The 72089-nt window shown below is 37.2% G+C and overlaps 4 protein-coding genes across 6 annotated transcripts in view; 3 read left to right on the plus strand and 1 right to left on the minus strand.

The window, feature by feature from the left end:
- The first annotated feature begins 3969 nt into the window (after window positions 1-3969).
- On the plus strand, window positions 3970-13879 carry psmc6 (proteasome 26S subunit, ATPase 6). The gene is made up of 14 exons (XM_056481120.1): window positions 3970-4091; window positions 4463-4542; window positions 4630-4669; window positions 4749-4801; window positions 8132-8199; window positions 8303-8417; window positions 9668-9755; window positions 9845-9906; window positions 10029-10152; window positions 10257-10318; window positions 10688-10808; window positions 10891-10971; window positions 11054-11125; window positions 13409-13879. Exons 1-14 carry the CDS (start codon window positions 4007-4009, stop codon window positions 13525-13527), a joined length of 1170 nt encoding a protein of 389 aa, XP_056337095.1. The 5' UTR covers window positions 3970-4006; the 3' UTR covers window positions 13528-13879.
- cgrrf1 (cell growth regulator with ring finger domain 1) lies at window positions 11225-21874 on the minus strand. 2 transcript variants are annotated; one of them, XM_056481121.1, is made up of 6 exons: window positions 21648-21874; window positions 20875-21011; window positions 16832-17009; window positions 14942-15089; window positions 14747-14854; window positions 11225-14544 (listed from the first exon to the last, which is right to left on the minus strand). In XM_056481121.1, the coding sequence occupies exons 1-6, from the start codon at window positions 21749-21751 to the stop codon at window positions 14200-14202; spliced, it is 1020 nt and encodes a 339-aa protein (XP_056337096.1). In that variant the 5' UTR covers window positions 21752-21874; the 3' UTR covers window positions 11225-14199. The 2 variants fall into 2 exon arrangements, with proteins under 2 accessions (XP_056337096.1, XP_056337097.1); XM_056481122.1 differs by lacking the exon at window positions 16832-17009 and having other exon boundaries at window positions 14942-15114.
- A 900-nt stretch (window positions 21875-22774) lies between these two features.
- ddhd1b (DDHD domain containing 1b) lies at window positions 22775-54244 on the plus strand. The gene is made up of 13 exons (XM_056481647.1): window positions 22775-23827; window positions 26629-26805; window positions 27147-27275; window positions 32076-32223; window positions 32295-32404; window positions 32479-32585; window positions 35352-35599; window positions 37600-37675; window positions 38031-38180; window positions 40243-40307; window positions 40572-40750; window positions 45173-45421; window positions 53675-54244. The coding sequence occupies exons 1-13, from the start codon at window positions 23062-23064 to the stop codon at window positions 53854-53856; spliced, it is 2586 nt and encodes an 861-aa protein (XP_056337622.1). The 5' UTR covers window positions 22775-23061; the 3' UTR covers window positions 53857-54244.
- Window positions 54245-62629: 8385 nt separating this feature from the next.
- stxbp6l (syntaxin binding protein 6 (amisyn), like) overlaps window positions 62630-72089 on the plus strand; it is a 17826-nt gene continuing 8366 nt past the window's right edge. The window contains exons 1-5 of one of the 2 annotated variants that reach the window (XM_056481666.1): window positions 62630-62846; window positions 64723-64884; window positions 66485-66615; window positions 66694-66943; window positions 67683-67781. In XM_056481666.1, the coding sequence (XP_056337641.1) occupies window positions 64734-64884; window positions 66485-66615; window positions 66694-66943; window positions 67683-67781 (631 nt within the window). In that variant the 5' untranslated portion in view covers window positions 62630-62846; window positions 64723-64733. The remainder of the gene's footprint in view (window positions 62847-64722; window positions 64885-66484; window positions 66616-66693; window positions 66944-67682; window positions 67782-72089) is intronic. The other variant, XM_056481665.1, reaches the window with a different exon arrangement.

Here is a 72089-nt window from a genome sequence, read left to right on the forward strand (position 1 = left end):
TGCTAACAAGTTAAGAAAGGCCTACAAGACCATATCTAATGTGTATCTTATGTTTATATGTACAGTATGTATATATCTTCTGTTAGTTATTTGTCTTGATTGCAATGCTATTTGTAGGATGGCATGGACTTTGGCACCGCTGGGGCATGGGATGGGGTGGGTGTTTTCTGGGTGGGCTGGGGGGGTAGAGGAGTGGATCTTGTTTTGTTTATTGGAAAGGAAATTGTAAAGATGCTGTGACCACTCACATGTAAAATCAATAAAAATTTAATCACAAATAAATAAATAAATAAATAAATAAATAAATAAATAAATAAATAAATAAATAAATAAATAAATAAATAAATAAATAAATAAATAAATAAATAAATGAATAAATAAATAAGACCATATCTAAATGTTCCACTGACTAAAGTGCAAACTATTATTAACAATTACAAGACTTTCCGCATTGTGAAAAAATTTCAGCGGGCGTGGTCAAAAGCCAAAATGACACCTGTGCTGGCCAGTAGGATAATACCCACTAATCACAGTAAATGGCACCATGAAAAAGGAGCAATACATCAAAATCCTCAACAACAATATCAGGCAGTCTGCAGAAAAACGTGGCCTTGGGCACCAGTGGACATTTTAGCATGACAACGACTAAAAAGACACAGCAAATGTGTGAATAAATGGTTAGCAGACAAAGATATTAACATTTTGAAGTGGCCCAGCCAGAGTCCTGACTTAAATCCAATTGAGAATCAGTGGATGGAGCTAAAAATCAGGGTAAAGAAAACCCTTCAACCTAAAAGAGTTGGAGCTCATCCAGGGGCGTAGCAACCGGGGGGACGGAGGGGATGGGGGTGGGGGGGATCCATCCCCCTCACTTTTAGAGACAGACCATTTAGAAACATGTGATTAATAATTATATGAACGTATGATCTCATACAGCCGTCCCCCTACTTTTAAAATGTCCGCTACGCCCCTGAGCTTATCGCTAAAGATGAATGGGCAAAAATACCAATGGAGACATGCAAAAAGCTGGTCAGCGATTATTGTAAGTGTTTGATTGCTGTAATAACCAATAAAGGCTTTTCTGTTGTTTATTGAGAAGGTTATGAATAATTTTGGACATGCCACTTCTTGTTCAAATGTAAATAAAAGCTGAGAAATATATTTTTTTCCATTGAGCTCTCTGAAAAACAAACATAATGGCAAATTTTGGACCATTATGCCTTTCATAATAAATAACATTACAGCCTTTACTTCATTGACTTTATAAGTTTTTGTGGCAGTTTTTTATGGCGATCATAAAAATGAATGAGACGCTGGAGATAAGCCAGTAGGCTATGCAGTTGATTCCTTCACTGATTAGCCTTTTTCCCATAAAAAAAAAAATTCAAGTTTAGTTATTTCAAATGTGTCCTGGAGGGCATTTACCATGTGCATCATGCTTGTGTATTGCGCTGCTGACTCTAATAGCAATATGTACTGATAGTGAAGGTGCACTCTGTCCTGATGTCGGAGAAAATACATAAATGAACGAATAAATGAAGTAATTTCTTCAGTTTTTTTAAACACAAAAGTGTTTATTGAGCTCCGTATGATTACAGTTGAACCACTGAAGTCTCACAGAATGTTTTGGTTCCTTTTCTGGACATTGAACGTTTCAGTGTCAATGGAGGACGAGGGATTTATGTGTCCGGAAGATGAACATATAGGGTTTTTTAATAATTCATTCGACGTCATCACGTAGTATCTGACAAGCGTAAGCCCATCATATCTCTATTCTCTGAGGCGCAGTGTATTATATTATATTAAAAAATTACTTCCAGGTGCACAATAAATAGGTTCTTATTAGCATATTACTTTGCGTGATGACGTATTGCGTAACTCAAAATTACATCTTTATGTATTATACAAAATAATTAATGTTTTCTTAAGTTGACTGGGCATCTCAGCAAAAACATTAGTTGAAATATGTCCGTTTAGATTTGTATAAAACAAAAAGATGAGTATTTGTAAAAGTTTTGATAAGAATTTTTTATTTTTAAATATAACACTGATAATGAACAGTTACGTTCTTTAAAACAATCACAGCTTGAGTACTTACACTTTTAACTTTTGTTTTAAACACATTTGTGGAAGTGACAACAATTATAGCACTATTGGAATTACCAACAATTATACATGTTGACAAATATCAGTAAACTAACAATTATGAAAAAAAATCTGTGCTAGCAATTTACTCTGAGTGAAGCCGCAGCACTGCTCTTTTCATGACTTTTAAAAAAATGCTAAAAGTAGCCAAATGAATGTTAAAAATTGCTAAAATTGTTGCTACTGTAGGTGCTTTTTGAAAAGAAAAGTTGCTAGGGTAGTGTGAAAAGTTGCTAAATCTAGCAACAAAATTGCTAAGTTGGCAACACTGTTTCTGTTTACTTTTGAGAACAGCGCTACTGTACCATTTTTAATTAACTTTTAAAAGCACATTTTAATTTAAATGTTGACGTTTTATTTATTTTTTACCTGTAAGCATAGTATAGTGTTTATGTTCAAACTATTTATAACGTTTGAAGTGGCTGACAATAATAAATATTCATAATAATAGGAATTAATCAACCTTGTTTTTAACTGTGCAGAGCTGTTGCTGCTTAACTAGACCTAATACGCTATCGTATTTCAATACTGGTCATTTTGGTGATACTTGGAGAGACTATTTTTTCTGAGATTGTACTTGGTGAAAAGTTTGAGAACCACTGTTCTAGATTATAGGCTAATATTTATAGATGAGAGTATTCTCAATCATGGACATAAAGACCCTATATTAAAGGAGCTGAACACGCAGCGCTGACTTGAGTATGTGGTCTGAATCAGTGGTGTAGTCCTAAAACAAAAGGTGGTGTACTATTACACCCGACCCAAATTTTAAACGAAAGTAGGCAAAGAAACTACGAAAGTCAATGTTTCTTTAATTCATTAGCTTTATATTATATATATAAGCTAGCCTTGGCAATTGGCTCTATGTATACAGTATGTAGCTTATTTAATCATTTTAATCCTGAAAAAAAGAGTCAATCAAGAGAGTTACAAGGATTTAGTTAACTTTTATTTACATGCATGTGCATACATGGAAAGACAGCTTTTTTTACTTACTGTCTTTGCTGGCTTATTACTTTACATTTAATAGGTTCCTTTAACATCAATCAGCCATTATTTTTGATTGTCACATTCGTGCATGCTTGTTTCAAACCAAACTATTAGGAGTCTGTCTTCTGTTGTCGCTGTTATATACTAGTAGTTACCCTTTTAAATCGCATATTGTTATGTGATTTATGAGTAGTCTTTGCCTCATCGTTTTTAGTGTGTCATATATATATATATATATATATATATATATATATATATATATATATATATTATATAATATATATATATATATATATATATATATATATATATATATATTGTGTCGTTCCCTGTAGCAGTAGGCACGATTAAGACAAATGTGAAATACTGTTGTACAGGGGCGATTTTAGGATTTTCGTTTTAGGGCGGATCAGGAACAGATCATTTTGGGGTAAACAAAGAAAAATGTATATACATTTACACACATATACATTTTTAAGTAAGAATTTAAAATAATACACTAAAATTAGGGCAGTTTAATCAGAAAAATAAGTAAGTATACCGAGGGTATACTCAATTATTGATCCTTAGAAGTGGTACCCAAACAGCTCGTGGAAAAAAGTAAGCATACTGAGTATACGTGCGTATAGCAAGGACTACACCACTGGTCTGAATGCAAATATTGGAGAATGTTCCAAAAACTACATCCAAAGTTTTTTTTTTTTTGTCCTTCTCCTTCTCCTTCCCATCTCGTTTCTTTTTTTCTGCCCTTTTCTAATATTCAGACTCATCAACAGAGTTACATCCCGTACAGTAGGTGGCGGGAATGCTTTTGAACGAGTTAGTCGCCATAAAACAAGAAGAAGAAGAAGAGAGCGAAGCGGCAGTGAACATGGCGGAAAACAGGGAGAAAGGTTTACAAGACTACAGAAAGAAATTACTGGAGCATAAGGAGATTGATGGGCGCCTCAAAGAGTGTAAGTTCGATGTTTTTCTGTTCACGTCAGACTGTCATTGAGCAGTTTGACATCATCTTCGGCTGTTGTTTGCGTTATTTCAGCAGCCTGGACTGTAAGTCGCTTTGTCATGCAGTGCTGAAATCAATTAGCCGCTAATGGTAACAGCTGAAATAATCCGTAGATCCCCTTTAAATTCACAATTAAAGATACACAGCGTGATTATAGGTATCTCCCGAACGGAAAATATCCTATATGTTTTACAAACGAGCTTTTAATACTGCTGTTCTCCAGTAAGATGCTATATCACGATGAACATTTAGCATATCTGACACATGAAGCTGATGGCAGTTGAATTTGATGTACATGTTAATAAACGCTCTGTGTTGCAGTGAGAGAGCAGCTGAAGGAGCTCACTAAACAGTATGAGAAGTCTGAGAATGACCTGAAGGCTTTACAGAGTGTGGGACAGGTAAGATCCACATTAAGATTTCCACATTAAGTGATTTGACCATGTCAGTGCATATGACGTTATTTGAATTATTAATTGTCTTTACAGATTGTCGGTGAGGTGCTGAAGCAGCTGACTGAGGAGAAATGTAAGGGCAGATTCTCTTTATTAAGCTGTAGATGATGATAGTTTGTCTGTTTATTAGTAAATGTGTTTTTCTTTTGCAGTTATTGTTAAAGCAACTAATGGACCACGATATGTGGTTGGATGTCGCAGACAGGTGAGCGTATACATGCATAAACACACAGTTCCAGTGAAAAGTTTGAAAACTATACTTTTTTTGTGACACTCATATGAAGGTTTGATGAATGATGCTGAAAATTTAGGTCAAAATATAGAAAAGCAGGGTGTCCACAGAGTCTTAAAATGTTTTTAATGTCAAAATCAAAGTTTTAGGTCTTAAAAAGTTTTACATTTACTGAAATATTGTGTTGAAGGCCTTAAAGCTTTTAAACAAGTCTTAATTTTCCTTTGTTCATGTATTACTACCCAATATATCCAACACCCATACAACAATCCATCTTAATAAAACTTTTTTTTATACAAAAGGTCATTTTTAACTCTATTTACCATAATGGTTTAATTATTTTCCTGACAATATCATTTGTTTAAAAATGCTACATGTATTTACTGTTGAGGACACTGACCTGGGGTCCATTCTTCGTACATGGATTACTCAATTAGCTGAATTTGGTTATTGCCGATTTGACATGATCCAGGATCGTTCCGTTCTTCAAAACTCATCGGAGAGTTGTTATCAGCAAAAGTTAAAGGTAGCTCAAACCTGCTCGGGTGCAGGTTTATTTCATATTAACAGGATTAGATTGGGTCATTTCAAGCAGAGGAGATACTGAAAGTAGGTACCGAATGCTGATATTTTCTTACAGTAGTAGCCTATGGGTTATATACACCTGGGAAAATAGTAAAATAATAAGTAAAAAATTATATATACATTTATAATAATAAGTAATATTTATGTTTATATACACATAAGTTAAAAAATAAAACTTACGCAATCTGCACTCTGAAATAAAAGTACAAAAACGGGGTAGTTCTCCCCAAGGGGATCAAAGAGAACATTTATTAATATGGACATTTTAGATACAAACGCATCTATAGAACGCGCGCTATTTTAAGGTGACAGCTTTAGTATAATTTGTGCGTGATGATAAACATGCACAATATTCAACTGTTTTGTTTTTTTTTGTTTTTTTATAAAAGAATAATTTATGCAGTCATGAACATGTCTTGACAGCTAATATGTCGGTGATTTGATGCTTCACAAAAGTTGCAGACGCCTTTACCAATTTCAAAATGCTTTTTTTGATGCAAAATTTATTTAAATTCCTTACGCCGATTAAGAAACTTAAATATGCCTAGGCTACTATAATAAAGCAAATCCGATCTAAAATGTAAAACTAAAATTGCTTAATACTCTCGACACATGAAAGTGTAAAGCTTGCAGCCCACAACTAACGTGAAAAGTTATTGCGTGTCATATTTAACAAACCGTTTACTATGAATTTTATGTCATTTTGTTCACATGGATAATTGAATATTAATCAGATGATGTCAGTACGCTGCTGTGCTGTCAGCCAATCGTTGCATTGCTGATCCTGATTTCGAGAATCGATAGATCTGTCCTTCACAACATGCACAGAGATCTCAGATCGGTTCATCCAGACATTTTAATGATTGGTGAACTTGTTTAAAGAACCAGATTAGACAGAGATCAGTTATCAAGATAAAAAGATCAAATCATCGTAGATTATTTAAGCGAGGTATGAAGAACGGACCCCTGGACAGATTGTTGTACATAGATTTGGTTTATTAGAGTTTTTAAAGCTTTCATTTAAAACGTTCATTTCTTTTTATTTTAAAGAAAGTTTATGTTGGGGAAAAAACATAGAGCTTGCTTGTTTTTATACAATATTTAAAATATTTTGCTAATATCTAAAATATTCAATTATTATTGTATTAAATTAGAATAGTTTTTGATAAAAATCTTTTCCATCTGGGCCATTTGAAAAATTCATTAGCATTTAGCCCTTTATGAGTCTGAAATTTCATTCATAATGGTCTTAAAAATGGCTTTAAAAGTCTTAAATTTAAGTCTTAAATAACTTTGTGAAACCTGCAGAAACCATGAAAAATACATTTTAAATAAGATCCCCATAAAATAAACTGTTCAGCTATTATAAGTTTAATAATTTTCAATATAACTTTAGTGTATTTATGGTCAGACAAATCCATATGCAGAAGAGGTTGTGTGTTTTTTTTTATGTAAGTTTAATGTCATTGTTTTAGAAAACAGCTTTAGAAAGAAATAATGTAATCTCAACAGAGAATTTATCAAACTAAAAAATGTAGGCCCAGTCAACAAAGAGACTCGTTTCACTGTATGTGTAAAACTTTTGTATCATATTGCCATTTTGTCCAGATAGATCAGGGTCTCGTTTCTAAATGTGGTGTGCTCACAAAACAGGGGCTTAAATGTGCATATACCACTTTCCATGGAAAAATTGTGATCTATAAAAAAAAAAAACAGACTTGTGGGAGAATGTGTGCACAAGTAAACATATTTAACCTGAAGATTGACTTAATTGAGCCATTTTAAATCATCATATGAGCCATGTATAGTTATAAATAAATAAAGTTATTCTAATGTTCGCTTGCTTTTAGGAAGGTTTCTATACATTTTATCCCACAATGTATAAATCTGTTAAAAAGCACATTTTTCTACCAACATTCAACACTATGTCTTTAATATTCCACTCTTTCTTAATATTTTTGTTGGGTAAACTTACAAATACAGACAATTTTGTGTCTAAAATAAAACTCTATATTAACTTACTGTCGTATAAAATCAATATTACGTTTGTGATATTTGGAATAAAAGTAGCCTGTGTGTGATATTAAAGTCTGCAAATTCATGAAAACATTCAAATTGGAAAGTAACTTGTAATCACAACAGTATCTAATAGAAAATTACACTTATAGAGTTAAATAAAACCTAAATGTTCTATCTTTTATTCAGTATGCTAAATAACTTTGTTTTATATAGCTCACATGAGATTTAAGAGAACACGGAGCTTATATTTGTGGAGGGTTTTTTAGTTAGAGGCCTATACTGAGCAATACTATGCAGCTTGGTGCAGTCGTTGATTTTTAATTGTCGAAAGTATGATAAAACTTTGAATAGATGATAAATTGATCATCTATATGAATGAGATTTTGTATAACTGTAAAGCAGATTAATTAGGGCTACATTAAATGCATGTAAATGTTATCGCCCTATATTCCCCATTAATATGTATTTCGCTTTTATAGTGGCTAATCTGGGAGATTTGAGTTGTTTTCACTCCAGTAGGTGTTCACTTTTAATATCAGTAGCAGCCTAAAAGTTATGCTTATGGTTGCTTTATTGCACAAAAGACATGAGCTGAAAGTGTATTCTAGTTATGCTACAGTAAGTTAAGGATGACGATAATAATGGCTGTGATTTTTGAAGACTTGTGTCTCATCATGTGCTAATATTTTCTTGTTTCAGCTGGATAAATCCAAGCTGAAACCTGGCACTAGAGTGGCTCTGGACATGACAACTCTCACTATCATGAGGTAAGTGTCTCTTTGCACTTTTGTGCATGTATAATTGCCATTTAATGTTCAGATTTTGTATTTTTTTTCAATAACCGGATTTCTAACCATCTCCTTTTTAAAGGTATTTGCCTCGTGAGGTGGATCCTCTAGTGTACAACATGTCCCATGAAGACCCTGGCAGCGTTTCATACTCTGAGATCGGTGGACTGTCTGAGCAGATCCGTGAGCTGAGAGAGGTCAGAAACACGATGACCTAATGCATGGTTGTTCAAATGCTTAGGGGTAGTAGGACGTATTTTAGCTTGGGGAGTATTTTATGGTCATAAATGCTGCATTTATCTAATTAAAAATGATAGATTTTAAATGCCCCATATATCATATAGGGCTTTAAGTTTCAACCCTGTATATGCTCACACACTGTGTATTATGCAAGTGAGGTTGTGGTAGATTAGTTTGATTAATCTGTTTAGCTTTCACAATATATTTATTGTTTATTTGTAAGACATTTGTCTATATCTATATCCATCCATATATATATATATATATATATATATATATATATATATATATCCTTTATTTTAAATATATTTATTTTAAATATATATAAAATCCTTATCTATAGATAGATAGATAGATAGATATAGATAGATATATATATATATATATATATATATATATATATATATATATATATATATATATATATGTATATGTATATATATATATATATATATGTATATATATATATATATATAGAGAGAGAGAGAGAGAGAGAGAGAGAGAGAGAGAGAGAGAGAGAGAGAGAGATAAGGATTTTATATATATTTAAAATAAATATATTTAAAATAAAGGATTTTTATATATATATATATATATATATATATATATATATATATATATAACATAAACCATATCAAATCAGATTTTTCACTTACATGTATATTAAATTCTTATGCATATCCAATTACCAGCTACTGTATCTGACCTAAACAAAATATATATTTTTGAGCCCATTCAATCTTTTTATTTACATAAATGTGAGTTAATATAGATTTATTCAGCTTTCATATTCATTTTCTAAGTAATATTAAATATCCAAATGTTTAGATGAGTTAAGAATACAATATGTAAAGTAATATTTTCTGTCTTTTTGTGGGTGTATTCTGAGGGAACTGCTGTAGCTTTGTTCACCAAACAAGTGGTTCTCTTTGTATTTTGATTGTTGTTTTTTTTATGTGTTATGTTTTCAGCTCCTACACTCAAAATGACTCTGCATTAATACACAGATTTCATTTTTTACAAATTCTGTGAAGAAATGGGGAAAAAAGTCTGTAGATTTTGTCTGGCGCTACTCATGTCCTATTAGCCTCTTCTTTATAATTTTGTGTTATGTTGTGATTAATCACAAAGTAAAAGGAAAACATTTGAATATCTGTGCATTACAGTGTAAATGCAGCTCTAGTTAGTCTGTTGAACGTTTTTGCAGGTGATTGAGCTTCCTCTGACCAATCCTGAGCTGTTCCAGAGGGTGGGCATTATTCCTCCAAAAGGTTGCCTGCTTTACGGACCTCCAGGTCAGTCACACTTTACTGCACCCTTGCATCACTTTAAGTGAGATCTGCATGTCATTTTATTTATTTATTTATTTATTTATTTTTTGAAGGCACTGGTAAGACTCTTCTTGCCAGAGCTGTGGCCAGTCAGCTGGACTGCAATTTCCTCAAGGTATGCTGATTTAGGTGTTCTAAATGAACTGTTTTTGTGAGGTCACACCGTTTAATGTGGCTCCGCTTGACATGTCAACTCTTATAAGGTCATAGTGTTGAATGAAACATGTTGTTTGTCAGGTTGTGTCCAGTTCCATTGTTGACAAGTACATTGGCGAGAGTGCCAGACTCATCAGAGAGATGTTCAACTACGCCAGAGACCACCAGCCCTGCATTATCTTCATGGACGAGATTGATGCTATCGGTAATGCTTCTCATCACATTGTGTTTCAGTCTCTCTTATGAAGGGTAATTGGAATGGCTTGGCTGTTCTGAGTTGATTTAACACGACACAAATTGCTTTTGAAGGTGGACGTCGGTTTTCTGAAGGAACCTCAGCTGATAGAGAGATCCAGAGGACACTGATGGAGGTATGGTTTGGAGCTCTCTTTTATTCTGGAAGTTTTTTTTGTTCAACTTCAATAAGGTTGTGTGTCCACTGGAGTGTTTTTGCACTTCAGAAATGTGAGCACTGTTAAAAAAACTGAACTGCGATTTGGCAGCTAGCTCAAAAGGACACCGATGGGCGCTGCGTTTTTCAACTTGCAACTGCTGAAAAAAAGTCGTTAAGTAAAATGTCTTCAGCGCCTCACTATGCTGCAGGCGCTTAAAAAACATAGTGCTACCATTGACAACAACACAAAACAAACTCTTAGCTTGAGAAAAAATGCTCTGTTAACGCACATTGATTTATTTAATTTATTATAATAATAATAATAATAAAATTGTTTCTCTATCAGCTGCTGAATCAAATGGATGGATTCGACACTCTTCATAGAGTCAAGATGATCATGGCCACCAACCGGCCGGACACTTTAGATCCTGCCCTGCTGCGTCCTGGGCGTCTGGACAGAAAGATCCGTACGTTTTCGCTTCACTGTCCTCCTCTTCACACATTCTGTGGTTGATGACTTGAATTGATTTTTATTTGTCTTTACAACAGACATTGAGTTGCCCAATGAACAGGCTCGACTGGACATCCTGAAGATCCACTCTGGGCCAATAACCAAGCATGGAGATATCGGTGTGCATCCATGACTTTCTAATAACCTTTTTTTTTTTTTCTTGGAATGCTTTTCCTCTCTCAACACATTTTCTTTTTTCAGATTACGAAGCCATTGTCAAGCTTTCAGATGGCTTTAATGGAGCAGATCTGAGGAACGTGTGCACTGAAGCTGGTGAGAAACGTCACACTTGATGTGTTCGTCTTAACACAATTGCCTTGAAATAACAAACGAACTCTGAAAAAATGTTGAACTCCTGCTTTCTTTGAAACGTGAATTTTCCGCTCAAGTTTTATTTAACAGGCGAATTCGTTACATTCCTCGTCATACATGCTGATCGCTGGAAATGCACTGCCATGACTTTGTATATAAGCTAGTCACGTGAATAATTACATCTGAATTTGGTGTGTACTCAGAAGTGTCAGTTCATAAATCGCTAATGCAACAACTACGATATATCCATAGATCACCAATATCACACACTGCAAAAGCCACAATACAGAACAAACCATTGGTCACTTGATTTGTTGTACTGTGACTTTTACTATCCACCTTATTTTTTGCATAGGAGCGTCTAATCTCATTCACTTGCATAGATTTTTAGCCGTACAAAACTGCTTATCTTGATGCAAACTTAATGTTTCGTCGTAAACGCACTGGTTTGTAGCGCCACTAAGTTTGACCATTTACTGCAATATTTGTTATTCAAGTCATTTACCCATAGCAGCAAATGAAGCGGTAGTCTAACCATGTTGACGGACAAGAGCTTACTTCCACATTGTAAAAGAAGAATTTACCGTGCACATATTTACAGATATGCATATCCAATGCTATTAAAAGAAAAGGGAATAACCGCCGGAGGTGTGACAAACTTAATAGCAAGTGTAATATCGTCCCCGGTGAACGGGGTGAACATGTGGATCAAGGAGACATCTGATAACCAAGATAAGCCAGTAACTGAAAATTGCCCGACTTGAGCAGGATTTTGAGCAGCTTTCTAGCAGTAAAATATGCGTCTGAGCAAATCGCTGACTGTGTAATAAGGCTTACAATGTTATAACCTACAGTTGAAGTCTATAATTAGCCCCGTTTGAATGAATGTTTTCTTTAAGTATTTCCCAAATTATGTTTAACTGAGCAAGGAAATTTTCACAGTATGTCTGATAATATTTTTTCTTCTGGAGAAAGTCTTATTTTTATTTATTTTGGCTAGAATAAAAGCAGTTTTTAATTTTTTAAAAAACATTTTAGGATCAAAATTATTAGCCCCTTTAAGCTATTTTTTTCGACTGTCTACAGAATAAATCATCGTTATACAATAACCTGCCTATTTAACCTAATTAACCTAGTTAAGCCTTTAAATGTCACTTTAAGCTTTATAGAAGTGTCTTGAAAAATATCTAGTCAAATATTATTTACTGTCATCATGGCAAAGATAAAATAAATCAGTTATTAGAAATGAGTTATTAAAACTATTATGTTTAGAAATGTGTTGGAAAACATAAATTGGGGGAAAAAATAAACTAACAATTCAGGGGGGCTAATACTCTGATTTTAACAGTATGGCTTTCGCGTGTTATGTGATGAAATAACTTCACATGAATCTGTGTGCTGACGACGTATACATTACCTCTGCACTAAAATGTCTGTTATTGTTACATTCTTACCAGTACGTGCCGTGATCAATGTGTTGACTGCATTTATTTGGCAGTAAAACTAGCCCGGGTGCTAATGTTGCATCATTAATGAAATGAAAGTGTTGACGGTGCATGTGTTTTGCACTAAAATTAGTGATTGGTAGGCCCACATGTAATCTGCGTGTGCAGAAATCCGCAGATTTTTATCATCCCATTATTGAGTCTAATTATTTACTTGTGTAAATTTAGATTTATTCAGTTTTTAAATTGATTTCACAAATTTTATTGTGATAATAATAGTAATATTAAATGTTGATATGATTTATTTACAATACAGATTGTAAAGTCAGATTTTCTGTAGATTGTATTATGTGAGAGACTTGCTTTGTGCACCAAATAAGTGGATCTAACTGGATCTGCATTGTAAACATTAAATAAAAGTAAAAGAAAATATTCTTTTTTTTTATTTCATATATTATGCTTGTAGTTATGATACTCCTAAAATCATTCCGCAGAAATAGCAATAATGTCTGCAGATGCTGTCTGGCCCTAGTGATTGGTAATGTTGCATTGTGTTATGAGCTTTCAAGCAGCATGGGTTTATATTTCCTGCAAATTTTGGCATGTTGCAAAACATTTGCATTGTGTTTTGATTGTCACCAGCAACTAGTCGACTCTATTTTGACAATATAAAAGTCGACTTCCTAAAATCTAAAGTCGTTCAACTCCTAGTGTAATTTAGTGCTTTTAAAAGCTACATATACAGTATCTGTGATGTGTATTTTGGGTCTGATAAAGGTGTATCTTTTTGATCTAACAGGTATGTTTGCCATCCGTGCGGACCATGAGTATGTGACCCAGGAGGATTTCATGAAAGCTGTGAGGAAGGTGGCTGACTCGAAGAAGCTGGAGTCCAAACTCGACTACAAGCCTGTATAAAACCATACACAATTCTTCTGTGCAGAGTATAAATGTGAGGGGTTTTTGGTCAGTAATCTGTATACTGTCCATGGACATAAAACTTTCTTCTTAAGTTACTGCAATTGTTTTTTGTGAACATTTTGAAAGCATTCTGATGTTCAGCTTCCATCACTACCATCAAGTGACTTCAGTTGTTCAGTTGAAGCATTGTTTAGCCCCCCGGTTTGATACAAAGCTTTACCTGTTGGCCAAGTATGTGGATCTGTAAAATCATTCAGCTCTTTAGCATTCTGTGAGATCAGTTATATAAACTGTGTTTGCCTGGCCTGCTTCTTTCCACATCATTTAAGAAATAAATAATAAATCAAAACTCATGTTGTTCTCATTTGCTGAGAAGAAAAAAAAACTGCATGATTACACATTGAAATATATTTGTTAGTTTAACACGTGTGTGTGTGTGTGTGTGTGTGTCTAGGCAATAAATAAATATACTATACAACTTAAAATCTCTATCTTAACACATTTCACAAGCACACTCATGTCCAAAAGCCTAAAATTTAAATAACGCTAGAAGTGTCCATACTTTCATGTCAGCTGCCTGCATCTCTTTACCATATAAAGATGCTACAATGTTTCCTCCTCATGTTTATCCTTCCCACTTAAGGCTTTCAATACAGCATTTTCAAAATTTCAATCTGTAAAATCCTCTTCATCATCATCATCATCATCATGAGCAGGTCGGTTAGCCAGAGCAAATGATTCAAAGACAAATGCTCGGCAGATCGGACAGTGCTGGAAGCGGCACACACAGCCGTCACATACACATGCATGTCTGCATGGCAAAAGCACCCTGTTTATTGATGCATTCTGACACACCACGCAGTCCCGCCCTTGAATATCAGGCCACTCCCCCTCTGAATCAGACTCCTCCCCCTTTTCACCTGCTCTTTCTGGTTGTGGCTCCGCCCCTTGAGTTCCTGCATAAGGTTCTGAGGTTCCAGATGAGTTGCTGTTGTCTGCTGACATGAACAGTGGCTGTGAAAAGAAAAGAGAAATTTTAGCACACAGTCCTGCTCTAGACATTTAATTAACGGCACATAATTAAACTGTTCCATTTTGAATTAGGGACACAAGGTGAGGAAGGTTAAGTGTGATCAAAGTGAGCTTACAAAAGCGACAGATCCCAGAACAGCATAAAAAAAACTATATAGTAGTGTGGGTTTTTTAATATTTATACCTTCAGATCGTACAAGGTCCCGTGTGCTGTGAGCAGATACTGGAACAAGATTCTGGTGGAGAGTCTGTATTTGTCATCAGGAACGTGGATCACGGTCACACTAGATGCCTAGGAAAACAAAAGTGAATGGTTAATAACATATTTAATTTGTTCCTACTGAGCAAATCTAATAAAGATTGTTTGCTGTTTGTTTACAATATTGTAGTTGTCCCTGGTTTCCGAATGGGCCAGCGTCAACACAGCCACCAATGGGTATCGATCCCGAGGCAGCAGCCCAAAATCTGTTACTTCAAGAGCTGGTGGCATCTGGGTGAAATATTCCTCCTTATCTTCTTTCTGTACACTTATCACGATGTTAAGGACGAAACCTGCAACCGTGTTTTAAAAGGTGCATTCGTCACGTTGTGTTTTATCATGTGACTAAATATACACAATGTTAATTTTTATGCTCTGTCATTCTTAAAACCACAAGGTTTTACTCATTTGTCAGCAATTATTTTTATTAATCATTTAAAATGTAACATTTCAAATTACCACTTGTTTTATTATAAGCAGTGGGGAAAATAAGTATTGAACTACATAAGTATTGAACTCGTCACCATTTTTTCTCAGAAAACATTTCTAAAGGTGCCGTTGGTGTTGGTAACAACCAAAGAAATCCATATATGCAAAAAAAGTTTACAAATTAAGTTGTGTGTAGTAAAATATAATGATGCAGGGAAAAAGTATTGAACACATGCAGAAAGGAAGGTGTAGAAAGGCAGTGAAGGCCCAGACAGCAGCTGAAATCTCTCAGTAGTTCTTCAGTAACCCTCTGCCCTTCATCCTTGTAAATTAATATTAGCTTCAGTCCAACATCTACAAAATCAGGATGATGAAGATGAAACCAGGGTGGACATTTCAGCAAGACAATGATCCAAAACAGTCAAGGAAACTCTCAAATGCTTTCAGAGAATGTTATGTTTGAACATACTTTGCTTACTCTGTAATTATTCATTTTAGTAGATTAAGCTGTATCCTTGCTTCCACACTTCATGCGTCAGGTCAGTAGACGGACTAAACTCCAGTTGAGATGGAGCATTGGGCACACTTTTAGGGATTTTTATTTTAGGGATCCGACTGACTCTTGATATTGATTCAAGAGTACTTGGGTGGAAAAGGGGTTATTTCCGTCTCGGGCAACAAGGTGTTGCATGTCTAACCTCGATAGTGTGCCTGACCATCGTTTAAAAGTAATGTTATTCTAAATTAAGTGTACAAGGGAAACCATCAGCTTGGCTAAACCAAAATGATTATAGAGAACAGTAGTCGGTTACATTTATAATAATGGCCTTGACCTCTGATTAGAAATGATATTGTCTTTACTCAAGGGTGTACATCTGAGGGGGACTAATCAAAAATACTTTAGAATGAGCAAGCACAGGAGCGGCCATCTTGAAGTGTTAGTCAATAATCAATAATTGTTAATTGTTTAATAATCAAGACTGATGAGAGTGTGATCTTGAGGGAGGGCATCGGCCGGGGCAATTCCTCTGAGCGACATGAGCACATTTATCATTAAACATTTTAAACATTTATCTAAATTACAGTATATGTTGATATAATCTTCTTAATGTTTTATGATTGGAGTCAGAAAGAAAAATCAAGCTGTAGAATGGCCCAGCCAATAACCTGACTTAAATCCAATAGAGAATACAAATTGAAGATCAGATTTGATCGATGAGACCCACAGAACCAGCAAGATTTTTACACTTTTGAAGTCTGTAACACCGGAGCAATTCATGTGACTTAATTCTCCATATGAGGTGTCTTTAAGCTGTGTTATTCCATTGTTATCACACATAACTCATTTTTCATTTTTTTTTTGTTTTATTTTTTGTTTGTATTGTTTGGGTTTTTACCAAAATCTGGTTTATTTCCATTTCAACAGCTCCTTTAGAAATACTATTTCCGGGAAAAAACATGACATGTTCAATACTTATTTCCCCCCACTATACATTCTATAGTCAGGATCAGAATACACGTTTCATTTGTATATTAATGTTGCAGAAAATGATCAAATTCTAAGTCAGAAGAAAAGGATACTTGAATGTTTGGTGGTGACGGCAGCTCTGCCCCAGAGCCTCTTGAAACAGCTCTGCAGTGTGGAGCCGGAGCTCCCGCTGGTGACTCTGAAGGGCCGTCTGGAGAGCCTGGACCCCGCAGCCCCAGAAACAGCTCAGGACACAGTCTTCAAGACAACATGGCTGCAAACTCACACCCTCTGAGGTAACACATGAGCAATTCCAGCGTTATGGATGTGACATTTCCAGTAAAAACTTAAAACAGAAATTCACTGAGAACGAATATCTTAACAGTACATTGAAATATCCGTTTAGATTTTTAATAACTAACTAACTATAGGGTTAAGATGGTTTAGAAAAATCTGAAAAATATCAATCAGGATATGCTTTGTAAGGTCCACCCGGTCGGCCCAATGTAGGTGTCCACTGGTGGATGAAGGTTCACTGCATGTTCGGCCTTTCCAGTGCACAATGTTGTTACGTTTAATTTTAAACTCATATCTGACTCCAATTTGAATATGAGGTGTTTTAGAATATTAATATATTTATCTTTCGTTTTATCTGACTCCAATCATAAAACAATAAGACGATTATATCAATATATACAGTAATTTAGATAAATGTTTGAACCTTTTGTCTTCACTCGTAACTATTACATTTACATTACATATTACTATTACTATTTACATTTACGACCATGTCGGGTGCTCATGTCGCTCAGAGGTATCTGAGCGACATGGCGTCCCTCACGATCACACTCTCGTCAGTCTTAAACAGAGGTAATTGACTAACACTTTAAGATGGCCGCTCCTGTGCTTGCCCATTCTAAAGTATATTGATGAGTCCCCTTAGATGTACACCCCTGAGTAAAGACAATATCATTTCTAATCAGAGGTCAAGGCCATTTTTATAAATTAGGCCATAGGAGAAATGGTTGTGCCCAACTGAGCCTGGTTTCTCTCAGGGTTTTTCAATTCTTCACTTTCGCCAATTGGTGAAGTTTTCCTCGCCGCGGTCACCACTGGCTTGCATAGTTCGAGATCTGTAGAGCTGCGCATCGATGGATTTGCTCTTCAGTGTTTTGACTCTCAGTAGTGATTATTAAACCACACTGAACTGAGCTAAACCGAACCTAAACACTGAAAACTGAACTACACAGTTTCAATTTACTATGATCTTCTATGTGAAGCTGCTTTGACACGATCTACACTGTAAAAGCGCTATACAAATAAAGGTGAAAGGATAAATGTAACCGACTACTGTTCTCTATAATCATTTTGGTTCAGCCAAGCTGATGGTTTCCCTTGTACACTTAATTTAGAATAACATTACTTTCAAACGATGGTCAGGCACCCTATCGGGGTTAGCCGTGCAACACTGTGTTGTCCTGGACGGAAATAACCCCTTTTCCACCCAAGTACACTTGAATCAATATCAAGAGTCAGTCGAATACCTAAAATACAGTTAGTGTGCCCAATGCTCCATTTCAAGTGGACTTTAGTCCGTCTACTGACCTAACGCAGGAAGTGCAGAAGCAAGGATACAACGTAATCTACTAAAATGAATAATTACAGAGTAAGCAGAATACGTTCAAACATAACAATTTAATAGTCAGGTAATAGCGTATTGTGCCAATTATTCAGTCAATTTATAAACAATCAATACAAGACATCAAATTCTCAAAGATAGATCTAAGATCAAAAGATGAATACCTGACTTCAAAATATACATAGTGTAGAGCATGAGAGCTCCACGCTATGGGCTGATCTGGTTACAGAATCGCCCCGAACATCTTGAAACTTCCCCTTAAATAGTCAAACCAAGGATCTCCTTAAAGGAGGGGTGTGTATGGAGCAACAAAATGCGTTTGCATTAGTGGCATGTTAGATCTGAAGAGTTTCTGCCTATAGCAGAGGTGGGCAAACCCGTTCCTGGAGGGCCGGTGTCCTGCACAGTTTAGCTTTAACACTAATTAAACACACCTGAAGATGCTAATCAGTGTCTTCAAGATCCCTAAAACTCTATACGCAGGTGCATTTGATTAGAGTTTGAGCTAAACTGTCCAGGATACCGGCCCTCCAGGACCGAGTTTGCCCACCCCTGGCCTACAGGAAACAAACAGTCATTTGAAGAGAAGTCCCCTAGGTAAAGGCACACCTTTAGCAGTGGTTCAAAACATACCTGAAGTTATTTATCTATCATTTTGATCATGTCTATTTCTGAGGGAATGAGACCATTGTACCCGTCGCACTGAGATATTTCAAATGATATCAAACATGATAGATAAAGTCACTTGTATTGATATTGAACATTCATACTTTGAAATGATCATTCTGTGTGAGATGAAGAGGAGGGTGAGTGAACAGGAGGTTGCGGGAGATGCTTCAATGTAAATGAAGGAGAGGAGTGAACTTTCCTGCATTCCCACCTGGTGGGGTGTGTTTGCGATTGTCTCTTTGTTACCAGCATCAAAGTATCGGTAGTATCGCAAATCTTACAGCTTTATATTTTAATTGAGAGAAATAAACATGCGCTATGGATGCGACCAAAAAATTTTGGGTATACAACATACTTTGTAGAAATTATGTGAATTAAATGGCAAAATAAACAGGACTAATCTAAAGATTTTGCATTCGATAGAACATAAATTATTATTTTTAAAAATGTATTTAACCAGGCTTCATACACATTTTTCCAACTAAAATTCCAAGACTTTTCCAGAACTTTCAAGTACGTTTTCATGACGTGATGTCTACATATACATGCTAAATAATACGAAAAACAACGACGTTCAAGTTTATTTCAGCATATCATAGAACACGCAACAATCTCCTTTGTTTAAATTAGTTTTTATAATGGATTTTGATAACGCTTAAACAGCACTAACAATGTGAGAACAAGTTTTTGGCCAAGGACAGAAAATAAGTAAAGACAACTAACCTATATTCAAATTAGGGCTGCACAATATATCGTTTCAGCATCGATATCACAATGAGTGCATCCGCAATAGTCACATCGCAGGACATGCAATGTTGGGATTCTAGTTTAATATAGAGTTTAATCATAATGGAGTAAAACTTGATCATCTGCATGCATTTTAAATAGATAGTTCACCCAAAAATGACTTCCCATTTTCATTACACCCTTCACTTGTGAGTTTTCTTTTTTTAAATGAACACAAAAAGGATATAAATTAATAACTCCTATACTATTGAAACTAGTGAAGTGTGAGTAAATAGTGAGTACACTTTAATCTTTGAGTGAACTTTTCTTTTAAGGTCTGTGACTGTGTGAACATTTCAATATTTAAATTTTTAAAACATCCGGCCACAAGAAATGTTTTGTAACTTTAATAAAGATTAAATAATATGCAATGCAGACTACGCAGTGTTGATTATTCAATATCTGTACCTGAATAGTGAATACCTGAAAACTATAATTCATTTTTGTCTTTGCTATATTTTATACATTTATGATTGTAATATATTTGTTATATATTATTCGAGATTCACTCCTCTACAAAATCCCCCCAATCAATCCAAATAAACCTGTTAAATCACCAGGTGAAATTGTATTCACATCGCAATATATATCACAGAAATACAAAATATGGTAATGTCAGATTTTTCCAATATCGCGCAGCTCTAATTCAAGTATACAGATATTTGTTAAACTAATTTCCATGACTTTTCCAAAGCTTTGTGGGTTTTCTGTTTTTCTAAAACTTTGTCATGTGAAAAATCCATGACTTATCTGGGTTTTCCATGACCGTATGAATCCTGTTCAACATTTAATGAAGGAAAAGCTCCTTTACCGATGTGACATGTGAAATTGGCACTTGTGTGATTTAATGGTTTAAAAACATTGACAGACATGTTTGAGTATTTTTACAGTCCTGTAAAACACAAGCATAGACCAACAACTACTGTTTTTTGTAACTTGGTGAAAATTTGACTTGTTTCATGGCAAGGTTGGCATTCGCATGGAATTGCTCACATCAATTATTGAGCCACATTTAACTCATTTCAGATGATTGCAACATTTTCATGGGCCGCTGACTCTCACCGGTTACTGAACCACAAGTACAGTTGATCTCCAGGGCGAAGGGATTGGTCACCTGCACCATCTTCCTCTCGGGCACAGGAATGACAGATTCAGTCTCATCTGAACTTCTCAAAATGACTGGAACATCAAACCCAAACCTTGAAAGGAGACACTAAAGTTAGTCGGACAGAGATTAAATGGATAGTTCACCTGGAAATAAAAATTCTGTCATCATTTACTAACATTTCACTTGTTCTAAACCTGTTTGGGTTTCTTTCTTCTGTTGAACACAAAAGAAGATATTTTGAAGAATGCTGGAGACCTGTAACCATTGACAGCTATGGTATAGTATTAGTTTTTCCTGATATTGAATTCAATGATTACAGATTTTCAGCTTTCTTCTTAGTGTTTAACAGATTTTAAAAAATACTCAAAAAGGTTTGGAAGCACTCGAGGGTCAGTAAATAGTGAGCATTTTGAATGAACTCTTCCTTTAAGGATGTAACATCAACTTCTGCTTTTAAGAGGGAACTAGCTGGAGATTCAACCGGATGATTAGACATTATTTAGGCCCTTTATTTTACATTTTATTTTCACGTGTACATATTAATCATAGCCATTACATAAAGTGTGTTATAACACAGGTAAGTACACTAGAAGTACACTTTAGGCACACACATTGTAAAATAAAGTGAAACCAAACATTGTCCATCACCATAAACCCGCCAAACGTAACTAAACCAACTCACATTGGACTACTACCATAGTATACCATGCTAAACATATGAACTTACCAGCCCAACACAACAGCCACAGTGATGATGAAACATAATGATATGACAGCAATGTAAAAGAGAGGAGAGTATTCATACAACATCACTAAAAACTCCGCGGCCATGCTTAAAATTTTACATTAATACGGTGCGAATAAATACTGTTTTATTTATTAAACCGCGGTTGCCTTGTGTCTTGTCCAGCTTTGCGTCTGTCTGTCACCCTGCAGGAATCACCAACGTAAACTTCCGGTTGTGACAGCCGCTACGGAAGCTCAGAGGAACAAATCCGCACATGACAAACCGTCACGCATAGGGAGGAGCGTTACAGCAAGATAGTGGAGGGAAGTACGAGTCATTTCACGAATCGGTTCTTTTGAACAGATCCTTTCAACGAACCGATGCAAAGACGGTTTAGTTTCCATGTGCTTCGCCATGTGGACATTTTTAAATGTGTCTTATTATTATTATTATTATTAATAATAATAATAATAATAATAATAACAAATGTTGTTTTTATTATTATTATTGTTAAATATATATTATATATATATATATATATATATATATATATATATATATATATATATATATATATATATATATATATATATATTATACTGTAATAATAATACTATAATACTGTAATAATAATAATGATGATAATAATGTAACAATAATAATAATACGGTAATTATAATAATACTGTAATAATAATGATAATGATGTAATAATAATAATAATAATAATACAGTAATTATAATAATACTGTAATAATAATAATAATACTGTAATAATGATAATAATAGTACTGTAATAATAATAATAATAATAATATGCTTGTAGCTATTGTGTTTAAAATATTTAGAGTTATTTACATCAAGTTGTTTGCATTATCTGCATAAGTTATCTGCATCAAACAAACGTCATACGCTCGTGAAACAGTCATGACAAAATGTTTACTTTCATTAAAAAATAATCATACCATAATGTATTTTAAACCAAGGCCATCGACTGTTCTACGAGAGATTCGAGGACGGTTGGAGTTCGGCCAGATTCATTTCTGGACGACTCGTTTAAACAATTTTTTTGGACCCGTTGAAAAGATTCGACTCAACAAAAAGATTCATTTATGAATCGGACGTCGCTTCAGAGCAGAGGGGCTCCACGGGGAGAAATACAGTCGGCATATTAATGAAAAGTGAACAGGTTGGCGTGTCCGCTCTATAACTTGAGGACTACCCGAGTGAATTTGCTCGTAATTCATGGAGTTCAAGTCCAGCGTGTGTGATTGACGCCTCCGGACAGATGCTGGCCGCTTTGGTGGCACCGGGGGAAGGAGAGGTTTTTACATCGTTAGATTTGTTGTTATTATAATCAGCTGACCGGTGCTGAAACCGCTCCGTTTGCTGTTTTCTAGAAAGCGGCGACAGTGATGAGCGCTTGTCAGGACAAAACGTCTTTGAGTTGCTCGGAAAGCAGGGAAAATGTCAGCGGCAGTGAATGGGGAAGGATGGATGATGGTTGCGCGTCCTGCTTTAACGACCCCACGGGCGACGCGATTCACGCCGGGATGGACGCTGTGCAGCCGGGCATAACGTTAGACGGACATCTGCCGCTTCCCCCAGGCCAGCGCGAGCTGATGCTAGGCCTGGTGGAGGAGGGTTTCGCCGGCTATCACGGCCATCTCGGCTCTGATCCAGACACTGATTATCTCGACATCCCCGGCGACCCGAACTACAGCGAAAGTGACGGGAACGTCGCCACGAAAAAGCGCAACCGCTCCAACAGCTCGCGGCACCGCGGGGAAGTTGTCACTGAACTCGGACCCGAGGAGGTGCGCTGGTTCTACAAGGAGGACAAGAGAACCTGGAAACCGTTCGTTGGCCACGATTCTTTAAAAATCGAGCTGGCGTATCGTAAATACTGCGAACTTAATCCGGAAGAGGTCAAACGGAGGGATGCGACGGAAGAAGCGGAGGATTTATTCGAGTCTCCGTCAGGATGCGAGGAACCGGCGGTTCGGAGGCAGTCGGCGGTGGTGGCAGCGCAGCCGGTACTCGATAGCGCGGATGCGGGATGCTCAGCGGACGATTCGGTGTTCGGTTCAGACAGCGTCAACGTGGACGCAGTGTGTGTGCGTGGAGGACTCTACGAGGTGGACATCAAGGGGAAGAGCTGCTATCCTGTGTACTGGAACCGTGAGTTTCTCTAAGCTTACATTAAAGAGAACAGCAAAAAGAGTTACTTCGCAGAATGTTTATAGCTTTCACCCGGTGAATGAAAGTGCTCGTCAAAAAAGTGATATAAAAGTAGGCTACTTAACGAGTGCTGCATTATAGTTAATCTGGAAGATGATATTTTGACTGTTAGGCAATTGTAATTTAATGGCACTAACCTCTGTTGTGGTTCTTCAATCTCTTGAAGATGGTTTGAACCCGATTTGACATCAGTGCCATTGATTTAATCGAATAACATAATACATTACAGTCTGTTCCTCAATCAAAGGTAATGTGACTGCATTGTTGTCTTATTGACTGTTTATATTGTGCTTACATGGATATCTTAACATCCTTTTGTGTTTTTAATAAGACACAGTTATAGAAATTTCATTTTTATACTCCTTTGAAAATTGTGGTCATATTTATAGATGCTCTGTGATATTTTGCTTGCAGAATTCAGTCATTTGATCTGGAATTTCCCCTCACCGATACTCAACACGTTCAAGTTGGTCACAAATTCTTAACAGAAAGCTGCACAGTTTACTAGTGTGTGAGTCTGTGCTGCAAACATCACAGTTGACAACAGACAATGGAGTTCTTTGCCTGTAATATTTCACAGAGATTATTGCACTCAAAGATAATACCATGACAGAATGTACAATGCGACCTTAAAGAGACAGAAATGCAGACAGTGTGAAGTGTACAGTCATTCTTGCCAATATTAGCTGAGGCTTATAGCCACGATTCACTGTTGATGCACATCAGATGCATCAGTCTCTCCTCCTGTTTGTGTTCAAAGTCCAAAATAGTGAATCTAATCATCTTACAGGCAAAAGTTCACTTCAAGAATCTGTGTCGAGGAAGGATACTGAACAGCCTCCAGACAGAACATTAGCTATCAATCGTGCATTATTTCATATTGTTATCGTTTTATTATTCGATTACTGTACCTGTATACTGTTGAAAAAAAAAACATTAAAATTTGTTTATTCAAATGTAAGTAGTTTATTAGATTACAGGCATATGCACACACCTAATCATCGCAATCCCAACAGTTATAGATACTTTCCATACAGATATTCATTCATTTTCTTTTTGGCTTAGTCCCTTTATTAATCAGGAGTCACCACAGTGGAAGGAACCGCCAACTTATCCAGCATATGTTTTACGCGGCAGATGCTCTTCCAGCTGCAACCCATCACTGGGAAACACCCATACACTCTTATTCACACACATACATTCATTCATTAATTTTCTTTTCGGCTTAGTCCCTTTATTAATCTAGGGTCGCCACAGCGGAATGAACCGCCAACTTATCCAGCATATGTTTTACGCGGCAGATGCTCTTCCAGCTGCAACCCATCACTGGGAAACACCCATACACTCTTATTCACACACATTCATTCATTTTCTTGTCGGCTTATTCCCTTTATTAATCAGCGGATGCCCTTCCAGCTGCAACCCATCTCTGGGAAACATCATACACACTCATACATTACAGGCAATTTAGCCTACCCAATTCACCTGTACCGCATGTCTTTGGACTGTGGGGGAAACCGGAGCACCTGGAGGAAACCCACGTGAACGCAGGGAGAACATGCAAACTCCACACAGAAACGCCAACTGACCCAGCCGAGGCTCGAACCAGCTACCTTCTTGCTGTGAGGCGACAGCACAACCTACTGCGCCACTGCGTCGCCCCACACAAACACACTACGGATAATTTAGCTTACCCAATTCATATAGCGGATGTCTTTGGACTTGTGGGGGAAACTTCGCCACTGCACCACCCCAATAGATAAACAAGTCATCTCATATCACAATATATATCACAAACTAACAAAATGTTGCAGTGTTCGATTTTCCCAATATCGCACAGCCCCAGTGTGATTTGGCGTTAATAACTAATTCAGATTTTTCCCACCGATATTGTGATTTGATTTGTAAAATATCAAAGAGAAACAAAACAAATATCAAAGAAAAAACAAAACGAATATCAAAGAGGAACAAAACAAACATCAAAGAGAAACAAAACAAATATCAAAGAGAAACAAAACAAATATCAAAGAAAAAACAAAACAAACATCAAAGAGGAACAAAACAAACATCAAAAAGAAACAAAACAAACATTAAAGAGAAACAAAACAAACATTAAAGAGAAACAAAACAAATATCCAAATGAAACAAAACAAATATCAAATAGAAAACAAAACAAACATTAAAGAGAAACAAAACAAATATCAAATAGAAAACAAAACAAATACATTTAGTTTCAAAAACATGAAAAGGCAGCTGAAAGTGGACTGACCAGTAGCTTTTGATGTGGAGATACTGTTGCCCTAAAATACAAAATAAAATAGTCTTGAAAAACAAGTAATTAAAAAAACCATACATATACTGTAGGAACGGTATTACAGAAATCTTTAGCAGTTGTTAAACCTTAACTTTACCAAATTGTGGTATACCGGTTATCATTTAGAGAGGTCATGTTTTGATCTTTCATTGGTCTCACGCAAATCACATGATAAGATTTTGCAGGTCAGAGAACACCAAGCTTTAAATTTACAATGCAGTGACATGGGAAACTTGTCACATGAGCTTACATTTCCAGTTTGCCACATTCGCATGCATATGAATGGAAGTCTATGGGATGAAAAGTGCAGAAAGTGACCGTGGCTTTACTGGTCCACCTAGATCCTTATATAGCATTGCCATTGTATGATGTTAACTAAAGTCATATTTTAGAATTGGATAACAATTCAAACCAATCCTCTTTACAGAACAGGACCACATCCCAGTCATGAGAGGCCAGTGGTTCACAGACGGCACCTGGTTACCCTTGGAGGAGGAGGACAGTGACCTTATTGAACTGGAGCACTTAGCCCGTTTCCGGGGCCAGCAGATGAAGGACACCTTTGACACGGAAGCAGTGGCCACCACAGTGGACAGCAAAGACGGTAACAGACCCTGCCATGACCAGTGTTTAGGGTTAGGAAAGCTTTGTGCTAGGGGTCAAGCACACAAAAAGAACAACTTAACATTGACGCTTAGTTCAGCTCACCCAGAGACAGTCGCTTAGTTAAATAAGCCACAACCCAGACTTCCTGTTTGTTTCATGTGACACAAGTCAAACACCGGTGAACGTTTACTACTGATGTGGTATCATTTGTCAGTTGTGTTTGCAAATACTCAAAAAAGACCCTTAATTGGAACGATCTAATCTATTTAGACATGAAGTTTACTTAACAGGAGGTAATATGAAACAGACCTGTTTGACTTGTGCCCTTAATTCACTCAGCCATTCACAGTCTGAAACTGAGCCGGAGCCACGTGGACTGGCACAGCGTGGATGAAGTGTACCTTTACAGCGACGCCACCACCTCTAAGATTGCACGGACCGTCACTCAGAAGCTGGGATTCTCAAAAGGTTTGTAAAACATTTGATTATGTTGGCCTGACAAGCCAACATACTGTTGTACTACTCTGTCCTCGAAAACAAACGTATCTCCTCCTAGGACGTTCATGCTACAAGGTCTAATTTTGGTCAAAATGTGCCCCTTCTGCATTGAAGATTGAGTACGTTTACATGGACACCAATAATACAATTTTAATGTTAATTTTAATTAAGATTCAATTAGGCATGTGCGATTAATTGATTGAGCTTTTATCACGGTATACGGTATTATCACGATATTGTAATTTTACTAGAGAAACAGGTAAAAAAACACAAAAAACTTCAGTTTCGTCAACTTAGTAACTTTAATAACTTTTTAATTAACTAAAAGTACTTCAAACATTTAAATACAAATAAATATAAATAAAACAATACACAATATAAAAGTAAACTTGAGCAATTATATCAAAGTGAATGTGCAAAGGGAAACCGTCTTCGATCAGCAATCCCTCTGCATTTTTTTGGAACCCAAAATATTTCCAAACCTCTGACTTTACCCTTTTTGAAGGGGGATAAATTGTCGGCAGCGTTCCTCCTTCCGCCATGCTTCTTCTTCGTGTGAGGATTATAGTGCGGTGGCAGCGGCGGCGCGCACTGTGTGCACACAGTGCTTCTACATGCGGGGATTGTTTACATCAGAGTGCGCATCAGTTCTGCGCAGCATATACGCAGTGTTTCTTCAAGCGGTTGATGCAAAATAAGCTAAAGCGCGTTCTAAGAATATAAATTCGGATCTATTATTTTTCACGGTATTTTGAAGTGCCCGCGATAACAATATCGTGCATATTCATTACCGTGATTTATCGCATTACCGAATACCGGCACAAGCCTAGATTCAATACTCTGATTAAGAGTCTACCATGTAAACGGTGATTTTTAATTAATTTCATCTGATTAAGCTCATAATCGAACTAAAGAGAAATCAAATTAAGATGTGTGGAGTATGCCGATTTTAGTCGCATTATTGAAGTGCTGTACATACATGTAAACACTGCAATCAAGCTATTACCGTCATGTAGGACTTTTTTTGGTGACCGGATATTCCACAGACACACACACCCACACACACACAGCTGTTTGACACTGCATCTACAGAGCCAGTGCAGACCACAGACACATTTTTTCTTCCATTCAGCACGCGGTATGAACTTCCATTAAAACAACACTCTTCCAGCAGTTCATAGTTCATCGCTAGACCCAATTTACTGGGGCATGTGCTCCAGTGCCTCAGTAAATGCATTGAGATATGATTTACTTCATATGCAAGTGTATTTATTAAGAGTGGTAATTCCGAAATAAAGACGCACGCACTGCTCTTCTGCCAGTATGAGTCCCGGTAGTTAACATGCGCGCCAAAAAAGCAGGCTACTTGCTGCTCACTCGCCGCTCATGTGTTGTAACAGCCTCTTTTTGTTTTGCAAGTCGACAGAACTAAAGTTTAAGCAATATGACGGTGATCGTACTAAGCATGCCTTCTCATAGATTTTTTGTATGAAGCAAAAAGGAGGGATGACGAGTCAAGGAGGTAAGACTTAAAAAACCTAATTCTCTGCCTTGTGTCAAGTCTAAGACAACAGATAATTCTATAAAACATGTTTTTTGTATTCTATTGAATTTTTCTATAGAATTATATTCGAATAAAATGTATAATTATCCAAATATTTCTTACATTTACATTTAGTCTTAAATGATCTTAGCATATCACTCCAGTTGTGTCTAAACATTATTTTCTAATTGTATAATAACAAGAATACTTTTATTTATAATAAATATTTATATTAAAGGGCACATAGTTTACCTCTTTTTTATGATTTAATATTAATATTATGGTTCTTCTGAGTGTGCCAGTTTAGGTTCAGTTTAAAATGCAATTCAGATTTTTTTATTATAATGTGTTAAAAAGTGTCATGTTGGGGGCGTGTCCACAGTTCGCTGATTTAGGGGTGTGTTGCTTCACATGTAAATTAGTTTCGGCTTCCCGCCAACGTAACAAGGGGGCGGGGCCATGAGCTCACCCGCTCTGCGTTTGCAACAGAGTCTGACAGGCAGACTCAGAGAAGGAGAAGGAGTGAGAGGATCACCATTCAGTCATACATGTACGACTCTGACACAGACCAAGCAGAGAGTACAAAATCATATGTGTCTTTGTACAATTTTACAGCCAACTGTGTGCTAGTTTCAAGTGCCGAGCTTGTACACAGAAACTAATAACCACGCACACTGAATTAACTTCGACTGAGGCACCGGATGCGCCGCTCGAAGCCGCGACACGGCACACCAGACACTCTCTGTGGCGCACCAGAAACATGAAGTGTCCCGAATCATCGCGCCACGCATTTTTAAATTCTAAACATAGGTTTCTGCAGCGGTCCGTGGCGCCCAGCTGTCGACTTGACTTTACCCTGATAGAAACCGATGTTTAGAATTCTAAAACGCATGCTAGTTAAGATCACAGGGAGCTTCTGGGATCGCGAGAAATCCAATGAGCCCTGCATCTAAAAATAGAGCTAGGGTGTTCCTTTAGTGATATTGCTTCGACTCACGCTGAAAATGGCGGACGTGAATCAACAAACTGAGGATATGATGTCAATCAATATTGGTGGATGGGGGGACCGCTCTCCTACGTAAAGTTGCGGTCAATTTGAAAACAGCTTCAATTGGTCCACCGTTTTTTTATGTTGTTAAATTGAAAAAAAAGCACTGGGTGTGCTTATATCACCCCAATATGACAGTCTATACACCATACATGCAGATATGTCTGTCCAAACAGCTTGTTTATATATATATATATATTTATATATATATATATACACACACACACACACACTATATAGTGTATATGCCCCAGTGCGGTGCCCCAGTAGAGCTTTATATCTAGCAACTCCCCTGGTTGCATCCAATATCTCGTTTGTCATGGGGGCTTGCATGAAATGTTCCTGAATGAAAGTGAAAGTGCCAAACTGTAGTTAAAGTTGACAAATTAAAAATGAAACAATTGAAATTACATGAAACTCGGGAGGAAATGCGGATAGGGCGGTGACGCAATGACAATAATCAAATTATGTGCTATAACATGTAAAACGGGATCATGAAAGGAACATTCAAAAATCGACTTAACGCCTTAATCTTATTATTGTCTTAATTAGATTAAGGCAAATCATTCGATTACTGATGTCCATGTAAACATAGTCAGTGTTGCTATATCTCCTCGTGCCAATCAGACTTAATGTTTTTGAATTAAAAAGTTTTAAATATTACATTTTAATTATCCATGCATATAAAAAATTATACAAACCCCAAATTTGGCCAAAAGCTGTTCTGCATTAGATTTTGTTGCTATAATTTTTCAAATTTATTAGACTTAAAGTTTTCCAATAAATAATTTTTAAGCATTATTTTTCTCAAAATGTGGCAAGCCATAAACTCCATGACTGAAACTCCGTATTTTTTCCATATTTACAAAAACTCAATTTTATGTAATGATATGGCAAGCCATTTTTACAAAAACTCATTTTTTTTTTACTAATATGGCGAACCAATTTTACAAAAACTCAATTTTTTACTAATATGGCAAGCCATTTGGACAAAAACTCATTTTTTTTAGTTATATGGCAAGCCATTTTTACAAAAACTCATTTTTTTTACTAATATGGCAAGCCATTTGTACAAAAACTCATTTTTTAGTAATATGGCAAACCATTTTTACAAAAACTCATTTTTTACTGATATGGCAAGCCATTTTTACAAAAACTCATTTTTTTACTAATATGCCAAGCCATTTTTGCATGTATCACTTTCACACTTATTAAGCAGAATTTTTTTTCAAAAGTTTTTACCATTTTTACAAAAAGTCCAAGTCTAGTTTTTGACTGCCATAGAGACATCGGGGTTGATTTATATCACTCTTATTGGCAGGAAGCTTTGATGTATCATCACTAAGCTGTCAATTGTCCCTATAGCAATAAATCAGGCTAACCTAGCAACCATTTAAAAACAGCAATATCTCTACATCAGAAAATAGTAGGGAACTGGGTATTGGCTAGTTTGATTCAAATAGCAAATGGGACTTCTTATGTACTATGCATGGTAACAATGATAAGCAAAGTGCTATTAACAATTAGCTACATGCTATTAATGGTTATCTAAGTGCAATAACATATGCTAGTAATGCTTACTAAGTATTAGCATTTGATCAAACATATACATGAGCGTTGCCATTTAGCAAATGCTTAGCAACCACCTAGCAATGACAAAAACATTTTAGCAACTGCCTAGCAACCACTTAGCAACCGCTGTGCTTCCTGCCAACTGTCGTTCCCCGTCCTAGCGTAGTCATGTTGACTTTCTTAAGCCCACACATATTTTCATAAAGGAATTTTCCCGTATTTAAAAATTTTATCCCGCAATCATCCCATAAAGGTAGTTTCCCGTATTTCTTTCGTATTTTCAATATTTCTATGAAGGGTGGCAATAAACATTAACGAGCCGATCCCCCCTATATGCAACAGGTGCAATATTTTTGTTCTGTTTAAGTAAAAGTACTCTTTTTTTATTCATAATTCTGCTTAAATCACTTTTAGAAGTACATTAGCATTCAGATGATTTTAAAACAAATAGACATAGACTTAAAGCTATGTACTTGATGTTTAATAACTCAATTCTGTTTGGCTGTCAATGTGTTTTTATCGTCCATCAGCTGGAAAACATTGGAAAATTATTATAAAAGATGGTGGTTATTAAAGTACCAAAGTGTCTTCCTTCCTGTCTGCTCAGCCTCCAGCAGTGGGACGCGTCTCCACCGGGGTTACGTGGAGGAGGCGGCTCCAGAGGACACGCCCCCTGAGACTACACACATAGTCTTTGTGGTACATGGGATTGGCCAGAAGATGGATCAGGGGCGTATCATTAGGAATACAAGCATGTGAGTCCAACCAATCACACCACTGAGTCTATTAAAAAAAGGTCAGAAACTAACTTTGCATTGATGATTAGGATGCGGGATGCTGCCCGTAAGATGGAGGAGAAGCACTTCTCTGACCGAATTAATGAACATGTCGAGTTCCTTCCTGTGGAATGGCGATCTAAACTCGCCCTCGATGGAGGTATTTTTGGCAAACAATGATAGAAAACACATATAGACATAATTGGAGTTTGTTAATGATTGTGTTCTTTTCAGACACTGTGGACTCCATTACTCCTGACAAAGTGCGAGGTCTGAGAGACATGCTTAACAGCAGCGCAATGGACATTATGTACTACACAAGCCCTTTGTACAGGGATGAGGTACATCTGTACATGTACTTTGTATTTATCTGTATTTTTCTCACCTTTCTGAAAATCTCGTACACAGACAAATGCTTTTAAATCATAGTAGCCATGATGCTGTTGCAAATGCGGCTTTTAAATTATGCATACTCATGCTGCCTGCTAAAATACTTAGCCAGCATCTTGTGCAATATTTTTAAAGAAGGTACTCCCATGAGAAAACACCCCAGTACAATCAAGCATATTTCTAAGAAGAGTGTTTATTAAAAAAATATTTCAGTGTGAATTGAATGTAATGTTTTTAGACACTTAACTGTTGGAGGTTGGGTCATGGGTCTTTAGATATGGGTCTTTAAGTTATAATGATCTTTACCAACACACAACATGATCATTTAGAAGAAACAGGCAATGTTCACACACACAGTTACGTCCATAAATAATGGGACATCGACACAATTCTATTGGTTGGAAATCTATTTTTATCTCTATACACAAACACAATGAATTTGAAATTAAATGATGCTTTAACTGCAAACTGTCATCTTTATTTGAGGGTATTTGCATCCAAATCAGGTGAACGCTGTAGGAATTACAAAAGTTTGCATACTTGCCTCCCACTTGTTAAGGGTCCAAAAGTAATTGAACAATTGGCTTCTCAGCTGTTCTAATCTGTTGCTGTTAACTCTCAAGATGAGATCCAAAAACCTGTCACTATCAGTCATGCAAGCCATCATTAGGCTGAAAAAAACAAAACAAACCCATCAGAGAGATAACAAAAACATTAGGCATGGCCAAAACAACTGTTTGGAACATACTTTAAAAAAAAAAGATCGCACCAATGAGCTCAGCAACACCAAAAGACCTGGAAAGACCACAAAAACAACTGTGGTGGACGACCAAAGATTTCTTTCCCTGGTGAAGAAAACACCCTTCACAATAATTGGTCAGATTAAGAACACTCTCCAGGAGGTAGGTGTATGTGTGTCAAAGTCAGCAATCAAGAGAAGACTACACCAGAGTGAATACAGATGGTTCACCCCAAGATGTAGGCCATTGTTGAGCCTCAAAAACAGTAAAACCAAATTATAGTTCTAAAAAGCCTTCACTGTGCTGGAACAACATACTATGAACAGATGAGACCTAGATCAACTTGTACCAGAGTGATTGGAAGAGAAGAGTATAAGGGAGAAAAAGGAACTGCTCATGATCTTAAGCAGTGAAGCATGGTGGTAGTAGTGACATGGCGTGGGCATGTATGGCTGTATTTATTGATGATGTGACTGCTGACAAAAGCAGCGGGATGAGTTTTGAAGTGTTTCAGGCAATATTTTCTGCTCATATTAAGCTAAATGCTTCAGAACTCGTTGGACAGTGCTTCACAGTGCAGATGGAAAATGACCCAAAGCATACTACAAAACAACCAAAGAGTTTTTGAAGGGAAAGAAGTGGAATGTTATGCAATAGCAAAGTAAATCACCTGACCTGAATCCGATTGAGCATGCATTTCACTTGCTGAAGACAAAACTGAAGAGAAAATGCCCCAAGAACAAGCAGGAACTGAAGAAGTTGCTGTAAAGGCCTGACAGAGCACCACCAGGTATGAAACTCAGCGTCTTGTAATGTCTATATGTTCCAGACTTCAGGATTTGCAACCAAGTATTAAAAAGTGATACTTTGATTTATGATTATTATTCTGTCCAATTACTTTTGGTCCCTTAACAAGTGGGAGGCACATATGCAAACTGTTGTAATTCCTACAGCGTTCACCTGATTTGGGTGTAAATACCCTCAAATTAAAGCTGACAGTCTGCAGTTAAAGCACGTCTTGCTCGTTTAATTTCAAATCGATTGTGTTGGTGTATAGAGCCAAAAATGTCATAATTGTGTCGATGTCCAAATATTTATGGACCTATCTGTATATATAGCCCAATATTATAATAATAATTCCTTACATGTATATAGCTCTTTTCTGGACACTCAAATTGCTTTACACATTTTTGGGGGTAATCTCCTTATCTACCACCAGTGTGCAGCATCCACATGGATGACGCGACGGCAGCTAAATTGCACCAGATCGCACACCACACACCAGCTGATTGGTGGAGAGGAGACAGAGTGATGAAGCCAATTATGATATAGGGATGGTAAGGAGGCCATGATGGACAGAGGCCGGTGGGCAAATTTGGCCAGGATGCCGGGGTTAAACCCTTACTCTTTTTTTTGAAGGACATCCTGGGATTAATAAGCACAGAGAGTCAGTACCTCAGTTTAACGTCTCATCCGAAAGATGGTGCTCACTAAGCAGTTTAGAGACCCCTTCCCTATACTGGGGCATTAGGACCCACACAGACCACAGGTTGAGCATCCCCTGCTGATCTCACTAACACCCCTTCCGACAGCGACCTAGCTTTCCCTTGTTGTCTCCCATGCAGTACTGACCAGACCCTGCTTCAGTGGGCAAACATTTGAGAGTTGCAGAGAGCTAGCTGCCGGCTAATGTTATTTATACATGTAACTATTACTTTTTTATTTGCTATAATAAGTGTTTCAAAACTGCCACTTAATAGGTTTCATTATGTAATTTAAGCTAATTTATTAATCAGCTGCATATGTAGGCAGTATAGACAGCATTGCAGCTGACTAGGTTTCAGAGCAGAGCACCTCTCACTCTCTTGCGTATAAAACTCAACTCAAACACAGACTCTCACTCAGTTCCACTTTTTCTTCTACACAGTTGAAATGTCACACTTGTTAATTTCACACTCACTGCACTTGCATTCTCAGATCACCCGGGGTCTAACCAAAGAGTTGAACCGCCTCTACATGCTCTTTTGCGAGCGCAACCCAGAATTTGCAGAGAAAGGAAAAGTGTCCATCGTCTCGCACTCGCTCGGCTGTGTCATCACCTTCGACATCATGACAGGTTGGGATCCTGTTCGCTTTGTTCATGAAGATGTGCCAGATGTGATGGAGGCTGATGTGAGCAGACAAGAGCGTCAGCTGCTGGAAGAGCTTCGGCTCACTTACTTAAGGTACACACACTTTGCATTAGGGTAATCAGCTACATTGAATGTTCCAGACTAGTTTAACTTCTGTTTTTGTGATAAAAAGAAGAAGAAGAAAAAAAGAGTAGCATTTATGTAACGGTCACACCATTTAAAGTTGATTCAGAACATTTAGCCAATCACAGATTCAGTCTACATAAGTACAGGATACACACGATGACTGCTAAATGCTATTCACAAGTAGAAAATCATGCTGCACACAGCATTTGCAGATGGCTGCAGCACAGATTTAGCTTAGGAAAATGTTAACCACTCAAAATAACATAGAAACGCTACCACCATTCAGGACACTACAGCGAGTACATGGTTAAACAATGACAACCACACAGAGTAAGCTAATTAAGAAAACCCTAACAAATTAACCTTTAACATTACTACAGTGCCTGTAAGAACATGCAAACATCCACCCAAAAAACCTCAACAAACTAACCTCTAATATCTGTGGCTACATCAACATGCTTACACCCACCAGACAACCCTATCAATTTAACCTCCAATATCACTGTAGTCAAAACCCTAAAAAACTAACCTTTATTATCACTGTAGCGGCTACATAGCAACATGCTAACATCCACACAAACAACTATAACAAACTAACCGTTAATACCACTGTAGTGGCTACATAGCAACATGCTAACATTAACCCAGAACACCTTAACAAATTAAGCCCTGACATCGCTTCAGTGGCTATGTAGCAACATCCACACAGATAACCCAAACAAACCTTTAACACAACTGTATTGGCTACATAGCAACATGCTAACCTCTATGCAAACAACCACAACAAATTAAGCTCTAACATCACTTCAGTGGCTATATAGCAACATCCACACAGATAACTCAAACTAACCTTTAACACAACTGTAGTGGCTACATAGCAACATGCTAACATCAACCCAGAACACCCTAACAAATTAAGCTCTGACATCGCTTCAGTGGCTATGTAGCAACATTCACACAGATAACCCAAACAAACTAACCTTTAACACAATTGTATTGGCTACATAGCAACATGCTAACCTCTATGCAAACAACCACAACAAATTAAGCTCTAACATCACTTCAGTGGCTATGTAGCAACATGCTCACATCCACACATAAAACCCAAACAAACTAGCCTTTAATATCACTGTAGCGGCTACATAGCAACATGCTAACCTCTACGCAAACAACCATACCAAACTAACCTCTAACATCACTGCAGTTACTCTATAGAACCGTCTACACAGAACACATTAGCAACTCACAAACACTGTATTCAACATGTTAATATCCACTCAGAACATAACCCTACTGAAAAAAAACAGCTTAAACCAGCCTAGGCTGGTTGGCTGGTTTTAGCTGGTTGACCAGCCTGGTTTTAGAGCTGGTTTCCAGCCATTTACAGCCTGGTCTTAGCTGGTCAGGCTGGAAAATGACCAGCTAAAACCAGCTTGACCAGCCTGGTTTAAGCTGGACATAGCTGGTTTTGGCTGGGCTCCCAGGTTGGCTAGGCTGGTCAAGCTGGTTTTAGCTGGTCATCTCCCAGCCTGACCAGCTAAGACCAGGCTGGAAATGGCTAGAAACCAGCCTGGAAGTGGCCAAAACCCCTCTAAAACCAGCATGGTTGACCAGCTAAAACCAGCCAACCAGCCTAGGCTGGTTTAAGCTGTTTTTTCGGTAGGGTAAATAACACAACCCCACAAACATGCTAATAACCACTCAGAACACTAAAGCTTCTACATAATCAAACGGCCCAATAACACTATTGAAAGATCACGTTCTCTAATAGTTTTCAGAGAGTTCTTAATGCGTCATCCATTTATTCAGTTGCATTGATTTTAGTGCTGTCCTGTTGTTCCCCATGCATTTCAAGGGTCATGTAATATTAATGGGTTTTTAGCTTTGCGTGCACTCTATTCTAAAGTGACAAGGCCTCTGTTAATCTGGCTTGTGCAATGTTCCAAAATGTAATAATTCATTTGCAGAATAAGGGATTTGGAAGACAGGCTTCAGCATTTCCAAACCTCATCCTCAAGACCATCTCCAGCCCTGAAATTCAAGGTTAGCGTCACAACTTTGGTAATGTATTAATTATTACAGCCTATAATTTTGTACACATTTTTGTAGTAAATATTTAGCTGCTTTTTGTCATTTTTTAAAATTTCTTCTGTTGTTTTTAATCTGTTTTTAACGTACAGACTCAAACGTGGTTTTGATTTAACAGGTTGTGGGTTTATTTATTGATAATGAATACTGTTAATAGTTAAAATTGTTTATAATAAATCTAATAGTGCTGGGCTTGTTTTGGAAGCTTTGGTTGTTTATTTGTCTTGCAAGATTTGGCAACACTGTTTAGCATAAATATGTCCCTATCCACCGTCTGTTTGTGTCTGAAGCATGTGATTTGGGCTTGAAGGTGGAGAACTTCTTCTGTATGGGGTCTCCTCTGGCCGTGTTTTTGGCTTTGCGAGGGGTTCGTCCTGGAAGCGGCGGAACACAGGACCACATTCTGCCCACATCCATCTGCCAGCGGCTCTTCAACATCTTCCATCCCACTGATCCTGTAGTGAGTGTGATTAGACTGCTGTGTATATAAAGCCTCGGATCAGATGCATCAGATTTTTTTCCATGCTTACCAAGGCTGCATTAATTTGATGAAAAATATAATAAAAACAGTAATAGATTAGATTTATTCCTGTGATGGCAAAGCCGATTTTTTTTTTAGTATCATCACTACAGTCTTCTTCAGTGTCACACCCTTCTGATATGATCATTTGCTGCTCAAGAAACATTTAATATTAACAATTAACAAATTAACAAAAAATATTATTTGCAGAAACCATGATACACTGCCATTGAAATATTATGTAAGATTATAAATTAATTCATATTTTTATTTAGCAAAGACAAATTTAGTTGATTATAAGTTTTGATGAAGAATTGCAAAATGTGTGATGTTGTTTTAAAATAAATATTTAATTTGGTTGTTTATAAAAAAATAAATAAAAATCACAACACAATCGATTTAAAATGAAACGAACAAGATGTGCTTTAACTGCAGACTGCCAGCTTTAATTTGAGGGTGTTTACATCCAAATCAGATGAACGCTGTAGGAATTACAACAGTTTGCATATGTGCCTCCCACTTGTTAAGGGTCCTAAAGTAAATATTACAGAATAATAATCATAAATCCAACTTTCACTTTTTAATACTTGGTTGCAAATCCTGAAGTCTGGAATGTATAGACATCACCAGACGCTGGGTTTCATTCCTGGTGGTGCTCTGTCAGCCCTGTACAGCAACTGTCTTCAGTTCCTGCTTATTCTTGGGGCATTTTCTCTTCAGTTTTGTCTTCAGCAAGTGGAATGCATGCTCAATCAGATTCAGGTCAGGTGATTGACTTGGCCGTTGCATAACATTCCACTTCTTTCCCTTCAAAAACTCTTTGGTTGCTTTTGTAGTATGCTTTGGGTCATTCTCCATCTGCACTGTGAAGCACTGTCCAACAAGTTCTGAAGCATTTAGCTTAATATGAGCAGAAAATATTGCCTGAAACACTTCAAAACTCATCCCGCTGCTTTTGTCAGCAGTCACATCATCAATAAATACAGCTATACATGCCCACGCCATGTCACTACTACCACTATGCTTCACTGCTTAAGATCATGAGCAGTTCCTTTCCTTCTCCATACACTTCTCTTTCCATCACTCTAGTACAAGTTGTTATTAGTCTCATCTGTCCATAGGTTGTTGTTCCAGCACAGTGAAGGCTTTTTTAGAACTCTAATCTGGCCTTCCTGTTTTTGAGGCTCACCAATATAGTGAACCCTCTGTATTCACTCTGGTGTAGTTTTCTATTGATTGTTGACTCTGACACAGATACACCTACCTCCTGGAGAGTGTTCTTAAAAGAACACCCTTGAAATGAACTCTGACCTTTTATCCGCTTATTGAAATTGGGGTAATGAGTAAATAACACACACCTGGCCATGGAACAGCTTAGAAGCCAATTGTACAATTACTTTTGGACCCTTAACAAGTGGGAGGCAAATATGCAAACTGTTGTAATTTCTACAGCGTTCACCTGATTTGGATGTAAATACCCAGTTTAAAGCACATCTTGTTTAATTTCTATTTTTTATTTTTACTTTTTTATTTTTTGGCAACTACAGGAAATATTATTGATAATTGAGTTCCAATAATATTTAATAATAGCCGTTGTACTAAATCATATAATCATTTGATTTAATGACACTAAGAATGAAGCACTGATGCTAAGAATTCAGCTGTCATAACAGAAATATATATATATATATATATATATATATATATATATATATATATATATATATATATATATATATATATATAATATTTTAAATATAATATTTAAAAAATCTACATAAAATACCATATAGAATATTAAGCTGCAATAATAACAATATTAATAAGCTGGAGAAAACAGAGTAAACTAAAATATAATATATGAAAAAAATATATATATAATAATATAACAACATTCCTGTTTATTTCTTTTCGACTATACCAACTTTTATATATAATTTTTTTTTTGTGTAAATAGTTGTATTTTTTTTTTCAATAATGAATTATTATTATTTATCGGCAGGCATACAGGTTAGAGCCTCTCATTCTGAAGCATTACAGTAATATAACACCTGTCCAGATTCACTGGTAAGTAAAATATTACTTAACTTACCTTTTTGCTTGCTTGCTTTCCTATAAAATTTCAGAAATTGCTGTGAGCAAACTAATTCAGTATTATATCATGAGTAGTTTTTAAGTAGCTGTTAATAAGTAGTTTATAAGTAGTTGTTACTGTGTCTGTTGATTTCTACTTCATCATTATTATAACTTCCATCGTTATTTTTGATCTTTTTAAAAAAATAATTTGTTAATTCTACATATGTGACCATAGATTTATTTATTTTTTTGTAGGTACAACACCACCAGCCCCACACCATATGACCAGATCCGTCCCACTCTGCTGAATCCATCAAAGGAAAGCGCGTCAGTGTCGGATACAGAGAGTCTGCCGAGCCCCTGCACCTCTCCACCACAGCCCCGCAGACACTACAGCGAGTCCATCACCAACTTGGGCAAGGCCAGCATAATGGGTAAGAGACTATTGAAGAAAAACACCTGCAGGACATGTAGGGTGTTGTAGAACGTGATGGAGGATTACAGATAATGGCAGCCTGCCTACAATTACTGTGTATCTGCAGTTTATAGCTGTTGATTTGAGTGTGGAAAGCGATAAACAGAAACAGCTCAGCAAGGCATCAGATCAATAGAAAGCAATTAAGAAGTGTCACAGACACAAATTGAGATTTGGGAAAACCCTTACCAATAATAAATCTGTATCTTATCTAAAGTTAGCAACAGTCAAGAGCAGAGGTGTGAGACGCAGTTTTGTTTTTTATGAAAATAAAACAGAATAGGATATCGTTTATCATGACATTTACATTCAGACTGCAATTTTAGCTGTGCCTCATTTCAGAGGCTGCATCCTCCGAAGGATGCCTTCAAAGTGCGCTGCGTCATCGCAGCACGACGAAGGCTGTCTCATTTCAAAAAATTCGAAGGCTCTTTTAAACGCAGCCTCAAAATGCATCCTTCGTTTCCCAGGTAATGAAGGACACAACCGGTGGATCCTTCGGGGACTCGAACGCCCCAAGATTCATGGCACGCTGATAACGGCAGGATGTTTTAAAAGAAAACTCCGGTTTAAATGTATGAATTAATTTAATTTACTTGGATATCTGAACACATATTAATAAAATTAAGAGTATGACATGTCTTACTAAAGAGTGATTTTATAGACTGTTTACAGTTTTTAGTTTTATGTGTACATGTATGGATTAAAGGAAATATATTTCCAGCTTCTGTATACCTTGTTTTGCCTACAGATCGCTTAAAATAAATTTTAAAATCACTTTGAAAAAAGTCATTACAAATTTTATCAGCGCCTATTAACAGCAGCTGTTACGGTTATCTGGTGATGAGATCTGTCAGGCTAGATCGTCTCATTTCAAAACGCTCGGTTCAGCCTGTGTAGACTTCGAAGGACTCACCTTTGAAGTCTGCATCCTTCGGAGGATGCAGCCTCTGAAATGAGACACAGCATTTGTCTCTCACATAGAACATCTGATATATGCAAATTACATGTATGACATACAAGTTCATATTTGGATTTCACATATATTAAATATGTCATATACTCAACGTATTTTTCAAAATATTGCATAAATGTCTATTTAACTTTTTACTATCATTGGAATTATTAATATGTACATAAATATGTATTTTAAATATATTAGCTATAATGTAATTTATGTGTTAATATTTGGCATTATATATATATATATATATATAAACAAGGTAAGCCACAGTAAATTTTCTGATGGATAGTATTACAATTTCAAATTTGCAATATTGATTATCACAATTTTGATAATCCTGTAATTCATGTAATGTAACATTGCAAATAGCTAATCGTAATAGACTGCGATGTAAATGCATGTTTTTATTTATATATATATATATATATATATATATATATATATATATATATATATATATATATATATATATATATATATATATATATATATATGTATATATATGTAAATGTAAATGCATGTTTATATATATATATAGTTTATATATATAGACACTTTAAGAGACTGCATACTATTGAGAATATGCAAAACAACTGTGACCCTATGACTCAGCATTATTTTTTTTCCAGGTTTCTCGGCAGCGGAAGTGGTCATAGTTGGGTAAACTTAGAGCGCAGTGAATGGCAGAATACAACACTTTTTTTTTACAATCCTATTTGCTGAAATAATACAAGAAAAACTCCACAGTGGTGTTATCAAGACTTTCAGAAAAAGGAAGACAAATGTGTGAGACTGATAACGACAGAGAAGAGAAAACAACGTCAAATTTACTATCCCGCCCATGCACTCTCCATTACAAATGCCTTGCACAAGCGGTATTAGTTTTGCTGTAATTTGATGCAAAGATAATGTAATACATACATAAGCACATATAAATGTTCATGTGTTTTTTTAGAAATCGAAATATTAAAAACTTTCAATGATTAAGATGCTGATAACCATTAAAAGCATCATTACAGTCTTTTGAATAGGGCCCATTCTTAAAAAAAGGGTCCATTTCATAACTTTATTTATTACTTTTGTGTGTGTGCGTGTGTGTGTGTGTGTGTGTGTGTGTGTGTGTGATAGCTGATTATTGTTTTTTAGAAGAGAGGTAACATTTTTGAGTGTAAAATAGGGGTTTTCAGTAAAGAAAAGTCAGGAAGTAATGTTTTGAAGTTGTTTAACCTGTAAGATGTTTTACTGGTCTAAATTCAGCTTATATGTGCAAAAATCAAGAAAATATTTGGACTGCAGGGTAAATCAGCAGTGATTATGGTCAGCGTAGTAGATTCGACTAAAGGCTGATTTATAATTCTGCATCAAGCACACGCATATGCACCGGTGCAACAAAAACAGCATGCAGAAGTATAAATGCACGACAATGCGTAAGGCATGCGCCGTGGGTCACGGCGATCACTTGACGCATAAGTATAAACCAGGCTTTATACTTCTGCGTCAAGCGCATGCACATGATCCGGCGAAGCCTGCGCGTGGTCGCATAGCCCTCGCCATGGCCATCGCGCACCTCTCAAAAAATGTAACCCGATGGAGCGAGTGTTTACTAGTGTGGAGTCCTGTAAAGGAGCTCCAGATAGAAACTGTTGTTTTGTGTTTAACTTATGATTAAAGGTGTTGCACAACTGCCGGATCCCGCCTCAAAATGAGCAAGTTTGAGCCACTTGTACTTTAAGGTAGCGTTTACAAAAAACAAAATACCTGTGAAGAAACAACTCAGAGGACATAAAAACCTACTGCCAGCTAGCACTTCAGGGCCCCATTTCAGAAAGGAGGTTAAGTGAAAACTCAGAGTATGTTAACCCTGAAATGAGAGAAGCTAAGGGTTTTCTGTTTCAAAATGGCAGGTTTGTCAAACTCGAGAAAGTAATAAGTCAAGCCTGTCAGAGTTACTCAGAGTAAGTCAAGCCTGTTACTGAAAGAGAGGTAACTTTTACTGACTTACCGTGTTAACTGTGAACCTAACCTGGTCAGGAGCTGGTTTAATTCTCTAAACTCTGAGTTTCTGTTGGTCTCCTTCCCTTTTTTAAAGACGAATCTATATTTCTCGCCTTAGCATTACGTTTCCACCCACCTGGTTTTATGTGCATTTTGGATATGCGCATAAAAAAAAAATCGGTTGATGGAAATGCCAAGATGCGCATAACTTTTGAAAATACACATAAAAAACATGCATATAATGGGTAGGATATTTTTTATTCTTCTTATTTGTTAAGAAAAGATGCGCATAAACTATGATGGAAATACTTTTACTGAACAAATTCCAGTATGTGTATTAAAAAAGGTTTGTTATAAGAGATCATGTGATGATGAAAATGTGTGTGAATGGACAAACCAGGCTGAGCACACTGTAAAACATCTGAAATGTTGTTTTGGTCATTCTAAAACGCCTGAACTGTTTTAGTGTTAATGTTATTATATTATTAATGACCTCCAGAGCGTCTGGAGCGTGTCAAGAGTGTCTGTTCTCCACGTCTCATAACTTCAAACGCCAAATCATTATATGGCAGCATTGTCATTTATTAAATAAAGAAAAGATTCACGCAGTAAATTCTGTTTTTACTGTTGATATTTGGTGCCAGTTTAATCAGGAAGTGATGATTTTGTTCTCTTTGACTTGTTGGATGGAAACGCTGCTTTATTCGCACATCTTTTATGAAATAATCAAGTTTTGCATATGAATTTAATTCGCATTTTTGGATGCAAATATAGCTATTGCCTACATTTCAGTCACACAAAGAACAAAGTCACGTAGGAGAATGGCTTGCCCTTTTTAATTAATAATTAGCTTAAATTCACTGACCTTTGACAGGGACATGTACTGTAACTAGATTAATAGGATTATTACTCACTCTAAAAAAAACTAGTTTTTAGTGCTGCTTACATTCGAAATGTCATATCAACCTCGACCACATGACCAGTTGAAGGCAGACACACAAGTGCACTTTTAAATCCATTAAAAACTTTAAAAAAAAGTTTTAGAAATGTCATCTTAAACTGATCAACGCAAGTAAAAGTGAACCTTAAATTAAACATTTCCACTGAACATTGAGTTAAGGTTATATGCATTCTTGTTTAGTCAAATTTGTTGTCAAAACTTTGCAGTAGCCTATTTTATGTCATTTAATGCAATTACATTTGAAATAACTTCAAAATAACTTCAAAAACAGCCAATTTCCCTTTTTTTCAAGTGAAATGTCTATAAATGTGCCACGTTACGTAAGGTATGCGCCGTGGGTCACTTGACACAGAACTCTAAACCAGACTCTAGGCATGTGTCGTGGGTCACGCCGATCACTCGACGCAGAAGTATAAATTAAGCCTAAAAGTAACTGTTCAAACATCTGTGTTTGTCCACAGGAGCCGCCAGTATAGGCAAAGGCATTGGCGGTATCCTGTTCTCCAGGTTTTCCCGCTCCAGTGGACAGGTTGGTGGTGTGGAGGAGGAGACGTCAGACTCTGAAGGCGGGACGTGTGAGAAAGGAGACGAGAACAGGTCTGTGGATTTAGATGATAAACCGGACGAGAAGACAGAGGAGAAAATTGAGGAGAAGACAGGAGACACCAGCATGTCACAATCAGCCTCGGCCATTATGGATTATTCCTCCTGTAAGCATCTGTACCAAGAAGTCATTGTGCATTCATTTCCTGCTTTTATTTGGTGTCTCCTAGTGGCACAGAAATTACACACTGCACTCTTCAGAATTTTTCTGAAAACTTTTTTATTAATACTTTATAGTTTTTATTGATATATACAGTTGAAGCCAGAATTATTAGCCCCCCTGTTTATTTTTTCCACAATTTCTGTTTAACGGAGAGAAGATTTTTTTCAACACATTTCTAAACATAATAGTTTTAATAAATCATTTCTAATAACTGATTTTTTTTACCTTTGCCATGATGACAGTAAATAATATTTAACTAGATATTTTTCAAGACACGTCTATACTGCTTAAAGTGACATTTAAAAGCTTAACTAGGTTATTTAGGTTAACTAGGCAGGTTAAGGTAATTAGGCAAGTTATTGCAAGGCAAGGCAAGTTTATTTATAGAGCACATTTCATACACAGTGGCAATTCAAAGTGCTTTACATAAACAGGAATAAAAGAGACAAGTATAAGAAAAATAAAAACAAATAATATAAAATGTGTTAAAACAGGTTATAAAAGAATGAAAAAGAAGAGAAAAATAGAATAGTGCGATCTGTCGGACGTAGCACAGTGCTCATTCAGTAAAGGCACAGCTAAACAGATGTGTTTTCAGTCTTGATTTGAATGTGCCTAATGTTGGAGCACATCTGATCATTTCTGGAAGCTGATTCCAGCAGTGAGGGGCGTAGTAGCTGAAAGCCGATTCACCCTGCTTTGACTGAATTCTTGGAATTTCTAGTTCATAGACCTCTAGTTCATAGACCTCATCAAGATGGCGCCGCGGATGGCCGCTTCGGCGGGGGGCTCTCCAGTGTTTGCACTGTTTTTGTTAGTCTGTCCTGTTTTATGTTTGTCAAACACGATCAGTTACACCAGGGACGAGCTGCTGAACATTCGGCAGTGCACACCAACCAATCAAGAACTGGATTTTGATTTTTGTGGCGTTTTGCGGAACATTGTAGTCGGCGGAGCAGCCGCATTGTGGAAACGCTACAAGACGCGCAAGCGTGGGAAGCGAGCCGGCGCGCTCGTCAGGCTAAGACAGCGCGGCTTCAGAACGGCGCTGCCCAGCATTCACCTGGCGAATCTCCGCTCTCTTACTAACAAAATGGACGAACTATTTCTGCTCACATGCAAAAACAAGAACTTTAACAACTCTGCTGTCCTGTGTTTCACGGAAACCTGGCTAAACGAAGCCATTCCGGACAGCGCATTAAACCTACCGGACTTTCAGCTGTACAGAGCAGATCGCGATACGGAGTCAACGGGCAAAACGCGCGGTGGTGGGACATGCTTTTACATCAACAGAAGGTGGTGTACGGATGTAACTGTGTTAAAGAAGATGTGCTGTCCTGATGTGGAAGTGCTTTTCATTAACTGTAAGCCGTTTTATTCACCAAGAGAGTTTTCCTCGTTCATTCTCGTCTGTGTTTACATTCCACCGCAAGCACACGTGAGTACTGCACTGCAACAGCTGGCTGATCTGATCACAGAGACAGAACAACAACACCCGGACTCTGCTTTTATCATACTTGGGGACTTTAATCAGGCAAAACTCACACATGAGCTGCCTAAATTCAAACAGCACATTACATGCCCCACCAGAGGCAATAAAATTTTGGACCATTGCTACACCACAATAAAGGATGCATATCGCTCCGTCGCCAGAGCAGCTCTAGGACTCTCCGATCACTGCCTGGTTCATCTTATACCAACTTACAGGCAAAAACTTAAAACTACTAAGCCAGTATTAAGGACTGTCAAGAGATGGACCAACGACACAGAGCAGGTCTTACAAGCCTGTTTTGAATGCACTGACTGGGATGTTTTTGAAGCTGCAGCCACAGATCTGGACGAGCTCACAGAGACTGTAACATCATACATCAGTTTCTGTGAGGAGTTATGCATCCCTACCAGGACCTACTTGTCATTTAACAATGATAAACCATGGTTCACACCAAAACTCAGACAGCTTCGTCAGGCCAAAGAGGATGCTTACAGGAGTGGTGACAGGATCCTGTACAATCGGGCCAGGAACACATTGACAAAGGAGATTGGTGTGGCTAAGAAAAGCTATGCCAAAAAGCTGCAAAACCAGTTTTCAGCTAACGACCCTGCATCAGTGTGGAGAGGCTTAAAAGATTTCACTAATTACAAGACACCGTCCCCCAGTATCGACAGCAATAAACATATTGCAAACGAGCTGAATATGTTCTACTGTAGGTTTGACACCTATGACCAGACACCTCACACCCACCCGGACCATCTCCCTACACAGCCATCAACACCACATCAACACAGCCCGGACCATCGCCCTACACGGCCATCAATACCACATCAACACAGCCCGGACCATCGCCCTACACAGCCATCAACACCACATCAACACAGCCCGGACCATCGCCCTACACAGCCATCAACACCTCCAGCCATCTTCCTCTCCCCCCCTGCTCTTCAGATCAGTGAGGAAAATGTGCGTCAGATCTTCAGTAAACAGAAGAGAAGGAAAGCACCAGGGCCAGATGGTGTCTCACCAGCCTGTCTGAGAACCTGCGCTGACCAGCTGGCTCCCATTTTCTCCCATATCTTCAATAGATCACTGGAACAGCGCAAAGTTCCATCCTGCTTTAAGCGCTCCACCATCATCCCAATCCCAAAGAAGCCAAAGATCACAGGACTCAATGACTACAGACCTGTGGCCTTAACATCTGTGGCCATGAAGTCATTCGAAAGACTGGTGCTAGCATATCTGAAGGACATCACTGGACCCCTGCTGGACCCCCTGCAGTTCGCCTATAGAGCAAACCGGTCTGTGGATGATGCAGTCAACATGGGACTGCATTATACCCTACAACATCTGGACAAACCAGGGAACTACGCAAGGATTCTGTTTGTGGACTTCAGTTCTGCCTTTAACACCATCGTCCCATCACTGCTTGAGTACAAACTGGCCCAGCTCTCTGTTCCTAGCTCTGTCTGTCAATGGATCACCAGCTTTCTGACAGATAGACAGCAGCTAGTCAGAATGGGCAAAATCACATCCGACAGCCGCACCATCAGCACTGGTGCCCCCCAGGGATGTGTTCTTTCTCCACTGCTCTTCTCCCTGTACACCAACGACTGCACTGCAAAAGACCCCTCCATCAAACTCATTAAGTTTGCAGACGACACTACTGTTATCGGCCTCATCCAGAACGGTGACGAGTCTGCATACAGACAGGAGGTGGAGCGGCTGGCGTTATGGTGCAGATACAACAACCTGGAGCTGAACACGCTCAAAACAGTGGAGATGATAGTGGACTTCAGGAGAAACCCCCCTGCACTCCCCCCACTCACCATCATGAACAGCACTGTGGCTGCAGTAGAGTCATTCAGGTTCCTGGGCACCACCATCTCTCAGGATCTGAAGTGGGACACTCATATAGACTCTATTGTGAAGAAAGCCCAGCAGAGACTGTACTTCCTTCGTCAGCTGAGGAAGTTCAACCTGCCACAGGAGCTGCTCGTACAGTTCTACTCAGCTGTCATCCAATCCATCCTCTGCACTTCAATCACCGTCTGGTTCGGCTCAGCTGCCAAAACCGACCTCCGTAGACTACAGCGAATAGTCCGGACTGCTGAACGAATCACTGGCACTACCCTTCCTACACTTCAAGAACTGTACTCTTCCAGAGTGAGTAAAAGGGCTCGCAAAATCACTCTGGACGCCTCACACCCAGCACACTACCTGTTTGAACTGTTACCGTCTGGTCGGCGCTTCAGAGCACCAAGCACAAAAACAGCCAGACACAGGAAAAGTTTCTTTCCTCAGGCTGTCTACCTTATGAACAGTTAAATATTCCCCTACTGTGCAATAAATATGTGCAATACTTTCTCATACGCACTTGTACACAGCACCTTATATCAATATACAATGCAATACTTTCTACATTCGCACTTGTACACAGCACCTTGTAACCTGTATATTTATAACAATCTGTACATACAATTCAACATCCAGGTTTCTTCACTAACCGCATCTGTTTAATGTTCATCATTTTTTATTATTATTATTTTATTTTTTCAGATTATTTTGTGTTGTCACATGTCACTTTATGTACACTGGAAGCTTCTGTAGCCAAAACAAATTCCTTGTGTGTGTGAAGCACACTTGGCAATAAAACCGATTCTGATTCTGATTCTGATTCTGATATGATCCTAAAGATCTGAGTGATCTATTAGGTTTGTATTCGGTAAGCATATCTGTAATGTATTGAGATCCTAGGCTATTTAGGGATTTATAGACCAGTAATAATACTTTAAAATCTATTCTGAATGTAACTGGGAGCCGGTGTAGAGACCTAAGGACAGTTGTGATGTGCTCTGATTTCCTGGTTCTAGTCAGAATCCTGACAGCAGCGTTCTGGATGAGCTGCAACTGTCTGACTGTCTTTTTGGGAAGGCCCATGAGGAGGCTGTTACAGTAATCCACTCTGCTGCTGATAAAAGCATGAACAAGTCCTCACTGGAAACAAAGCATATGATTCTTGCAATGTTTTTGAGATGATAGTATGCTGATTTACTTACTGCTTTGATATGACTATTGAAACTCAGATCTGACTCCAGAGTCAGATTATTGACCTTATTTTTTGTTGTTTGACCCTCAGTGCCAAGTTGCGCATTCACCTTGAGAACCTCATCTCTGTTTCAAACGCAATGACTTCAGTTTTCTCTTTCCATCCAATTGTTAATTTCCTCAGTGCATTGGCAGAGGGTGTCAATTGGATAATGATGGTTTGTTCTGTAGACTATCGAAGAAAAAAAATGGCTTAAAGGGGCTAATAATTTTGACCATAAAATGGTTCATAAAAAATTTAAAACTGCTTTTATTTAAACCGAATTGAAGCAATTAAGACTTTCTCCAGAAGAAAAAATATTATCAGACATACTGTGAAAATTTTCTTGCTCTGTTAAACATTATTTGGGAAATATTTAAAAAAAGAAAAAAAATTCAAAAGGGGGCTAATAATTCTGACTTCAACTGTATGTACTATAAAATTATGGTATCCTGTTTTCACATTTGAGTACACAATAAGAAGAGTTTTAATTGGGAGGTGCAACTTTAACTAATACATGAAATACCAAGGTGTGGTGGGATATCAAGTAACAGTTAAAAAAAAATCAAGATTTAAACTCTTAATTTGAAGATATTGATCTAAAAATCACTTTTGCTAAATGTGAAATCCTGTTGCAGATGTAAAATTGCACAGTAAGGTACAAAGTTGCATGATGCTTTCATAAAACTATGTTTTATTGATTAAGTTATTACCTAAAGGAAATCAGCATTTGGTGTAATTATTTTTAGCATGACTGCTTTTGTCGGTTCACTTGTGCATAACTTTACAGGAAGGCTTCTTGCCACAATTCATCTAGATTTAGTCTCAGTTTGTTTTGTCTCTTCATGTCTTACAAGACCGACTCGATGATGATGAGATCAGATCCCTGTGTGGAGTACTGGCTGCCGTCAGACTTGTAGTGGATTACTACAATAATAAACAAAAAGAATATTTGGAAATGTAAAAATTACATTTCCAGATAGTTTCTTTCGTAATAATAATAACACAACACATACTATCTCATTACTTTCCTTAAAATTAACTAATACATTTAGTTGCTTAGCTAAAAAAGTGGCTTAAGATTGTATTACTCACTCACTCACTCACTCCTACAACTTTATTCCCTGCTTTAGCAATGGTTGCCACAGTGGAATGAACCACCAATTACCCACCAATTGGCCGTAGTGCGTGTGCCCAGCACTAAGGGGAAAGATCCACACACATTACCGCCAATTTTTAGTTTATCCAATCCAGCTGGGACTTAAACCAGTGGCATTTTAGCTGTGGGCCAACTGTGCTAACCACTTAGTCACTGTGCCGCCTAAAGGCTTGTACACACCTGGATGCTTTTCATTTGCGGTTATCGTCAGTGTTTTTCGAGACGATTTCTGGGTTCAAACCCAAGTGATTTTCACTGGCGTCGAGCAGAAGAGTATGCAAAATCACTCCTTGACGGTAGATGGTGCTACACAACTTTAAGCTTCTGTCATCCGCTTGTAACACAGAAGAAGACAGAAAGTTGACGCGCTTGTTGTTAAAGTTACTGGTGATTCGAACAAGCATCGATGGTTCAAGTAGCAGCTCCAGTTTTAGTAATGAAGAAATCATTATTGTTCACCATTGCACTAAGCAGCTCCACGTTCATATCGCCTCTGGGCATTCTCTTCAATGTGCGCTCGCACTGACAGTTTTGCGCTTGAGCACCTCCAAGTGCTGTTCACGGTAACTTCAGCAGCCCCTTGCACATGAACAAAAGTGCCAATCTGATTGGTGGAGAAAACAAGAAAACGAGCATGAGGCGTTTCTTTAAAAATGATGCGTTTACGCCTGGGATTTTGCGCGTTGGTGAGCACAATCACATTGGTGCCCTTTATTTAGTCACGAGGTGTTAATCATCAACAGAAAATGCAAGCAAAAAGCATCCCAGTGTGCACGGTATTATACCGGCGATCATATCACATTTTACAGTTATGACTATGACAAGCGCTTTATTTTTTCTTTTATAGCGAACACAAAGTGTTATGCATAAGAATAAATGTGTACTGGGTCAGTATAACTACTCTAGCGTTTATAACGTTGAATATAATGCAAGAGGGAATCTGATAATGACAAATGTTTAATTTTACCAGTGAATAAATGGTCTAATAAAGTTGTCAACGACAGATAGCAAGCATATGTCTCAAACAGAATTATGAATAGTTGTATTCTGATGTCATCACTTTACTGTGAATTAACAAACAGGACATATTTCAAGTCTATTCAAGTCCACCATTCCAACTCTATACAGAATTTAGTTTTTTAATCAACAGTAGACTTACACGTAGACCTAATATTATTGTTGTTTTACCATATGTTTGAGAATTAACAATAATAATAGCCTACTCATTAACCTTTATTTTACATCTACAGTATCGTGAGAAAATCGTGATCTTGATTTTAAGTAAAAATAAATCGTGATTCTCATTTTAGCAGGAATCGTGCAGCCCTAGTAAATACTGTCAGTCAGAGTAGCTGTTAGCCATATATGTTTGAGCCTGAATCATACAGAAAATGAAAAGGATGAAATCTGACAATTGTCTTTCACATATATCAGGAATAAGCATGTGTAAATTATACAAAACGTTCACATATCTTTTGCGAGTTCGTTATTTGAGATGTAGAATGCAAAGCGGCAGCATAGATGGATAAATATGAATTTAAAGCTAAATTGTTAGCGGTGCTAAACAGCATTTCCTGTTGTTTACATGCTTGTTTACATCCTTGCTACTACATACCATTAACGCTAGACACTATTCGTGTAATAATTTTAACAAATAAAAATATTTACAGGTTGTGGCTCACAATCCACAGCTTCTGCTATTATAATCGGAGCTGCTCCTTCTTTGAGGAGTTTTTAGCCGAATCCAGCACTGAACTGGGGGAGATTCTGGATGCTCTCCTTTGTCAAATTCTAGAACTATATATTTTTCATAATTCTCTGGAACATATTTAAAATTAAACTAAGCACTTCTCTCTTTGTGTCGTGTCCTTCGGAAGCACAAATACAGAAGCAGAAGAAGCTCTGTGGAAATAGCGGCGTTTGGACGCCATTTTAGCTTTCTCTGCTGTAACATTACAGCGCCTCTGGCCATGCCCTGTTGCTGTGCGTGGTGTATGTGTGTGGTGAATGCGCGTAACCTGAAGCATTTGCGATTTCACTAACCCGGATGTGTTTTTTTGTAGTCCCCAAACATGATTCGCTGTAGGCTTTGCTAAGCTAACTCTGTATAAGCTAATGTCTCCATTTGCATTGAACTTTGAGGGTCTTACATTCAGAGATGTTGTTGATGTTCACACTACTACATTACACATCAACTAAAGTTTCAAATATGATAGTGGACCACCCCTTTAACAAAAGTCTGAACACAAGTTTTTGAGTCTTTCGAGCGCATGTTCAAGCGAGCTATTAACTATATTATGTCTCGGCTTACCACTTGTGGTCCAATCACTGCAAATATGGTAATACTAGGTATAAACAGAATCTGAGTTGCAAACAGCTTCCAAAAAGATCTCCAGTCAGATTTTTTTGGAGAAAATCTCCTGGCCTCCATGTCATCTGTGTTGTTCTTGTGTTGCAGTGGAGCTGGAGAAGCGCATTGACTTTGAGCTTCGGGAGGGTCTGGTGGAGAGCCGCTACTGGTCAGCAGTGACGTCACACACGGCCTACTGGTGCTCGCACGACGTGGCTCTGTTTCTGCTGACATTCTTGTACAGGCCAAACGAAGCCAATGACATGGCAGAGGACAATCCCGAATCCTAACACACACTCACAGACGGACTCTCACCCTCGATCACCCTCTTAATTTAGTTTAGCAGACCTCATTCACTGTGCATCAGAGATCCTGTCCTTGTTTTGTTTTTCCTTCATGCAGAAGCACATCCATCAAGGAGACTCGTGTTTTCCTCTACATCCCCAACTAGGACTGTTTGATGAAACGGTGTTAATGATCCTACTAGTAACTTCCGACCATTCACGCGTTGACGATTCCCAAAAGCAGCAAACTTTTCATATTGACCGATGTGTATGAACTTGTTATGGTATGGCTCACTGAATTGGAGGAATTGAACTGAATTGCACAATCAGAAGGGTTTTTAGAGGAATGTGTCTGATGTGATCTATTTCCTTGCCAAAAAATCATAGTTTTAATAATTTTGTTTTTATTTATTCTATTTTATATATATATATATATATATATATATATATATATATATATATATATATATATATATATATATATATATATATATATATATATAAATTAAGCATTAACATATGTTTACATTAATTAGACGGCCAAATGTTGAGTAGAGCGTCAAGGGGAGCAAGTGCACATAGACCTGATGGATCCATTAGAAAAATAACCATCAGTAAATGATAAGGTTCACCCAAAATTTCACCCAGCTTTGGCATTATTTATTTACCTTCATGCTGTTTCAAATCCATGCTTCCTCAGTGAAACAAACAAGGAACTGCATAGTATAGTTATATTTAATAATATTTTTATTTTCTGGTTTCATTTGAGTCATTTTGTTGTCTTTGTAATTTTGATGTAAATATATATTTTAGTTTTTAATAATTTGAAGTATTTTACTACTTTAAAAAATATTTCATTTTATTTCAGATATCATTTTTGTGTATGGTTTTTAGTTTTCTCTAGTATTAACAGACACTAGTTGAGACTTAAGGTTTTGTTTCATAAAAGGCCAAATATTCCAAACTTTATGTGAGAAACCAACTGCATTATGAGAATTTCTTTCCTAAAATGCTGCCATTTGCCTGGGCTCTCGTTTTTCAGTCAAGATAACCCTACTGAAAAAAAAACAGCTTAAACCAACCTAGGCTGGTTGGCTGGTTTTAGCTGGTCGACCAGCCTGGTTTTAGAGGGGTTTTGGCCATATCCAGCCTGGTTTAAGCTGGTCAGGCTGGAAAATGACCAGCTAAAACCAGCTTAACCAGCCTAGTTTAAGCTGGACATAGCTGGTTTTGGCTGGGCTCCCAGCCTGGCTAGGCTGATCAAGATGGTTTAAGCTGGTCATTTTCCAGCCTGACCAGCTAAGATCAGGCTGGAAATGGCTGGAAACCAGTCTGGAAATTTCCAAAACCCCTCTAAAACCAGGCTGGTCGACCAGCTAAAACCAACCAACCAGCCTAGGCTGGTTTAAGCTGGTTATTTCAGTAGGGAAATCATAAGAAATGTGTATTTCATGAAGGAACCTTTATTTAAGTCAAATATATTCAATTGATGTGGTTAAAGACAACATGTGAGAGTTATCCAAGCTCAACTGACTGAATCTGAGATCTGAGTACAGTAAAAATAACCGCTTAGAAAATCTGTAAACTCTGAGTTTGTTTTCATTTGAAGAAATGGGTTTGAAACACCGCAGAGGAAAAAATGAGTTTATATATATATATTTGGGGGGGGGGCATTAAAGATGTCTCCAGTTTTGTTCTTTTGTCTTTTTCTGATATACTGAGGCATTATTTCTCCTCTAAACTCGCATGACTGACACTTAAATTTACTGCATATTTGAATGCACTCTCTTTGCTATGATCTCCATGAATTAGAGTTTATGCTTTAACATGCATGAAAGAGAAAGTCTGGATGTTTTCCACTGAAGCTGTTAGACTACAATCCCAACAACTGGATCTCCTCTTTCTTTCCAAGTCGACACACTTAACATTTTTCATACGTGGCATTCTCTTTTACGTCGTAGACATGTTATATCTGTTACTTGTCATGTTGTTTTGTAATGTTTTACAGCACCACATTGTCACGTTGCCATTTTGAAATAACCCTCATTTTGTGTTACTCCCATGTTTTATGTAATAATTTTGTATAATTTGTTTACAATAATCCTGCAAAGCAACACCCCCATGCCTTTATACTGACGAGAGAAAAGCACTAAACATTTCTCCTTACCTCACCCTTGGATGTGCCAATAAACTTAGCCGACGTGAGGTGTTCATTAGGCCAGTCTTCAGAGGGAGGTGTCCGCATTTTGTGCACACATATCAGAACTGGACTCCAGCGTGTCTCTTCATGTATAGCTTCAGTCGACACCGAGCTGTTCCTCTTTTATGAACCTCGTGTTTTTCATTAAAATTGATATCGACCGCCTGCTTTGACTCATTCTTTAGTTGTTTTGACTTTAGTTGATAGCGTTGCTGTAGATTTTGATGGAAGTGAAAAACGATACAGTAGCTACAACTTCATTAATCTCTGAGGGGGTAATTTAGCATTAGCCGAACACAATGACTCATCAAATGTGGACACGAGCCGTTGTTCTCAGATGGGGAGTTATTATCCAATAAACAGTTGCAGGTCAATTAACTTAGCGTTCATTTATACTTGTCAATTATGCAATAAAAACGGAAAAGTTTTTCAAGTTTTGCATAAGTGAAATGTTTCGCCTACCTACAGATAATTACATTGTCAAACACACCATTTTATAAGCTGCACTATTCATGTCAGGCCAATAGATGGCGATGCCACTGTGTAAAGGAACACTATATATGCTTGTGCACTTAATTGCACTTGACTGGTTTAATATTATTATATGTACTGTATTTTGTCCAAGTCTTGCAGTGGGTGTGAAGATTCTAAGTGTACACATAGAACCCTTACAAAAATAGTCTACACTGAAATCCTGCAGGACAAAATGACAATATGTGCAGGCAATTCCTACAGGTTTTAGAATCGTGCAGTACTATTTACAGGAATCCTGAAGGATTTATGTTTTCCCCCTGCAGGATAGCTGCTGACCTGCAGGAATTATAAAATCCTGAAGGACACATTGACACTATGTGCAGGAATTTCTTACAGGTTTTACAATGGATACAAGCAAGTGACAAATCCTGCAGGATTTTATAATTCCTGCAGGACTTGCAGGAGTTATTTGCTGTAATTGGAATGAAAGAAAGAAATTCTGTCACTTGCTGTTGGTAGCAATACAGTATGAGTTCGAACAGATAAACAATACAACAAACAAACCAAAAATAAATAAATACATAAATAAATAAAAGTATACAAATAGATTATAGGCAATCATAAAAATCAACTATTACTCTGAGCCATCAAGTTATGCATTTATGCAAACAAACAAGCTGTACACTTTTTTGTTTTATTTCTATACTTTTTTATTATATTTTTATACTTTTTATTTCATTTATTAAAATGTTAATCCAAAATTAAATTAAATTAAAATGTTTGGTTGGATGCAAAAAACTGCAAGACTGGTCCTTGAGGTAGACACATGTTGAAAGTATGTCTGTGTATTTTATGAGTACAACGAAGTCTATCGCTCTTTCTTTTAAAATGTTTGTTGTTGTTATCCCTAATTCTCTGTCTTTTTGACCTGAGCAACCTATTTTATTCCGTCTCCATTGCCTTTTTGGAACTGGAACTGGTGCCTCTTCGTTTAAGTACACTTTTTATGCCATGTTTATCCTTTAAAAAGAAGCAGGTTAGGGTTATTGTTAGTGTGATTTGGTAAACATAATGTGTTACCTAATAAGACACTTGGCAAGAGTGAAAAAAGTTATTCCATGTTACAGTTCTCATTCATTCATTCTAAGTTCCTTATTTTATCAGGGCTTGCCACTGCGGAATGAACCACCAACTTATCCAGCACATGTTTTACGCAGTGGATGCCCTTCCAGGTGCAACCCAACACTGGGAGACACCCATACATACTCTTGCCTTCACACTCATACACTACAGCCAATTTAGCTTATTCAATTCACCTGTAGGGGAGACCGGGTGTTGTTGAAACACATGGAGAGTTGTAACACTGCCAATTCCACGAATCAGGGATAAGATGTGGGTCATTTTACATTTTCCTCAGGTTTCCTTAACATTCACACATGGAGATTTTCCAGTCAGTCTTGGAATATCTCCAGAAGCTACAACAGAAAATCGAATTCTGAAGTAATAAAGTAAAAAAAAAAACAAGATAATATTTTGTTTAGTACCTCTACCGTTGTAGATGATGTTGTATGAGTTATATCAGTCCAAACTGTAGTTTCTCTAGTGAAGAATATTGAATCAACCTCCTGCTAGTTTCAAAACACCATGCTAATACAGCTAGCTAAACAATGGATGTTTTGAAAGTATACACACACTTACACAACATGAATGTGCACGTACAGACATGCACATACAAATGCCACACACAATAAAACACACAAAAACACACAATATGCACATACACTTCCAATATTTGCATATATTATATTGTTGCAGTCATTTATTTACAGTACTAACTGTACTGTTGTTGTGGCATATAACTTGTAGTAGCCTTAGTTTTTGTGCATTTTGTCTACCTGTTACAACTTACCCCAGCATGTGTAACAACCTCAGTAGTGGGGTAGGTTGTAACAAATGACCACTTTGTGTTTGTCATCATCTCACAAAGTCTGTGATATAGTTTAAGAAGTTTAAATTGTTGACATTTGTGGTAGACAAATGTGGGTACTTTGCCTAAAAGTTTCAGTCATGTAGCTAATAAATAGGTAGTTGTAGGTGCTAAAGAAATATTGTGTTACAATCATCCCAATCTCCCCTACTGCATGTCTTTGGACTGTGGGGGAAACCAGAGCACCCGGAAACTGACCTGGCCAGAGCTCGAACCAGCGACCTTCTTGCTGTGAGGGGATCGTGCTACCCACTGCGCCACCGTGACACCCCAATTCTCATTCTTTTACTTTTTTTTTCATTTTGTGCATGCAACTTTAGAAATAAGTGATAGTTTGATCAAAAATTTAAATGCGCTCACTATTTACTCAAAGTGGTTTCAAACCATTATGAGTATTTTTTCCCTGTTGAACACAAAAGAAGATATTTTGAAGAATGTTGCAAACTGGTAACCAGTGACCTCCATAGTAGGAAAAGCAAATATGTCAGTTGTTACTGGTTTGCAACATTTTAAACATTATCTTCTTTGTGTTCAACACAATAAAAAAGGTTTGTGAGTAAATGTGTGTGAACTATCACTTTATCGTTTGTTATGCGCTCCACAATTAATGACAAAATTTGAATTATTGTGTATCAAATTAATTGATGAACTGCAGTTGCAAAAGTTTAACAAAATACATGTCCTAAATAAGCAAGACTTTATTTTTTGCTAAGAAATGTATACAATTATTTAACTTACACTAAAGAGTTAAATAGGCAACGGAGTGGCGCAGTAGGTAGTGCTGTCAGCTCACAGCAAGAAGGTCGCTGGTTCGAGCCTCGGCTGCGTCAGTTGGTGTTTCTGTGTGGAGTTTGCATGTTCTCCCTGTGGGTTTTCTCCGGGTGCTCCAGTTTCCTCCACAGTCCAAAGACATGCCATACAGGTGATTTGGGTAGGCTAAATTGTCTTTAGTGTATTAATGTGAATGAGTGTGTGTGGATGTTTCCCAGAGATGGGTCGTGGCTGGAAGGGCATCCGCTGCGTAAAACATGTGCTGGATAAGTTGGTGGTTCAATCCGCTGTGGCGACCCCGGATTAATAAAAAGACTAAGCCGAAAAGAAAATGAATGAATAAAAAGGTAAATACACTAAAAAGTGTTGCAGTTGGTGGCACAGTGGGTAGCGCTACTGCCTCGCAGCAAGAAGGTTGCTGGTTTGAGCATTGGCTGGGTCAGCTGGCATTTCTATGTGGAGTTTGCATGTTCTCCCCATGTTTGCGTGGCTAAGTATGTTTCCATGTCCAAAGACATTCGCTATAGGTTAATTGGGAAAAAAAAATATATATATCTATGATCTATTTCCACTGCTTATCCAAAGCTGGGTTGTGGGGAGCGGCAGTCTCAGCAAGGAGCTCCAGACCTCCCTTTCCCCAGACACTTCCTCCAGCTCCCCTGGAGGGATCCTAAGGCATTCCCAGGCAAAGCCGAGAGACATACTCCCTCCAGCATGTCCTGGGTCTTTCCTGGGGTCTTCTTCCGAGAGATATATGCGAGATCTTATCCTTTAGTCATGACCCAAAGCTCACGACCACAGGCAGGGGCAGATTTAGAGATTTAGAGATTTAGAGGCCCTAAGCAATTCCAGCCGTGGGACCCAACAGTCCTAAAATGCTACTTTTATTTCATTTTTATTTATTTAGCTGCTTTATTTATATATCACTCAAACCTCTTTTCTACATTTTATCTTAATGCAAGGCTGCATGGTGGTGCAGTGAATTGGGTAAGCTAAACTTGTCTGCAGTGTATGTGTGTGAATGAGTGTGTATGGGTGTTTCCCAGTGATGGGTTGTGGCTGGAAGGGCATGCGTAAAAAACATATGCTGGAAAAGTTGGTGGTTCATTCCACTGTGGCGACCCCGGATTAATAAAAGGACTAAGTCGAAAAGAAAATGAATGAATGAATCTTAATGCAATCTTTACATTTTAAATGATTAGTTTTCATAAAATGAATTTACAACTACAAAAATACATATATATATATATATATATATATGGGTGACGCAGTGGCGCAGTAGGTAGTGCTGTCACCTCAAAGCAAGAAGGTCGCTGGTTCAAGCCATGCGCTACAGGTGAATTGGGTAGGCTAAATTGTCCGTAGTGTATGAGTGTGAATAAGTGAGATGGGTTGCAGCTGGAAGGGCATCCGCTGTTTAAAACAAATGCTGGATAAGTTAGTGGTTCATTCCGCTGTGGCGACCCTGGATTAATAATATTTTATAATATTATTATTACATAACATTCATTCATTCATTCATTTTCTTTTCGGCTTATTCCTTTAAACATAACATTACACTGATTTAATAATATAAAATGTTGTTTTATATGCAATTTGACACATGTAAACCACTGCAGAAATGTGCTAACCAACAGGCCCATGTCATAAACAATAAAGATACCTAATAAATAACCTACTAAATATTAAAAGTATTAACGCATGCTATGTTTTTTGTTTTCACAAGCTTTGGAGACGTAACGTAAATTCCACTTTTAATTTATAGATCGCCTATAGCTTTTGTCATGACCCACGGCTGTGTTCAAAATGACATCAATGTTTTCAAAGTGCACTGGGAAGGGAGCGCAATTGTAAACACGAAGATCGCTAAAACTGAACAGTAGAAATACTTTGAAACCAAATCACAGCTAAGAGAGATGACTTTAATGCTTCTTTAAAAAAATCATTCCAAGTTTAAATGTTAGAATGTTTTAAATGAATAGATAACTGGGAATAGAACACAGCCAGGAACTATGTTTCTAACTACAGCTCCAGAAGTGTAGTTGCAAGTGCACAAGTTTGCGATGCAGTTTGCGAATGTTCGTTGGATCGACGGATTTGGGAAACGTCAAATCATTGAACTATGTTTGTACTGACACAACTTGCGACCTTAGTTGGCTAACCATGGTTTCCACATATGGATCTGTAGCTTGTTTTCCCTTGAGGGTCCTATGAAATTAAAATATTTATCTATCTATCTATCTATCTATCTATCTATCTATCTATCTATCTATCTATCTATCTATCTATCTATCTATCTATCTATCTGTCTGTCTGTCTGTCTGTCTGTCTGTCTGTCTGTCTGTCTGTCTGTCTGTCTGTCTGTCTGTCTGTCTGTCTGTCTGTCTGTCTGTCTGTCTGCCTATCTATCTATCTATCTATCTATCTATCTATCTATCTATCTATCTATCTATCTATCTATCTATCTATCTATCTATCTATCTATCTATCTATCTATCTATCTATCTATCTATCTATCTATCTATCTATCTATCTATCTATCTCTCTGTCTATCTATCTATCTGTCTGTCTGTCTGCCTATCTATCTATCTATCTATCTATCTATCTATCTATCTATCTATCTATCTATCTATCTATCTATCTATCTATCTGTTTGTCTGTCTGTCTGTCTGTCTGTCTGTCTGTCTGTCTGTCTGCCTGCCTATCTGTCTGTCTGTCTGTCTGTCTGTCTGTCTGTCTGTCTGTCTGTCTGCCTGCCTATCTATCTATCTGTCTGTCTGTCTGTCTGTCTGTCTGTCTGTCTGTCTGTCTGTCTGTCTGTCTGTCTGTCTGTCTATCTATCTATCTATCTATCTATCTATCTGTATATCTGTATATCTGTCTCTCTGTCTGCCTATCTATCTATCTATCTATCTATCTATCTATCTATCTATCTATCTATCTATCTATCTATCTATCTATCTATCTATCTATCTATCTATCTATCTATCTATCTATCTATCTATCTATCTATCTGTCTGTCTGTCTGCTATATTACGCAGGGAGAACATGCAAACTCCACACACAAACGCCAACTTACCGAACCAGCGTCCTTCTTGCTGCAAGGCGACAGCACTACCTACTGCGCCACTGCGTCACCCCATCCAGAAAATATTTCAGAAAAAATTATTAATACAGAAAGCTTCCACATGCCTACAACTGTCTTTTAGCTTTTATAAAGTCAATGGCAAGCCAGTTTCTTTTCTCTCTCTCTCTCTCTCTCTCTCTCTCTCTCTCTCTCTCTCTCTCTCTGTGTGTCTGTGGCTCTGTCTCATATTCTAGCTGCTGACCTAGACCACAGATGCGTTTATGATCCTCATAGTGCTGTCTCAGTAGGGAGTTCACTAGGACAAAGCACACAGCCTCTGGGTTTTCTCTGGGTCTTTCCACAAGCCCAGAGGACTTTCATTAGACTCTGTGTGGGATAAAGATGGCTTGAGGCGCTGACACACTGATCTGCTGCAAACTTCTCACTGCTCTTCTGGGCTCCAGGAAGGAAGAAATCGACTGAAGATCAAGCAGAAGGTCTGATTTATCTGTATAATTAAAGTTATATGTGGTTTTATGAATAGATGAAGTGTTTGTGTCTGTGTTGGAAAAAATTAAGAGCAACACGTGAACGTGAACGTTAGCCTGAATTAAAAAAAGTAATAATAATGTAAACTTATATGTTATCCTTATAGGTGCAAGTTTAAAGGGATAGTTCACTCAAGAAATGAAAGTTTACTTGCCGTTTACTCACCCTCGTGTCCCAATTTTCTATGAGTTTCTTTTTTTTGTTTTTGTAGGAGGAATGTTGGAAGCCGGTGGCGATTGACATCTATAGAAAATATACCATGAACGTCAATGGCCAGCAGTTCCCAACATTTTTCAAAATGTCTAATTTTGTGTTTAGCAAAAGAAACTCAAATGGATTTGAAACAAGTGGAGGAAGAGATAAAATTATGACAAACTGCTTTATATATTTTCATTAATTTATTTAAAGATAGCTCATCCCAAAATAAAAGTTGTTTTAAGTATTCATATTTATCTTAAAGGGAAAGTTATAATTATCCTCATGTGGTTGCAAACAAGACATTAGTTCATCTTCAAAATAAAGATTATTATTATTATTATTGATTATTTTTATAGGTTTCTGTAATTTAATCAAAACTTTGAGGATCCAAAATAGTCATTAAGAGATTATAAAATTAATCCATATGAATCAAGAACTTTAATACAGGTTTTGATAACCGATTAAACTGTGATGAAGAAAAACCCATTATAAAAACTATAATTATGATTAAATATGATAAATACCTCAAAATAGCATTTTATTTGAATAGTTCTTTAAACAATTTATTTATGTGAAAATGCTGAATTTCTAGTCAAACATTTCAGAAATCATGTTTCATTTTATTATGAAAGTGGAAAACAGCATTTCTTTTTTTGGTTGAAACGCTGATGCAGTTTTTTCAGGATTGTTTGAAAAGTTTCAAAAGTTCGAATTTACAACAATCAAAATATTTTTGGTACATAATTAAAATGCTTAATTCGATCTATCAAATTTGACACATTCTTCCTGAATAAATCCCTGTCCTTAAAATATTATATGTAGTACACTCTAAAAATTCTTGGTTGCTTCAACCCAATATACTATATATATATATAGTTTTAATAACTAATTTCCAAGGACTAATTTATTTTATCTTTGTCATGATGACAGTAAATAATATTTTACTGGATGTTTTTCAAGACACTTCTATACAGCTTAAAGGGACATTTAAAGGCGTAACTAGGTTAATTAGGTTAACTAGGCAGGTTAGAGTAATTAGGCAAGTTATTGTATAATGATAGTTTGTTTTGTAGACTATAGAAAAAAAGAATAGCTTAAAGGGGCTAATAATTGTGGGGCTAATAAATGGTCTTTAAAAATTACAAACTGCTTTTATTCTAACTGAAAAAAACTAAAAATTAAGATTTCTCTAGAAGAAAAAATATTATCAGACATACTGTGAAAATGTCCTTGCTCTGTTAAAAATAATTTGGGAAATATAAAAAAAAAAAGAATAATAATATTGGGGGGTTGGGGGGGGGGGGGGTGCGGGGGGGGTAGTGGGGGGCGACGGTTGGTATTGGGTCTAATAATTCTGACTTCAACTGTGTATATATATATATATATATATATATATATATATATATATATATATATATATATATATATATATATATATATACACACACACAAACACATATATTATATATATATATAAATAAAATAACCAAATGTTGGAATTGTCTGTATTTACCTGTGTTGAAGCAAGCAAAAGTACAGGGCGTGTTTGTCACTAAATGATTTTGCAATCAATTACGTGATTTTTCAATTCCAACACAAAAGTTATCGTTCATGTTGATTTGCAAGGCATTTTGAAGATGAACATTCAGTCAGCCATCAGCCGTGAGATCTTTGTCCCAAGAGATGAAAAGTTACTGGTTTCCATTGAGGTGAGGAGGAGGATGAAGAGGACGGGACTTTCCCTCACAGGCCGCAATAAGAAGTACTTGACTTTCCTCTGCTTGTCAGGTAATATGTGTCTTCGTTTGCTCTAAAGTATACTATAAAAATACTTTGTTAATGTTAGGTAAAATGTGGACAGACCAAAGAATTAAAAAATAAATTAAATATTTTTAAACCCAGCCTTTAAATTAGTCCATATTTTACCCATCTTTGGGTAAAGAAACGGAAGTTACGATTGTCCTTTTTCCCATATTGTGATGTACACCCAATTGAAACTGTCCTGAAATGAGAAAGAAATGTAGAGCGGTGCATGATTTCATCTCTTGGGATCTGATTGGACAACACAATCTCACTGCAATTCGTAACTTTTTGATTTAGTGGCTAATTCGTACGAATTCGTACAATCTAATTCATACAATTTAGTACGATTTGCTCATCCGCCAATGACGGATGGGTTTAGGGGTGGAGTTAAGTGCCACGCCTCCTTTTAAAAATCGTACAATTTCGTACGACTGAACTCGTACGAATTAGCCCAACCCAGGCTCATTCTGAGAACGTAGTCCCGGGGACGTTTCTGGAGACCGCGAAATACGTAGCCGGGGGTACGTACGGCTGCATTTCATTTTTTTAAGCGAATGCTGCGGGGCGGTGTGACGCCGTTCCCTTCGGCGCTTGCCGGCCGGCCGGCCAGCCGGCCGCTCGCCTCCGTGTGGAGGGCTTTCCCGCTGCAGCCAGTTTGTCCGGTTAGCTCTTCGTGTACTCTGGCGGACTCGAGGCGCAGAGAGGGGCTGACCACGACGACGACCGGGTTCGAGTCCGGGGAAGAGCGGTTCCAGAAATCAGGTAAGAAAACAAAAACAAAATCCAAAAAATGAAGCGAACAAGTTCGTCACAGGGTGAGAATGTGGTCAAAATCCGAAAACGTGGTAAAAATCGGACGAGGGCTTTTCTTTTTCTGGACGGCTTTTGTGAACCGTCGTTGGTTGGGTTTAGGGACGGAGGAGGGTGGGTCAGCCGATTGGCCGTCGCACGGTCAATCATTCCGTCATGAAGACAGGCAGACGGGCGGAAGGTCGTTCGACAGCGGCCTCTAGCGGGTTTACGCGAGAACGGCGCGGGAAAAAGCGCGCACCGCGGCCTCTCGCGGACTTGCGAAAACAAAAACTGCACAAATACGTACCTCCCGGGACGTATTTCGCGGTCTCCAGAAACGTCCCCGGGACTACGTTCTCAGAATGAGCCTGGGTTGAATTAGCCACTAAACTGTCAAAACGTAAAATACTTACGTTTTCTCGTGAGATCAGGCTGGATTGGATCATAGAAAGAGGGTGTTGATAACAAAATGGAGGAAGGTTGATGAATGGACAAAAGCGAGACATGCCCTGATAGCCCCGCCCTAAAGCCATTCCGTGTGACCAGAAGTGAAGAAAAGTGATTTCGAAGGGCAAGGGAAGGTTATTTACAAAATAATGAAGATACAAAGATACATTGTTCAAAGGAAGCACTACTAAATACATATAAAAATAAGAGGGTGCAATTTGATTTCATGTCGACTTTAAGCAACCCAGCTTTTTCAGAGGTTTTCATCTAATTTGAGTGTGAAAAAGCTTCATAAGGTTGGCAATCACAACTTCTTGAAGCTAATGGACTTGATGTTTTCATTTAGTCACCAACAGCAGACCAGCTAAAGTCTTCATCACTAAAGTGAAGAAATTTCAAGGCACGCGGCAGTTTGCTAAAAGATCTCAGTGGTCTGTGGAGCAGCTCCGCCAGGTCAATGGCACCAACCCTGATAAGGCGAGCATCATCCTACTTAATTCAGATCCTGTTACCCAGTATGTTCTGTTGTTTTGACTCGCTTAAATAATCTTTCAGGACACTCCTGAGTTTGACCTAGTGTTCGACCGCACCACCGACCAATGGGAGGCCAGCTCAGCCGCAGAGAAGTGCATGTTTGTGCAGGTTTTGTACCATGCATGTCAGAACTACTGGGAGGCCAAGCTCGGCCAGGAAAAGCCTACGTCCCCTGGAGGCCAGAAGACACCGGGAGCTGCGGAGAGCAAGAAGAGCCCTGCTGCAACAAACAAAACCAACTTCATTAACTGCCAGCCAAAGCTGATGGGAGGTCAGTGAGTTCGGATCTCTGCAGTGACCTTCAGGCACATTTAATATCAGGAATAGCTGCATTGTAAAAATTTATATGACAAAAAGTCATGGCAACATATGCTTTTATGTTACTTTAACTTAATTTAATAAGTTCATCACTATTTTTTTACTCTACAAAGTTTAACATAATATTTTAGTCAGTTTGACTGATTTAAGTTGAGATGACTAGAAAAGTTCATTTGATTCAACTAAGAAATTCAAGGTAGGAAGAATTTATTTACAGTGTGATGATGGTCATTGAGTTATTAAAAATAATTTCAATATTTTGTAATAATTCTATAGACTAGAGTTAATTATTCCACTTCTTCTATGGTTAACACATCTAAAGACACTGTTCAGGTGTTGTATTTTAAGATATTTGTCCAAAAGCAGCTCTTGTGTGTAGGATTATTTTATTACACATCATGTCCTGTTATGTTTTAATCTGATTTATCTAGTATTTAATTAAATGTATTTATTTTATTTATTTATTAGTATTGTATTTAGTGGAATAACTGGCTGTGAAATTACTGAATCATTTGGCGTAGTAATATGGAACTGTAATGCCGTCAAGATCTGCCCGGAACTACTTTAGCTGTGTGTTTATTTGAAAATAATCGCACACCATAAAATGCTCATTAGCCAATCAGAACCAAGCTTTCAACAGTCGAGTATGGTGAATCTGTGTGAGAAAAACCTGTTTTGTCCCTCATTTTTAGATGCATGCTCTGTTAATATGGTCATCTACCGCTGCAAGATATTTTTGAATAGAATGAAGACCAGTATGACTGCAAACCAGGAACGGCGTCAGCGTGAAGGTAGGTGGAATTTTTATTGAATTGAAAAAGAAAATAAAAAACGTTGTGTATGTTTTCCAAAAAAATAAATAAATAAGTTGCTATGACTGATTTGACAGGCAAAAATAATTTAAAAAAATAAATCACATACTACTACTACAACTATTGCTAATAATAATAAAAATAACATTAATAATAATAATAAAATGACAATGATAATAATAACATTATTATTAATAATAATAATAATAAAATGACAACAACAATACTAATATTTATAACATTAATAATAATAATAATGACAACAATAATAAAAATAACATTAATAATAATAATAAAATGACAATGATAATAATAACATTAATAATAATAATAAAATGACAACAATAATAATAACAACATTATTATTATTAATAATAATGACAACATTAATAATATTATTAATAGTAATAGTAATAATTATAATCATAATGACAACAATAATAATAATAACCTTATTAGTAATATAATAATAATAATAATAATATTAATAATAATAAAAAAAAAAATAATAATAATGACAATAAAATAATATAATTAATAATAATAGTAATAATAATAATATACATAATAGTTTACACAGAAAATATGTATTCTCATTATTCATAAAGAATCTTCACATTTTAATAATATTCTTAAATATTACTACGTCCACTATCAAAAACAATACATGCCCTAAATAATAATGTTCAAAAATATTTTATATATATAGTATAATTTCATCTATAATTAGTAGTAATAATAATAGCAATATATGTATATTATTTACATTTTATATAGTTGTTCAATCATATAATTATTTCTATAATAATAATAATAATAATATTTATTATTATTATTACTATTATTGTTATATAATAATGATAATAATAATTGTTATTATTATATATGATTATATATTAATAATATAAATGCTATAATAATAATAATTTATTTAATATTTCTTTTGAAATGTAAGAATTGAAATAACTTTAATTTATCAATGTAATTATTTAACATAATAATTTCTTCAGAATGCATTTAATAACACTTATCTTTCATAATGATTATATTGATTATAATACATTCACAGTATTATATAAATGAGCCTCACATCACTGAACCCCTAAGCATTATTATAACTTTTAAAGGCATTGTGTTGATTTGTATCCTGTGCTGTCTGTCTGCTGGTGTTGGGTCAGATCAGTCAAGCTCCAGGCAGGAAGAGAAGGCTCTTTGTGGGCCTGTCGTCGGCTGGCTGTTTGTAGCGTTTCTGATAGATCTCTTAGCAGAGCCAGAGAATGGTTCCATTGCAGCGAGGGCCCGATTAGTTCAGAGGCCACTTTGTTCTGATGAAGGCAGGCGCAGGGACACAAAGACAGGCGTTGAGGCGGGGGAGACGAGCGGAGATGAGTGAAGTGGCACCAGCCTTCACTGCGGATCATGGATGAATGGTGTGTAATGAATGGGAGAGTTGCCAAGCTGCTCTGAAGGCGCTCGATGCAATGATCCACACCTCAGCCAGAGTCATAAACTTCATATCTGTTTTTTCGCAATTAGTGAGTTCAGAAATGCGGAACTGTGTTTTCCACTGTATACACTTTTCTGCAGAGCATTGACAACCCGTACACAACACAGTGTGTTTTGATATTTATCAGTGGTGGAAAGAGTGCTGAAAAATCATACTTAGGTAAAAGTACTGTATCATTACTTGCCATCTGTTATAAATATAACTCACAGTATGAGTAAAAAGTACCCCTTTTAAAAATACTCAAGAGTAGTGAGTATTACACTGTAAAAAGCTGATGCATTTACATGTAATTTGTGGATGTGTGTAAACGTAACATTCTGTAGTGCATTTAGTTATTGCCCAGCAGGCACACAACATCATAAGACATTAATATTAGGTTAGATTTGGGTTGTGACTTCAGGTGACCAAAATTCAATGTCTAGCCAGCGTCTAAGGACAACGTTATTTTGATCACCAATAACAATGTCAAATAACGTTGATATTTGGTTGATTTTAGGTTGTGATATCAGGTGACCAAAATTCAATGTCTAGCGAGCGTCTAAGGACAACGATATTTTGATCACCAATAACAATGTCAAATAACGTTGATATTTGGTTGATTTTAGGTTGTGATATCAGGTGACCAAAATTCAATGTCTAGCCAGCGTCTAAGGACAACGTTATTTTGATGTCCAATAATGACATCAAATGATTTTGATATTTGGTTGATTTTAGGTTGTTAGAAACTGACCAAAATCCAACGTCGAGCCAACATCTTATTGACGTCAAATACTGATATTTATTCGTCAGGTATGACAACCACAATCCAAGGTCTAACAGACGTCATAGTAGTAACGTCCACACAGCGTCCAGCTGTAACATCATTAGACATTGATTTTTAGGTTGAACGTTGGGTTCATTGGGTTCTGACATCAACCCAATTTTAATTTCCAAACAAAATGCAACGTCCCCACAACGTTGGGGTTCAACGTTAATCTGATGTCATGTTGACGCCTTGTGCCTGCTGGGTGTTTAAGGCCATTTCAGTCTTCATACAATAAACATCTGTCATCTTCTCATCAGTGACACGCATCTAAACTCATGCGTGTAAAGATTTTGGACATCTTCTTGGACACTTTGAATGCTTCCAAACAGTTTGCTGCAATTATAAATCACCCATGTCTTGAGGTAGTTCATTATGATGAGATTTGATTTGATTTATTTATTTATTTTCAAACAAAGTATCATGCACAAAATATCATTAACAAAAAATACATCTCAACATGGTCGAAAATGGAGTGGGATGAAGCACAAGCTTATTATTTTCCCACCCCATTACCACATACATCATTCGTCTATTACTTAAACTTATTTCTTCCTTTACTTATCTCTTCCTTTCACATGAACACATTCTATCCTTTTGGCATATCCGACAAACTATATGTTTGGTTCCATTTGTACCCTTATACCTTGTAACATAAACCCAGAGAAAAAAAACAAAAAGACAAAAAAACCTAGTACTGCAAATAGCCATTCAAGAGTTCACACGTAGCTCATGACTTACGAAGCTTGTTTGGCATGCTGTCCCGGAAGAGAGAGCCCTGAGCTCAAGGGATCCTCGAGTCCAGGGCTCCCTCCCTTTGCGGGGCAAGGGGAGATTGAGCTCAGGGCGATCTCAAGGCTCCCCTGCAGCTAAGGCCAAGATGAACTCCCTTAGAGCGAGATGTCTAGTAGAACAGACTTGAGAGCCTATTTGGCTTTGAGAAAAACCGGGGGACCCTGGGAAAACCCCTGTGGACGCGTGCCAGCTCCACCCAAAAATGCCGGATGCTATGGCAAGGTGCCAGAGCCGATGGAATTCCTGCTGGTTGCTGGGCCACCTATACTGGATAAAGGTGGAAGGAGGGGAGGTGGAGGGGGGTTCTTCAAGCCGAAGATAGTTGCAAAGAGAAAAGAGGATATATATATTTATTTATAGATATATATATATATATATATTTTCTTTATTCTCCATTTCCACCTGGGGATACTCTTCCCGAGGCCCTCAGACTATGCAGAGTCACTGATTCGATCCAAGACCAACGACGAGATGATCCCAAGGTTTCCATATCCTGAACCTGGCCGAATCCTGAGCAGCTACTGTGGTGGTAATGGAAGAGTGGAGAACATGAGACTGATTCCTGTGACGCTCCAGAGACAGACGAGTCTTCGCTGAGGCCAGCTTCCAGCCTCCGCCACTGAGACTGCAGCTCTGCACAAGATGTTTGGCCAGCGGAGAAATTAAAAGGATCGTGCCCAACTGAGTCTGGTTTCTCTCAAGGATTTTTTTCTTCACTTCTGCCATTAGTGAAGTTTTTTTCCCTCTCCGCTGTCGCCACTGGCTTGCATGGTTCGGGATCTGTAGAGCTGCGCATCGTTGGATTTGCCCTTCAATATTTGGACTCTCAGTAGTGATTATTATACCACACTGAACTGAGCTAAACTGAACTGAACTTAAACACTACAAACTGAACTACACTGTTCCTATTTACTGTGACCTTTTATGTGAAGCTGCTTTGACACAATCTACATTGTATAAGCGCTATACAAATAAAGGTGAATTGAATTGAATTGAATATATAGGAACTTACGATGCTTTGATTGGAGGGTTGTGATTAGCTAATATGATCCAGCTGGGTTAATCATGAGCACGTACTCCTCTCAAAATTAGTTTAAGATAGGATTAGATATTAAACTTCACTTAATTAAAATTTCATCATACCTTTCTCTTTTTATACCTTTTCAATCACCTTCATCGTTAT

The sequence above is a fragment of the Danio aesculapii genome, chromosome 20, assembly GCF_903798145.1.
Source record: "Danio aesculapii chromosome 20, fDanAes4.1, whole genome shotgun sequence".
Taxonomy (NCBI): Eukaryota; Metazoa; Chordata; class Actinopteri; order Cypriniformes; family Danionidae; genus Danio; species Danio aesculapii.

What these genes read in the sequence shown, in the direction of transcription:
- psmc6 (XM_056481120.1), top strand. Translation starts at nt 4,007, where the DNA reads ATGGCGGAAAACAGGGAGAAAGGTTTACAAGACTACAGAAAGAAATTA. An exon ending in TGGACTGCAATTTCCTCAAG is followed by an intron (nt 9,907 to 10,028) that starts GTATGCTGATTT and finishes GTTGTTTGTCAG; the next exon opens with GTTGTGTCCAGTTCCATTGT. An exon ending in GGACGAGATTGATGCTATCG is followed by an intron (nt 10,153 to 10,256) that starts GTAATGCTTCTC and finishes TTGCTTTTGAAG; the next exon opens with GTGGACGTCGGTTTTCTGAA.
- cgrrf1 (XM_056481121.1), bottom strand. Translation starts at nt 21,751, where the DNA reads ATGGCCGCGGAGTTTTTAGTGATGTTGTATGAATACTCTCCTCTCTTT. An exon ending in TACTTGTGGTTCAGTAACCG is followed by an intron (nt 17,010 to 20,874) that starts GTGAGAGTCAGC and finishes GTGTTACCTCAG; the next exon opens with AGGGTGTGAGTTTGCAGCCA. An exon ending in GGACCTTGTACGATCTGAAG is followed by an intron (nt 14,545 to 14,746) that starts GTATAAATATTA and finishes TTCTTTTCACAG; the next exon opens with CCACTGTTCATGTCAGCAGA.
- ddhd1b (XM_056481647.1), top strand. Translation starts at nt 23,062, where the DNA reads ATGAGCGCTTGTCAGGACAAAACGTCTTTGAGTTGCTCGGAAAGCAGG. An exon ending in ATCATTAGGAATACAAGCAT is followed by an intron (nt 32,224 to 32,294) that starts GTGAGTCCAACC and finishes ATTGATGATTAG; the next exon opens with GATGCGGGATGCTGCCCGTA. An exon ending in GGGCAAGGCCAGCATAATGG is followed by an intron (nt 40,751 to 45,172) that starts GTAAGAGACTAT and finishes GTTTGTCCACAG; the next exon opens with GAGCCGCCAGTATAGGCAAA.